This window comes from Quercus robur, chromosome 11, assembly GCF_932294415.1.
Source record: "Quercus robur chromosome 11, dhQueRobu3.1, whole genome shotgun sequence".
Lineage (NCBI taxonomy): Eukaryota > Viridiplantae > Streptophyta > Magnoliopsida > Fagales > Fagaceae > Quercus > Quercus robur.
The window spans coordinates 37,338,795-37,410,883 of NC_065544.1; the positions used below are offsets into that span (position 1 = coordinate 37,338,795).

The 72,089-nt window shown below is 33.6% G+C and overlaps 3 protein-coding genes and 1 pseudogene across 3 annotated transcripts; 2 read left to right on the forward strand and 2 right to left on the reverse strand.

The window, feature by feature from the left end:
• The first annotated feature begins 15,213 nt into the window (after positions 1 to 15,213).
• LOC126705884 (uncharacterized protein At4g06744-like) lies at positions 15,214 to 16,393 on the forward strand (annotated as a pseudogene).
• Positions 16,394 to 22,558: 6,165 nt separating this feature from the next.
• LOC126707114 (uncharacterized protein At4g06744-like) lies at positions 22,559 to 23,957 on the forward strand. Its single transcript, XM_050406713.1, has one exon. It carries the CDS (start codon positions 22,620 to 22,622, stop codon positions 23,874 to 23,876), a length of 1,257 nt encoding a protein of 418 aa, XP_050262670.1. The 5' UTR covers positions 22,559 to 22,619; the 3' UTR covers positions 23,877 to 23,957.
• A 13,023-nt stretch (positions 23,958 to 36,980) lies between these two features.
• Positions 36,981 to 38,452, reverse strand: LOC126706145 (protein IRX15-LIKE-like). The gene has a single exon (XM_050405446.1). The coding sequence runs from the start codon at positions 38,221 to 38,223 to the stop codon at positions 37,231 to 37,233; it is 993 nt and encodes a 330-aa protein (XP_050261403.1). The 5' UTR covers positions 38,224 to 38,452; the 3' UTR covers positions 36,981 to 37,230.
• Positions 38,453 to 49,972: 11,520 nt separating this feature from the next.
• Positions 49,973 to 51,818, reverse strand: LOC126705441 (scopoletin glucosyltransferase-like). The gene has a single exon (XM_050404464.1). The coding sequence runs from the start codon at positions 51,688 to 51,690 to the stop codon at positions 50,221 to 50,223; it is 1,470 nt and encodes a 489-aa protein (XP_050260421.1). The 5' UTR covers positions 51,691 to 51,818; the 3' UTR covers positions 49,973 to 50,220.
• Between the last annotated feature and the right edge of the window lie 20,271 nt (positions 51,819 to 72,089).

Sequence of the window (72,089 nt, forward strand, 5' to 3'; positions counted from 1 at the left end):
TAATTTTGAGCATTGGAATGCCATGACTCAATTAATGAGATATTTAAAAAGAACTGCGCACTATGGTTTGCTATATCAAAGATATCCTGCTGTTCTTGAAGGATATCATGATGCTAGTTGGAACACCTTATCAGGTGATTCTTTGTCTACCATGGGCTATGTATTTACAATAGGTGGTGGAGCAATAAGTTGGAAATCTAAAAAATAATAGATTATTGCTAAATCCACCATGGAGGCAGAATTAATTGCCTTATCTTCAGCTAGTGAAGAAGCGAGTTGGTTACGAGATTTATTATTTGAAATTCCCATGTGGGAGAAACCTATTTCAACTATCTTAATTCATTGTGATAGTACTACCACTATTGGTAGAGTGCGCAATAAATACTCTAATGGTAAATCTAGATCTATTAGAAGAAAACACAGTACTGTGAGATCATACATAAACAATGGTACCATAAATGTTGATTATATTAGTACAAATGATAATATTGCAGATCCATTAACTAAAGCTCTAGCTAGAGAAAAGATTTGGATAGCATCGAGGGGGATGGGAGTTAAGCCCAAAGAAGAATAAACTATCTATGAGGATGCCCTACCTAGGGATTGGAGATCCCAGGAACTAGGTTCAAAGGAAAAAACTAATCATAGAATAGTTTGATTAACATGCACTAAATATATGTATGAGTACTAATACTCATCTCTCTCCCTATGGTGTGCGTGCATGTATCTTGCAACGTTATATAGGATGAGTTTTTATTTATTAAAAAAAAAAACTCTTAATGTGGACTATAGCTCTTATGAGTGGGATGTTAGAGTTACAAGAACATCCTTGATAGCTACACGGAAGTGAGCATGGAAGTGAGGCCACTTCCTTTGAGAATGGGGCTAGTTCTCTAAATAGCTGATGGATGCTAGGATTAAGCACAAGGCTGTAATGTGCTGGCTTAAAAGCTCGTAGTAGAGTACTGAAATATTATGTGTGTGATGTAATTTTTTGTATCCATACAAAAAGTTATAGTTCAAGACTTAGATCACTATTTACTTTGGAACAATGTTGCTAAAACACTAAATGAGGGTTCAAGCCATTGGCGCTCCTACTGTACATAATGTTCTACTTAACCCAGAAATTTTTTTCTTATATATATTTACCTATTTATTTTTTATAAAAATAAGTGGGGGATTGTTGGATATTTTTATAGAAAATATCATATTTATTTTAATACTCATTTATGTGAATTGATGAAATCAATTACCCCTTAATGTCAGATACGTTGATTACTAAATTTTGAAATTCAAATATAATTCAAAATTTGAATAGCTATAGTCAATGGGTTTAGTTAGGAAAATTCCTGAAAATTAATGTGATTTTTAATATCATATATTGACAGCTTTTAGTATACTTTATTTTATAAACTTTTGCTGTAAAACATTTCTTTTAATATATATAATAGTAACATCATAGATGGAAAGTATTAGAAAAATTATACAACTATACATTTATATAATTTACCGTTGATGGTTTATAGCATTACAATTTGGTTTCCATTCTTAGTTGTAATTATTGTGTATAGTCAAAGTTTCAAAGGAGAATATTAATTGATATCTAAAAGTCAGTCACGTTATGGGCTGTTATTTTGTTTTCAATAGCATTATAACACTAAAATACAAACTTGATTTTGGCTATTAACTTTCCTCAATGTATATACATTGGCAAAAAAGCTTTTGACCGGTTTATATATATATATATATATATATATACATATATAGAAACCTTTTGATCATATATTGATTTGAACAACTTTAAGATCATTTAAAGTTAGCAAACATTTTTATTCTTTGGCTAAGGACAAGCTACATGTCGGGCTCTATATATATGAAAATAAATAAAAGTTTCTAGGACACATTATTTTTGAATTACAAAAGCTACAGATTTTCAAAAACAATTTTTATTATTGTTCTAAATACTTACCATCTACTACTTCTTACTATTCACAAAATATATCTTCTACTAAATTTTCTGGGAAAAGAAAGTACTATAGAGAGCTTATATCCTATGAGCAGTGTAGGCTCGCAAAGGTAATCAGCAAAGGTAGCTAAGCTGTTGTATCCTGTGGATAACATGTAGAAACTATTTGTCTAATTACATCGGATATACTGTAGATGACACGATTTGTCTTAAGATAGTGACTTTGTCCACGTCTCATCTCCACCACCTCTTTTGGTAAAATCATATTGTGTAATTTTCAAGGAAAAATAAGGTAATCTCTCATTTATTTCCAACAAACACAATATTGGCAATGTTTAGTATCCTACTAGTTATTGGCAAGCAAACCTTCAAATCCAATCTCTCTCGCTCTCTCTCTCTCTCTCTCGGAAAAATAAATTGCCGTCTGAAAGTTGAAGACTTCTCAAATCTCATAACTATAGTCTATAATAGATGATTTCCTGAGAGTGATCAAGTGCCCACAAAGCAACAAGTCAATGTACATAATTAACTTGCCTCATGTTTTTTCCACGTTCAAATCCTTTAAAATGACGATCCAAATGGTAGATGAAAGTTCAAAAACGTGTACAAAACACCTTTGAACGTTTAGACCCCCAAAATACAACTTAACCAATACAAGCAATATGTCAAACAACTAGTGTGCGGAAACTTAACACATGCTATAATACGAAATTGGTTAAAGACTATCTAAGCCATATCAAAATAAAACCACAGCAGATAATATAAAGGCAAAGATAGAGAGGAAGGAAGATGCAAACACAAAGACAACACGCGATGTGTTATCGAAGAGGAAACCGAAGTCCTCGGCGAAAAACCTCTCCGCCGCCCTCCAAGCGGTAATCAATCCACTAGAAAATACAGTTGGGATACAAGGACAGCAATAGACCCTCCAAGCCTAATCTACCCAGTGCACCTAAGCCCTCCAAGCTTCTTTCTCCAACGAGGTTGCGCCGAACCTTTTTCTTTTCTAGCTTCCTGGATTCCGCTACTAGACCGTAGCATCAACCAATGAAGATTGGCTCCTTCCTAACTGCTTCCCAGAAATCCAAACAACTGTCTCACAGTGATGATGATGGTGAGAACCAGGTTTGGTATAATGCCTCTCAAGGATTTGACAATGGAGAGGAAGAGAGTTGAGGAATTTGAAGAGACTCTAAGGTAGAGATTGTGGGTGAAACAATCTGGTTTTTCTTTAGGGTTTCTCTCTCAAAATTCTCTCTGGAAGCTCTCTTTCAATCGTGGGTAAAAGGGGTATTTATACTGGAGTGGGAGAGGAATGTGAAACGTCAGGTTTTACAAAACAGGGGTGGCTCGCAGCTTGACCTCGCGGCTTGACTAAGTCGCGAGATCCAGTCGCGAGTTAACCGTATGGCCAGTTGTCCTGTTTTGTCTTGTAGTGCTCCAGCTAGCATGACTGTTCGTCTTCCAGCATGCTTGGCACGTGTGCTGCTTCTGGCGGCTTGCAGCCGCGAGTCACCCGCGAGTCCCAGTCGCGAGTCTCTGTTTTCTTGCACACTCTTGAGCAATCTTCACTCTATCTCACTCACTACCCTTACAACAAACCCACCTAAATACAGGGTTACTAAATGCTGAATTACAAGCAAATTTGGCATGTAATAAAGCCAATTAGATGGTTGAATAAATTCAACCTTACAATCTCCCCCTTTAGCTATTCCGTGACAAAACCCTAAAACAGACTCTAGACTTAACATGTGATTTGGGAACAGTTGAACAAAACTCACTCACACCTAACTCTAGAAGCTGTGAAGCACTTGAAACATATGAACATAATACTCCTGAAACACAACAATACATCATGATCATTGTAAGCAGAAAATTATAAATGCATATGAAACAGGCAATATGTGATCAAGCAAAGATGGAGTTAATAAACAAACCATGGCTTGATCAACCAAGTGAACACTACAAGGTAGTGATCACAGTGCTCATTCACACTTGGAATGAACACAAGGACATACAAGTTAACAAGCACAAGGCAAGACACTTGTATGCACAACACTCAACTAATGCATAACACACAAGGCATATGCATCTAGGAACAATCCTACAAGGGCACAAGAGTGACAGTACATAAACCAAAATGCAGAACATTTAGATTAAAGTACTGATTTCAACAAAGCATAAAGGCTGCATTAAGCAAGGTACATGCCATAAAGCCTACAAACTATGCATAAAACATTAACCCTAAAAGCTTACAAAAGCACATGGGTACAAACACAAAAATATCCTGAATAACATCATCAAAATATATTAAAGATTAAACCAAGAGTATAAGTAAAGAGTTAGAAACAACTATACACCAAAACACAACTCCCCCTCAACTCATTACTCCCCCTTAAGAGCTGCTTTTCTGCTTCTCAATCATCAATGAACTTCTCCCCCTTTTTGACAGGAATGGCCAAAGGGTCACTGTTCAGGCTAAGTTGTGAAGCTGTCAAGTTTTGCAGACAAGACATCAATCTGGTCTTGCATGGCTCTCATCCTGTCAGAGTGCTCAGTTTGGACTGCCCTGATCCCATCAAGTCTTTCCAGAATGATTTGGAAAGCATCTAGAGGTGTATCTGCAGAAGTTGAAGCTCTGGGTCTTTTGCCACTCCTCCTAGGTGTTGAGGTTGATGCATGCCCTGCTGCCTCTGCTTCAGTCTCCATTGGGACACCCTCTCCTTCATCACCTTCATCTTCTTCTCCCGGAAGCCTAACACTTATCCTTTTGCAGGTAAGCTTGTTAATTGTAGAGGGTGTGGACATGGGACTGATGTCTTGAGGGATTGGAACACCCTTCCTTCTAAAAATCCTCATTAGCAAACTGGGAAAGATCAATTTAGGCCTAGAGGTTGTTCTTGTCTCATCCACAATGGTGTCATATATGTGGGAACTTATGTCTATGAAATTCTTTTCTTTGAGATCCATCAGAAAAACTGCTCTAGCACAATTGATTGTAGTCAATTTCTTAATGGGATAGAGGTTAAACATCATGATTATTGTTAGGCACCTCATGTCCACTGGAAAGGCAGTGGTATTCAAACATTTCCCTTCTCTCTGCCCACCTATCCTTTGTTGAACTGTTTCAATAGAAACACTTCTATCCTTATAATTGATAAATTCCTCATCATCTAATCCTTCAAGCCCTAGTACATCATCTATGACATGAGCATCCAAAACGAATTCTTTACCTCTAACCCAGCAACTTAATTCATTCTCCTTTATCACAGCATTTGAGTAAAATTCCCTAATCAGGGGTTCACACACAACAGGGAAATCGCTCAGAAGCTTTTCCCATCCTCTTCCTTCAAAACAGTTGGGAATAAAGGTTTGTCTTAAGTCCTCCAAATCTACAAATCTTTCTTGAATAATTCCTGCATTCAAGAAGTTATCCTTGTATCTCTCAAAGTGATGAACTGACCTAAACAGTTTAGAATCCATCTTTAATCTTTTGTCAGCCTTCTTTGCAGTAGATTTCTTCTTCTGAGGTGAGGGAGCCATCTGTGAACAATCAGAAAAGGCCACAACAACATAGAACAATATATGTGCATAACCAGTCAGTACCATGTAATTAACAAAGAGATATCATCCATACAAATGAACTTTGAACACTTAAACAATAAGCTACTTAGATCAATCACATGGATAAACCAAGCCTAGGATAGGAAACACATGAACAACATGGAGAAACTATCCTAAAGGTAGATATATGTCATTGAGACAGATAATGGAAAAATGATATGACACACAATCAGTATTTTGAGGCTAACAGAAACTCCCAACAGATTAACACAATAGAACATGCATATTTAGGACAGCAAAACTCACAGCCTCAAAAGGAACAATTTGAAACAACACAACAGCTCAAGATCAGATAAAAGACACACTAAGCTAAGCATGAACAAGGAGCAAAAACCGAAACACAAACCCATTTCAAAAACCCAAACATATGCGAAAAATCAAAGGGGCAAAGCACAAAATCAAGTAGAGAAGAGTACAAAACTGAAAACCCATACCTGTGACTTGAAGATTTTGAGCTACAAAAATGCAACAGTGGAGATTGGAAATGGGAGCACGGAGTGTTTGGAAAGGAGATAGTTTAGAGAGAAGATGAACAGTCACAAAAGTTCGAGGGAAAACTGAAAAAGATTTAAAAATTGCTCCTGTTTCTGCAAAACACGCGTTTTTCGCGACTTGATTAAGTCGCTACACAGTCGCCAGCTCAAGCCGCCAAAGCACTCAAGAACAAAAAATTTGAAAAATTTTTCTAAGTGTTTTTCGCGACTGAAAGGTCTACCCGCGAGTGAGTCGCGAGCTGAGCCGCGAAAATCTCTGAGTGAACCTCGCGACTGGACCTTCCACTCGCGAACAAGTCGCCAAAAATGACCAGCGAAGATGCGACTGAAACTCGCGACTTGACATACCCGCGACTGAGCCGCCAAAACAGGGCAAAACTGGATTTTTGAAATTTTCAGATTTTTCAACAAAATACTTTCCAAAAACACCTAAAACACTCAAAAATCTTTTTGTGCTTGAATTAACAAGGATTGAGCATGTGAAAACATATTTCATCAAGTACAATCACACAAATGAATATGACATTTATTGAACATAAACTTGTGTGTTGTGTGTGGATATCAACAATGAGATAGTCCTTTGTCTAATGTGAAGCTTCAATGATCAATTCAACCAAAGCATACACAATTAGCACTAGATTATGTGACCCATCTCAATTATAGAAATATGTATATATGACTTCCCACACAACTTGATAACATAACTTGGAGCTTATCATTTGACTCCACTTTCAATCATAACATTTGATCTTTTTGATCTTTTGAGGCAATCATCTCTCATTGTGAGAGTGATATATGACATTTCACTTTAAAGAACAGGCCTTTGGCCTTTTTGAATAAACATTCACTTTAATATAAGGTCGCTTACTCTTTTTCCTAGTCAAATACTAGAATGTGCGACAGGCTTTTGCAGCTCAATATCTCTTTTCATTTGGAGATTTACATTTGGTGAGCTCTTTATAGCAAAACAAAAATAAAGAGTGGGAAGATATATAGACACAAGTCTATGCATGTCTCAAGATCAACAAAACCATTCACTAATCATTCATGACAAGTTTGAAGATCTATTTACAACAATCACAAAGATTTCAAGATTTTTCCCACAGTGATATAAGTGCATGAAAACAAGCAATGCTCGAAAATGCACAAAGCCATTAGCACAAAGGTACAAGGCAAAACAAGTTTTGAGACAAAACTCAACAAAGTCAATCAAGCTTTTTGATTTTCTAATTTTTATGTGATTTTTGGATTTTTGACACAAGAAACAAAAAGATTGATAAAACAAAATTAAAAATATTCACAAGTAGACAAGCAAACAACCAACATCAACAACAGCAAACAAACCAAACAAACAATGTCGCAAAGCATAGGAAGTATTAATGCATGGACATGTTGTAATGCTTATGCATGAGTACCCTTTTTCACCCACACGTCACTTGCGTTTGGGGTGATTTCCTTATAGGATTGGGTACGGGAGTTAGGGCTTTCAAACCTTCGTGAGAAGCTTTCCAAGCAGTTGGTGAATGCACCAATCATCTTCATCACGTTCATCATTCCGGGATCTCCATTTTGATCTCTAGATTGATCACCTGCCCAAATTCTCCTATCATTTCTGGGTCCTCCTGACCTTTGAGGAGTTGCACTGTTCTTTGCTCTTAGCTTTTGGCAATTTGGTCGAGTATGCCCTTGAAGTCCGCAATAATGGCACACATAAGTTCCTCTAGGACCTCTTTGTGGTCGTGGACGTGACTTAGCACGAGATTCAGACCTGCCCACAGACTGATTACGGGGATTCAGCATCCGTTGGTTCACCACATTCTTCTTCTCCTCCACCTCGAGCTTCTCACCAGTAAGGTCAGCTACAACTGGATCTTTGGCCTTTACAAACTGCACTTCTTTAGTGACATTTCCAGATGAACTACTTCCTCCGGTATATCCCAATCCGGATTTGTCTGAAAAGCTCTTTTGAGATGATATAACATCATCTAGCTTCTTGGTGGTGACCCTCTCTATTTTAGCATTCGCTTGCACAACCTCACTCTCAAGAAATCTCACTTTTGTGTAAGTTTCGGACAACTCACCATTCAGTGTTTCTATCTCACATTTGGCCTCCCTATATCGAATTAGGAGACTTTTGTAGTCCTCCTCAGCCTTCTTCATTTTTCTCACAGCAGCATTGGCCACCCTTGTGTACTCACCCGACTTCTCCAAGAGTGAGTTATAATTCTCTTGAAGATTTGCTGTGCTTTCATCTTCTTCAACATCTGATTCTTCAACAATTCCTAGTGATTCATCATCACTATGTTCTCCAAGGTCTCGTACAAGCAGATTTAACTCATCCGAAGACTCAACATGAGCAATAGTCATAAAAGCTGAAAAGTTCCCCTCTCCATCACAGCTCTCTTCAGATTCTGAGTCAGACGAATCCGAGTCACTTAAGGTCGTGGCATACACTTTACCTTTCGATTTCAGATAATTCGGACATTCCTTCTTAAAGTTTCCATGCCCGTTACATTCGAGACAAGTGACACCTTGTGTGGGTTGGGATTCTTTTCCATCTTTCTTTTTGAAATCCCTCTTCTCCCTTCCAGAACTTTGGAATTTTCTTTTATCATCAAATTTGCCATTATTTTTGAATTTCAAAAACTTTCTGAAATTTTTGACAAGGTAGGCTACATCTTTGTCAACCACATCTTCTCCCGATGAGTCTTGATCTTCCACCTTCTCATTAATGGTCTTTAGAGCAAGGGATTTACTCTTCCGTTGATTGGGCAGCGACATCTCATAAGTCTGCAGAGAACCAACCAGCTCCTGTACTTTGATGTCATCAAGATCCTTGCTCTCTTCAATTGCTGTTACTTTAGCACGAAAACTTTCCGGCAATGATCGAAGGATCTTCCTTACAATCTTTGAGTCCTCCGTTTTCTCCCCCAAGTTGAACTTACTGACAACCACGTCGTTTAGCGTCCTATAGAAAGAGTCAAAAGACTCATCCTCACTCATTTTGAGCTCCTCAAACCGAGTGGTCAGCATTTGTAACTTGGTGTCTTTCACTTTCTTCGTGCCTTCATAAGTGGTTTCCAGAATCTCCCATGCTTCTTTGGCAATGGTAATGTGAGAAATCCTGTGAAATTCATCTGGAGACACACCACAGAAAATAGCATTGAGTGTTTTACTGTTAGCATTAGATGCAGCAAGTGCTGCCTTATCCCATGTGGATTTGGCTGCCTCAGGTTTGGTCCAACCAATCTCAACAGCATCCCAAACGGATTCATCAATAGAACACAGAAAAGCTCTCATACGAACCTTCCAAAAAGCATAATTACTACCATCAAAATATGGAGGTGCATTTAGGGATTGAGACCTATCCATCTCAAAAGAGGTCAAGGATCATACAATGGTAATGAAACCAATAGCAGTGTACCCGCTCTGATACCAATTGAAAGTTCAAAAACGTGTACAAAACACCTTTGAACGTTTAGACCCCCAAAATACAACTTAACCAATACAAGCAATATGTCAAACAACTAGTGTGCGGAAACTTAACACATGCTATAATACGAAATTGATTAAAGACTATCTAAGCCATATCAAAATAAAACCACAGCAGATAATATAAAGGCAAAGATAGAGAGGAAGGAAGATGCAAACACAAAGACAACACGCGATGTGTTATCGAAGAGGAAACCGAAATCCTCGGCGAAAAACCTCTCCGCCGCCCTCCAAGCGGTAATCAATCCACTAGAAAATACAGTTGGGATACAAGGACAGCAATAGACCCTCCAAGCCTAATCTACCCAGTGCACCTAAGCCCTCCAAGCTTCTTGCTCCAACGAGGTTGCGCCGAACCTTTTTCTTTTCTAGCTTCCCGGATTCCGCTACTAGACCGTAGCATCAACCAATGAAGATTGGCTCCTTCCTAACTGCTTCCCAGAAATCCAAACAACTGTCTCACAGTGATGATGATGGTGAGAACCAGGTTTGGTATAATGCCTCTCAAGGATTTGACAATGAAGAGGAAGAGAGTTGAGGAATTTGAAGAGACTCTAAGGTAGAGATTGTGGGTGAAACAATCTGGTTTTTCTTTAGGGTTTCTCTCTCAAAATTCTCTCTGGAAGCTCTCTTTCAATCGTGGGTAAAAGGGGTATTTATACTGGAGTGGGAGAGGAATGTGAAACGTCAGGTTTTACAAAACAGGGGTGGCTCGCAGCTTGACCTCGCGGCTTGACTAAGTCGCGAGATCCAGTCGCGAGTTAACCGTATGGCCAGTTGTCCTGTTTTGTCCTATAGTGCTCCAGCTAGCATGACTGTTCATCTTCCAGCATGCTTGGCACATGTGCTACTTCTGGCGGCTTGCAGCCGCGAGTCACCCGCGAGTCCCAGCCGCGAGTCTCTGTTTTCTTGCACACTTTTGAGCAATCTTCACTCTATCTCACTCACTACCCTTACAACAAACCCACCTAAATACAGGGTTACTAAATGCTAAATTACAAGCAAATTTGGCACGGAATAAAGCCAATTAGATGGTTGAATAAATTCAACCTTACAGTAGAGTTTATATAATCCTACCATTTACATCCCATCAACTACTATTTTATTTGTTTAGCCAAAAAAAAAAAAAAATTGTATTTTAAGTTCAAAATTTATTGTTGGTTTCTAAAATTTAGTTCCAGAAATTTAAAATGATCGCCTTTTAGTCCCTTCAAATTTCATCTGATTGCTTTTAATTTCTAAAACACTCAAAATGACTGAATTTAGTCCCTTACCAACTCTAAGTTCACTTTTTTTTCCTAACGTGTCTAGTATAGTCATAACATATCAATTTTTAGTTTAGCTTTGTCATGCAAAAGTAATCACCGACTAATTAAAATCACTCATGGACTAAACAATATAAATCAACAAAATATCGAAGCCAAAAGACAAAACAAAGGATGACATTGGAGGACTTTCTCTTCAATTGCTCAAATGAGATTCTTGTCATGCGTCTGAGTAAGGGATTTTTAGGTAGAATTTGCGGCCTGATAGAATTTAAAATTATGTGGAAATGATTTCTTTGTTTGGATGAAGGATGGGGAGGAACTTCAAAATTTAAGGGAGGAATTTTAGCTAGAATTTGAGAGCTTAAAACTACACCACAAATTGATCTGCCCATTCACATACATTATTTCTAAATTTCCTCCAAGCTCTTTTGCTAATTAACAAACACAGATTCACAGCCAAGAAAATTGTCGAATTCGTAACTCTTCGAACTTAGCAGAAACACTGCCTTCGAGGTCGACATGTTGCTTGATGAAGTGGTGGAGGTCACAGCCACCATATATAGTAGCTAATCCTTTTATTAAAGTTTGAGCATCTTAGATCATAATATCTCTAACACTTAGTAACTTCATCTCAAATTCTAGGTGGCTTTCTCGCCAACGGCAAAGCGGAAAACTGGTCATCTTTTTTTATAAAGTGATTCCTAACAAAAAAAAGCATTCCCACTTTCTCGATATAAAGTTAGCAAACCGCCATACTGATGTAGGAAAATGAAAAAAAAAAATTCCTAATATACTATAAAGTTTAAAGAATCATCCTCACACTTAGAAAAAAGTCACCACACTCAATTTATTTCAGCCACTATATCACACGTTTTCACCGCACAATTATTCACACCAATGTTTTTTTCCCTCTTTATTCCAATTAGGGTAAATTACAAATTTGGTTTTTATTCTTTATACTATATGTCAATTTGGTTCCTTTACCTTTTGATTGTGTCAATTTGATCCTTAACATTTTTAATGTTATATTAATTATCTGCCATTACATTTTAGATAGAAAAATCTGAAATGTCAAACGAAATTATAAAAAATTACTTTATATGCCACGTCAACCAAGGTTTTCAGACCCGGACCGTTTATTGAACTGTAAAAGGGAGAGGTTCAAGGTTTTTAAGGTCGAACCGAGGTTGAACCGGGGTCGAACCGTGATGACGTCATAATTAATTTAATAATTATTTAAATATAAATAAATATATTAAATTAGTATAAATAGAAAAATTAAATTAAATAACCCAATTAAATATAAAAATCTATATTTAAATGTATTTTTTCATATCATAATTTTCACAAAACAAATAAAAAATATTATATCCTAAACACACATAGATATAATATTTCTTTATTTATTTATATGTTGTTTAGTTAAATTCGTGATAGTAATATTGTAATAATATAGATATTAGAAGGACACTTAATAAAATTGTAGTGAGGTTGGTTTATTATTATATTTATATATTTGGTACTTATATAATTAGTCCATTTGTTTTTTTTCTTTTTTGGTTCAAATCCGGTGCCAGTGTTGTGGTTTTCTAGGATTAGCATGCAAACATATGAGCTGTAAAGTAACGTGGGTATCTAGGTCTAGGAAGTACAAAGAAATAAAAATATTAATTAATAAATACACTCCCAATTAAATATCACACCGACCTCACCTAACCTCACTAATTTACACTTCAGTTTTTTCCTTTTATCCTTTAGTCCGATCCTTTAGTCTCTCTCTTTGCAACAAAAAGTAAAACAGAGAGAAGTGTGAGAAACTCAGAAACCACAGCAGTGGAGACGGAAAGAAGAAAGAGAAGAAGGAGAAAAAGAAGAAAGAGAAGCTGAAGACGAAGATGAAGACCGTAACTGACGATCTGTGCTGGGTTGCTAGCTTACTGCTTCAACTTTGCATAGTCCGTACTTTGTAATCTTATTCTTCTCAGTTTGTTTTTTTTCCCTCACTGGTTCCAGATCTGAAAAAAGTCCAAAGTGCATTTCAGCTGGTATTTGATGAAAAAAAAAAAAAGGAACCGTGAGAACCGCGAGAACCGTTCACGGTTCTCAGAACCGTGAGGTCTAACCGCGGTTCGCACGGGTCCCTGTTTTTTTCTATAGAACGGTTCTTGAAGCTTAAAGAACCGTAAAAATGAGCGGTTTGAGGGTTTTCCGGTCGGACCGTACGGTCCGGTCCGGGTTTCAAACTGTATTGCCAAGTCATATTAAAAAAAAAAAAAAAAACTAAAATTAAAAAATTTACGCATTTACTTTTGGGGCGGCTATGCCTGGTTGTCGCTGTTGTTGGATTTTTTACAATAATCATCGTCACGCAGATATGAGATACCCCACACACTCAAAGATGCCTCTCCGCCCTTTATTTTTTTCTCCTCACAAATTCAGAATTGAATTAAAATAACTTTCGTTTTTCTTCTTTAATAATGGTCTATGCTACGGAGTTGCCGGATGCAATACACAGACAAAATGAAGTCAAGATATGAAGTTGCAGACGGCGGAGTGGACGGCGGCGGCTATAGGTTCGTTTCTCTCTATCTCGCGATTTCTCTCTCTCGTCTCTCTCTTCGGCGGCGCGTTTTCTCTCTCAAGTGGGTTACGGGTTGTGGGTCGTTGCTCTCATTGAACGAGAACCCGAATAGCTTGTTGGTGCTACCATGCCGCTTGATTTTTTTGTAGGTCACAGTCTTGATCGCCATCAGATCCGTCCTCAATGACCACGGCGGAGGAGCTTGATTTTGACACCTATACGACCCGTTTGCCCTTGTCATCGTCTCCATCAAAAGAAGTCTTTTCGGAGGAGCAACCTTCAGATTCATCATCTCTTTGTTGATCAGGCGAGTCATTTAGATCCCACATTTTTTGTTTCGGTCTGTGAAAGACATGTTTGTTATTTTAGGGGCAAGATGAACCTTTAGTGTTTTGTTGTGGTACAAATTCTGATCATTAGTCATTCTTTAGTCTCACTCTCATATAAACACCAGAATATATGTTTGTCTTTGGTACAAAAATTTATTAAAAAAAGATCTTTGTTTCTGGGTAAATAAGAGGAGATGTTTAAGGAAGACAATAGTGAAGTCAAGTGTGAAGAAGGTAAGACAATTATATTCAAAAAAAAAAAAGTAAGATAATTACCAAAAAGAAGGAATGCTGACTCACCTGTGTGAAGATTTTAATTTGTGTTTTTTTTAAGATGATGTGGCAATATTGTTGGGAGATGACGTGACTTAGAAAGTAATTTTATATTATTCTGTTTGACACATCAGTTTTTTCCATCCAATAGATAATAGAATGGACTAAATTGACAAGACATTAAAAAAATTAAGGACCAAATTGACACAATTGAAATGTTAGAGACCAAATTGACATATAATGTAAAGGATAGGGACCAAATCTGTAGTTTACCCTCCCAATTATTTCTCGTCTCGCGACAACTCATTCATCCATATTTAATATTTTACATAAAAATAATTAATAAATTTTTAATGTTCTTGTACAATACTAAAACCCTAAAAGCCTAAAACCCTATACTATCTTTCTTTCTTTTTTTCTTTCTTTTTCCTTCTTTTACTTTTTCACCATTGTGAAGAATAGACTAAAAATAGGGTTGAATACTATAGCTTTTATAAAAGTAATTGAGGCAATGAAATTATACAACTTTGCAGACATATAACACTTTTAAATTGATTTATTTTCTCAACTGATCTTGAAAAATCATATTAGATTATAAACTTTATGTATTTAGATGAATCTCATACTTTGATTGTTTATTGATGATTTTTTTAGAGGAAACAATATCAAACTTTATTCATTTAATATCATACTGTACTTTGATTGTTTATAACTATGATTTTTTTTGTTTTTGTTTATTTATTTTAATGATATGAAAATTCTATTTGTAGTTAATTGAGATTATGAAAAATTCTAAGCATAGTAATAGGTTCGGATTAAATTCTAAATGAACTTGTATCAAGGTAGATTTTACAATTACAATTGCTTACAATTGTCTATTTGTTTTACAATTAATATCGATCAATATTTTTTAGCCTTTTAAATTTTTAACATTATCTTTTAATCTTGTTCCCACTAAATTAAAATTCTAACTCTACCACTACTTCGTGGCTTGATCCACTAACAAGAACATGTGGAAACCATTATCAAAGAATTGTCAAATACTTATAATTAATTACCATCACTTCTAAAGAATCATAATGATTATGAAGATTTGTATCCACTAACAATAGAAAGAGTATGTAAAATATTGGCTTCATGTTATATATAATATGCAAAAACTACCATAAAACAAGGATCAGAGTTCTTTAATTAATCCATCTCTCTTTCTTCCTTATCAGAATGGGGATCATTTCTCTACTTATCAGACAATTTATCTACACCTCCCTCGTCTTGCTTCCATGTCTTCTCTGCGTAAACTCCACAGACTCACCATCACCACCATCTCCTTCACCGGACTTTAATTTAACTTTTGGAGACCAAAAACTCGCCGTGGCCTACCCAATAATCCAAAGATTCAGAAACACAATCACTGCAGACCCCTTTAAAATAACCAAGACTTGGGTTGGCCCTGACATATGTAACAAGTACAAGGGCTTCTTCTGTGATACCCCACCAGATAATAGTTCTGCCAAGGCCCTCGTCGCCATTGATTTCAATGGCTTTCAGCTTGCAGCCCCTACTCTTGACGGTTTCATAGACCAACTTCCTGACCTTGCAATCTTCCATGCCAATACCAACAACTTTTCGGCACTATTTCACTAAAAATTTCAAATCTCCCATATTTCTACGAGCTTGATATAGGTAACAACTGAATTTTTGGGGTATTTCCACAAGCATTGTTGGGCAACAGTCTCACTGGGTGCTTGCCATGGGAAATTGGGTTATTAAAAAATGCCACAGTTTTTGATGTGAGCTTCAACCAGTTCATAGGTCCAATACCACAATCATTTCAGTGCTTGTTCAACATAGGACTGCTCAACCTGGCTCGAAACCAGTTCTATGGGGAGGTTCCTGAAGCTGTTTGCAAGTTCCCTAATCTGTATAACTTCTCCTTATCATATAACTACTTCACTCAGGTTGGTCCTATATGCAGGAAGTTGATCGAATAAAAGATACTTGATGTAAGGATGAATTGCAATAATATTCTAGGCCTTTCTCATCAGAGATCAAAGGCTGAATGTTTTGCATTTTTCTCTAAGTACAAGTACTACACTTGCCCCAATCTGCAATCCTTGAAGACAGGGATGGAACCAGGACTAAGAGTTAGGGGGGGTGACTCTGCTGCTAGCTGTATGCGGCGGCTCTGACCTTTGAATCTACTGTTTTACTACTAAGGATTTTTGTTTAAAATTTTTTAAATGACCAAGTTGTTTGTTTTGGGTAAAATAAATTCATTGGGCTTAATTTTTTAGTTTTATTATTTGTAACTTTTGTTTTTGGTTTAATTTTTTTGGGCTTATATATTTTGTTTTAGATTTAATCTATTTATTTTTTGTATTCTTTAAAAGGTGAAAAATGCTAAAACTACAAATTTTTTACAAATTACTAATGTAGTGGTAGTTATTGATAAGTAAAAAGTTATGCAAGTATACGATCTAATAAGAATTTGCTACTTTAATAGTTTGTATAAATATTGTAAAAACATTTGTGGCTATGACATTACACTCAAAAGAATTGATGACCTTATTAAGGGGGGCAAAGTATAATTTTATTGAACAAAATTACTAAAATTAGTACCTATTAATATAGTAATATGTTTTTTAAAAAAAATTAGGGGGTGCCATTGCCCCCCCTAGTCTAATAACAGCTCCGTCCATGCTTCAAGAAAGTAATTCCATGTAATTGATAATCAACCAATGGCTGTAGCTGCTTCACCAAGATCCTATGATACTCTTATAGGTTGTGATTTTCCTGCTTCATCTGTACTATTTTTTGTGTACCACTTTATGTTCCACCAATCACAACTTGCTATGTATTGATTTTTTTTTTTTTTTTAAACTTTAGTTATTTTATAAGAAAAGTAAAACCAATATATGATAAGTTGTAATTGGTGGAACATAAAGTAGTACACAACAAATGGTACATAGGATATGTATTCTAAGTCATGAAGGGCCTTTGTATTATATTAGTAAGTTGCCTATGTGCTGCATAGATGATGTTTCATGTAAGATGATTTTGGAGAATGTTGTACATAAATTATAGCATAATTATTATAGAATTTTGTTAGTAATGAGTTCATCATAAGAAGTAATAATTATTAATTACACACGTATGTCCATTATAATTATTCAGTTTAAGTAATAAGAAATATTAATAAAAAACAATTATGGAGGAATATTATAGAATAAAAGTTGATATAGAATGCGCATTTTTCTTTCTCCACAATTATAAAACAAAACACATCCCAAACGCTTATAGTCAATCACAGTTTTTACAAAACCCACAAATTCACAACGTCAAGCTTTACAAAGGCCCCTTCTTGGTTGTAGCCAACTCATACGAGCACTGTTTTAAAAACCGGACCGGACCGGCCGGTCCGATCGGTTCAACGGGAACCGGAAGTCAATCCGGTCCGGTTAAAAGCTCCAAAACCGGTCAACAACCGGAAAACTGGCCAAAAATCGATCAAAAATCGGGGTTGAACCGGAAATTTTTAAAAAAACGGTTCTTTAACTGGTTCGGTTTTTAAAACCATGCATACGAGTTAAGATTAGATGATACAACAATGTTGGAGCTAGGTAGGTATCTTTGAAAGATTGAAGGTAAATGACATCTTTTTTAGTATGCATGTATTTGATATGAGATGTCATGAAGTGCTATGGGTAGGTATATATAAAGGAGTAGAAGTGCAAGAGGTGAAAATGCTAAATTGAAATGCGAAGAGTTTTGTGTATATATGCAAGGGAGGAAAAGTTTTAAAACATTGAACCAAATGAAATAAAGAATATCTATTTTTTTAAATTAAAAAAATATTGAAACATTGAACAAAAAAAAAAAGAGTCAATATTTAATTTATTCTTATATCTAATGTAAAGCTTGAGAGTATTTCAATTTTCTTTACAAAATATGTGCCACATGACAGAATCTCATGTGTGCATGTGTCTATATATATATATATATATATATATTGATTGATTGATTGATTTGCATATGCATGTTATTCTCTTCATATTTGTTAAGTTATGAATAAGCAATGGGCATTAAAGAATACTTTTCTTGGGAATTAACTTAGGTTGGGTTTGGATTTAGAATTAGATTTGGATTTAAATTTTAGAGTGGTGTATTTTAAATGTCTTAATTCTAAATTTATAAATATTGAAGTATGTCTTATGAGTTTCTAAAATTCTATAGGTTTATAAGTTATTTCAAATTCAAGAACTTTAAGATTTAAAATTCTTGGTGGATTGTCAAATCTAAATCCTTGACTTTTTGTTGGTGCAAACACAATAATAATGAAAATAATACAAAGAGAAATTGAATAACACTTCTGAATATTATTAATTTGAGATTAGAAAATATATAACATTATTTGGATTGAGGCATGACACTCGCTTTCTTTAAGCAGATTTAAGTTTTGGTTGACTAAACTTTGTAACCAGTGCAAGCTCAATATTTGAATCAATACATATTAGCTCATTAATCACTACAATTAAAAGGAATAAAATAATCTCTTTCATTTTCAATATGGAATTATATATTTTCACTAATTTCTCGTATTCCATATTAACTCCCATATTTTTTACATTTATGTTGTAATATAAATCAATTTTAATTAATTAATATTAAAATGCTCAAACACTTTTTTTAAACTATCCAAACAAGATACTTAAATTTTAATCATCTAAATCCAAATTCATGTGTCAAAATCCTGCTATCCAAACACGAGTATTCAATATGTTACTTTTGTTATGGTATGAAAATCCATTAATAACTTTATATTGAATTTTGAAGGTATACATTTTAACTGAGAGTCTTTGGTGTGATAGTTAGAATTACTTTTCCGACTTTTTTTGATTGGTAGTTGAAGTTAAGGTTCAATTAATGAATGCCAAAGTGAATCGGTTAATGTTTGGTTTTTTTTTTTTTTTTTTTTTTTTTTTTTTTTTTTTTTGCAATCAATCAGTTATTTTAAGAATTCAATTAAAGAGGTTGTTTGTTTATTACATTTTTTACTACTTAATACAACGAGACCTGCTTGATTCTTCCTTGTAACATATGCACTTCTACACCCATTAACAAAAAGCTTGAAAAGCTATTAGAGTTATCTCATGTTTATTAAATGTTTATAATCTTAGGTGTATCTTGTGGGGTTGGATTGGTATGAATCTAAGGCCCAATTAAAGACCTTGAATTGAGTACGTTGTTTACTCATGTCACAAATTCAATTTCGTTAAAATGAATTTCCACAACTACTATTCAATGATTAGAATTTAGAAAGACTATAATAAATAGTTAAAGGTATAGTAAATTCAAAGATTAGCTTAGAATGACGTGAGAATGATGAAGTGGAGTTAAGCTACAAACATAATAAATTGGTGATGTGGCATCCCACTAGTTATTGGCACACCCACCTTTAAATCCAATCTCTCTAGTGCTTGGAAAATTGCCAGTGAGTAATGTGAGGACTTCTCAAATCTCAACTAAGTGCAGCGTAAAGCGCCTTGCTGGGGACAATTACATTGAACACCATGAATTATTCGATCTTGCAAACATGTGTGGACAATACCTGTGAACCAAAGAAGTTTAAGTGCACTACTCCTCAAAATTCTTATATACAATTACTATATAAGATGATAATTAGAGATGCAGAGCTTTTAACTCTGGATATCTCCGTTAGAAACACCTATAAATACCAATTAATCAAATAAAAACCTTCTAAAGGATACTTTATATTTGTGGTTAGGATCTAAATTTTAAGACATCAAACTTCTAAATTTTAAAGTAGAAAATTCCATATACTTGAGATACAAGCCTAACACAAGAAATTTTGCTATTTGTTAAGGCCAAATGACATTACAGATTGTCAAACTCCGTCACAAAAATTGTATTTGCAAATTGCAATATCCTAAATTCATGTGGTTTTTAGAATCTTTAATTGTGCCAACCCTTTCCATTCTGTTTCATAGAGTCAAGGCATCATCATTATGATCTATAACAATACTCTATGCCTACCTGTGAGTGATCAAGTGCCCACAAAGCACCAACTACGCAATTGTGAGGGCCAGTAGAGTCAAGTCAATCTACTTAAGTTGCCTCATTCCTTTTTTCCAACTTCAAATCCTTTAAAATGATGCTGCAAATGACAAAATTTATATAATCCTACCATTTACATCCCATCAAATACTATTTTTATTTTTGGATATTATATACGCAAACAGAAATTTTCGATTCATTAAAAACTATAAAAATTCCATAGATAGTAACCAAAATTGAGTGATGAAGCTCAACCATTAAACTCATGCCCATTCATAAATTGAATACTTTCTTTCCCTAATTCAATACCTACAAAAAAAAAGCCAAAATTTATTATTGGTCTCTAAACTTTAGTTCATGACAATTCTAATCCCCTGAAATTTAATATGATCATCTTTTAGTCCCTACAAACTTATGCTGATTGCTTTTAGTTTCTAAAAAACTTAAAATGATTGAATTTAGTTTCTAACCAACTCTAAGTTTGCTTTTAGTCCCCGGTGTGTCTAATAGAATAGAGTGATAACATGTCATTTTTTAGTTTGCCAATGTCATGTATCAACAATATATTTCTTTTTTAAAATCACTAAAAGTAATCACTAATTAAAATCACTTATGGACTAAACTATAGGTATCAACAATATATTGAAGCCAAAAGACAAAGCAAAGAATAATATGGAAGATTTTCTCTTGAATTACTCAAATGAGATTCTTGTAGTGCGTTTGGATAAGGGATTTTTAGGTGGAATTTGCCGCATGATAGAATTTGAAATTGTGTCGAAAAAAATTTCTTTGTTTGGATGAAGAATAGGGAGGAACTTCAAAATTTAAGGGGGGAATTTTAGATAGAATTTGAGAGCTTAAAATTATGCCACAAATTGATCTGCCCATTGACACATTATTTCTAAATTTCCTCCAAGCTCTTTTGCTAATTAACTATCACAGATTCACAGCCAAGAACCAATCATCATTTCTAAAATATCCACCAGAGTCATCAACCTTGAAATTGTGATAAAATGGGGAGGGTACCACCCATCCACCGAGTCAACAAACTCGAAAGTGTCCAATTTGTTACTCTCCAGACTTAGCACAAAGCCACAAACATTGCCTCGCTCAACCCTTTGAGGTGGACATCTTGCTTGATGAAGTCGACACAGCCAGGTACAGTGGTAATAATGGTCTAATCTCTAATCCTATATTAACTTTAGGGTTGTATATTGCATTACAAGTGTATTAGTGCTATTATAAGAAGAAAAATGCTAAAGTTACAAACTATTTTTACATCTTTTTTTTTTTTTTTTTTTTTGCAAATTATTGATATAGTGAATGGTTATTAATAAGTGAAAAAACGATATTAATAATAGACCCAAATAAGAATGGGTGAAAATTGGATATACGAGTCTATAATAAGTTCGAGCCTCCTATGCATCATACTATCTCTAACACTTGGTAACTTTATCTCAGATTCTAAGTGGCTTCCTTGCCTAAGGCAAAGCGGAAAACCGATCATCTGTTTTGATAAACTTCAAACGGAAAAAATAAAATAAAAAAAATAAATAAGAAATTTGATTAATTGGTACTCTTCTGGATAGAACTTATTTTGCTAAAATTGAAACTGAAAACACTGTAGTAAAATAATTTTTAAATATGTAAATAGTATCGTGGGACCCATTTTTAATGAAAAAGTTGATAAAAAGTGAAGTTTGTGGAATTCAAAACAGTGCATTTATGCACTGTTCACAAAAGACCTGTCAACAGTTGCGGCTGAAAAAGAAAAAGAAAAAACAAAAACAGCACGTTTAAGTGCTATCCAAACATACACTCAGCCCAAGAATACAAAGTTGGATATCATATCACAGTGATGACGTCGAGCCAAACGCAACAAAACATTGTCGTCTGTATAGCACCCCAAGTGACTGATATATATTTGGAATTTGCGTAAATATAGAAAAGTTGATTGATGTGCTAATTCACATAGCTTTCTCAAATCATTGTTAAACGTGGTTTATGGGTGATTATGCGTATCATAACAAATAAAAAGTACTCCATTTTATTTAAATGATTCTCAAGACGTGATATACTCTTTAGACCTTCACGTAGAAGACTGGTTGTTTTGAGTTTTAACTATGATTTTATAACATATGTCAATTGTGAAATTGATGACTTAGAATTTAGTAATAAATGCGATAGTATTTAGATTGAGAACCTTATTATTCTCAACACATACATCTATACTTTCTAAAAACTTTAATTTATACGCTTGTTATTACTTCGTGGTCCGATCCACTAATAATGTGGAAACATGCTCACTATGGGACTTCACAACGACCTCAAACCACTATCAAAGAATTGTCAAAATACTTTCTAATCTCCATCACTAAAGAATCCACTAACAAGAGGAAGAGTGTATAAAATATTGGCTTCATATTTTATATAATATATAACAACTACTACAAAACAAGAATCAAAGTTCTCTGATCTCACCATTGCTTCTAATCCATCTCTTTCTTCCTCATCAAAATGGCAAGCATTTCTCTACTTATTAGACAATTTATCTACACCTCCCTCATCTTCCTTCCATGCCTTCTCTGCGTAAACTCCACATGCTCATGCTCACCATCACCACCTCCACCTCCTTCACTGGACTTTAATTTAACCTTCGTAGACATAAGGCTCGCCGTTGTCTACCCAATAATCCAAAGTTTCAAGAAGACAATCACTGCAGACCCCTTTAACAAAACCAAAACGTGGGTTGGTTCAGACATATGCAACAAGTACGAGGGCTTCTTCTGTGATATCCCACCGGACAATAGATCCGCCAAGGCCCTCGCCGCCATTGATTTCAATGGATTTCAGCTTGCAGCCCCTACTCTTGAAGGTTTCATAGACCAACTTCCTGACCTTGCAATCTTCCATGCCAACACCAACAACTTTTCTGGTATTATTTCACCAAATATCTCAAACCTCCCATATTTCTACGAGCTTGATATAAGTAACAACAGATTTTTTGGGGAATTTCCACAAGCAGTGTTGGGCATGAACAATATATCATTCTTGGACATCCGGTACAATTTCTTTACTGGGACAGTGCCACAACAAGTTTTCATGCAAACCCTAGATGTACTTTTCATTAACAACAACAATTTCAAAAGGCAGCTACTCCCTCAGAACCTTGGCTTCACCTCTGCACTCTACCTCACATTTGCAAACAACAAATTCACCGGTCCAATCCCACGAAGCATAGGAAATGCTTCATCAACATTGCTCGAAGTGTTATTCTTGAACAATCAATTAACCGGTTGTATTCCCTACGAAATTGGATTGTTACAAAAGGCCACAGTCTTTGATGCCGGAAACAACTTTCTGACTGGGCCTTTGCCGTGGTCGCTAGGCTGCTTGGATAGTATTGAGCAGCTGAACTTTGCTGGAAACTCTCTCTATGGAGAGGTGCCTGAGGTGGTGTGTCTACTAGGGAACCTGTTGAATCTTTCACTGTCAGATAACTATTTTACTCATGTTGGACCTGTGTGTAGGAAGCTGATAAAAAAAGGGGTTCTTGATGTAAGGGACAATTGCATTTATGGTCTCCCTGATCAGAAATCTTTGGGGGAGTGCTGGTGGTTCTTCTTCTACTCTAGATTCTGGCACTGCCAATACCCTTGGTGGTTGAGTACTTATGTTCCTTGTAAAACTTATACTCACTTTAAAAAAGCTCCTCCAGTGGGGTCCAAGAGAAGATTGATGTCTTATGCTGCTCTTGGAAGAGAGAGATTGTGAGGATCAAATGGATTTTGGTTAGAAATTCCTGATTCACCAACCAAAAAGTACTACAAGTTTGTTTGTTTGTTTTTTTTTTTTTTTTTTTTTTTTTTTTTTTTTTTTTTTTGAGAAAGAAAAAGTACTACAAGTTAATCGTATACACTACAGATTATAGATAAATAATTGTAATACTAGATAAATAAATTGTGGAGCCAACTAATAGGTGCTTATTGACTTGCTGCCTGAAGTGAAATGGGCTAATTCTCTTGTTATTTTTGATGAGCTATCAGATCGCTTGGATCCTGTGCTCATGTTTGATTTTTTTAATGCGGTAATCTTTATACTTTTTAAAATGTTACAAGCATATCTATGAAAAATATATAATTATATATATAGTTTCTCATGATCATTAGCATATTCATGAAAGTTGACGGAAAGATTTTTGTTAATAAATAATTTAAGGGCACAAGTTAATATTTATTTAATAGTCAATTAAATAATTATTTTATATTTTTAAATGAATAAAGTCAAATGGTGCATATGTAAAAATCCTTCTTTTTAATAAAAAAATGGATCTAAGTTCGAATCCTGCTTACATAACAAAAAAATTCATTGATATTTTGAGTTAATAATAAAAAGTAATTATTATTAAACTCCTGCCAAATCCTATAGTATCTATAATAACAACAATAATGGAAATTACAATTGAAACAATACTATAATTTAAGAGTGAAACAAATTAGAGGGTTCTAGACTTTTAGTTAATTTAACCGGTAAAATTTTTTGTTTCCAATAAGAAATTTGAGTTCGAATCATGTTAATAATAAAACAAAAAAACTAATTGGTCTATTGATGTGATAATAAAAATTAATTATCATGAAGTGGATATCATAATTTCAAATCCTATCTTATAAAAAAAAAAGGAATTTAACAAATTAAATCTTATTGTGTTAAAAGTAACCAATTAAATTAATTGTAAGATTTGAAAACATAATAAACTAAATGTTCAACCATGAACAAAAGAATGGAACATGATTTTTTTTTTTTTGGGGGGGGGGGGGGGGGGGGGGGGGGTGGTGCTTGAATGAAAGAAACGACATCTAGGATCACATTTCATGGACATGAAATACGTAGAGCAAGCCCCCATAATATGAACCATTAGATTAGTGGAGAAGTCTCAAAGTGCAAGTAGTGCACAACCACGATAACATAAATATATATTAACCGATTTTTTTACCCTCTTGGGATAATGCTGACCACATTCGAAACTCATGCTAGAATTTGACAAAAACAAAACGAGGGAAAAGGGGAAAAGAGAGAGATTTCTATAAACAACAAAATGGACCATGAAGCAAAAACATAGGATTTAGGATTATTAGTGGTCCACTAAAATGTCCCAAGTAACTTAACTAAATCCACTTTTCATGAAAAATTAGTACTTTTAAGTGTAATTTATTAGGTTTTCTGATTAAATTTAAATATATAATTATTTTAAATTTAATTATATTTGAAAAAGAAAACATTGTTTGTATTTCATTAGTCAATACAATCATGTGTTTGATAAACTATATAAAAAAATTTCCAATTCATTTAATTTCAATATCTGTGAATTTCATTTCTGGTACCGAAGGGGTGTTATTTTCTATCTACAATACTTGTCACAAGATCTCTTCCTTTATAAATTCATTTCTTAACCAAATTGGCCAAAATCGTAAATAGAAATCGCAACAGGGCTATACACAGCTACATTATCGTTCAAAATTTTGCACACAACTATCAATTATTTTAAAAGTTTAAATAGTTAGAAATAATAAATATAATCATTTAATCATTATTCTAACACAATAATTGATATTGTTATTACTTTTTTATAAGCACTCAATTAAAAAATATTTTAATAGGCGCACATTTAGTAAACTGTAATAGATACTATAATGTAATAAATATTCTTATGGCATAACTATTCAGTTGTTTAGTTATGTTTTTATTACAATGAATAGTTATTCCTTATAAATAGTTATTCTTTAAAATAAAGAATAAATATTCTTTATCAAAAGTACTGAATATCTATTCCTTCACCTTATGTAATAACTTTTAAAAAAAAATTTCCTAAAAAGCTATTAGTTGCCACATTTTCAAAATGAAAGAAAATAAATTTTCCTTCTTGTTAATTATTAGCTCTATTTTGAACACCCTAAAATACACTTTGACTTAAAATGATTTAATTACACATTCTTTTTATACTCTACTAAATTGTAAATGCATATTCAGAATTTTATTCCTAAATGGTCACCAAACTAATAAATAATAATACTTATTACATTCTAACTTAATGCATTCTTTGTAATACTTATTCATATTCCCATGTAATAATTATTACAATGTACCAAACATGTCTTAGATGTATTGTAAATGATGTAAGTTGGATTTGAAAAGTAGACAACTAAAATAATAAATTAAAAAAAAAAATAGTTTTTTACTTTAAATTGAGAACAAAGTTTACAAAAGCGGATGACACCTGCAAAGATGGCTTTTGGGCCCAGTCCACTTTTCATTAGGCCTTATCCCCTCCCCCTCACTACACCACCCAACCTCCCAAAAAAAAAAAAAAAAAAAAAAAAAAAAAAAAAACTCCCTCACAAAATTAATTCCATTTGGACTCTAATTTCGTATCAAATTAAAAATTCTAATAAAGTCTTGTATAATATGAAAGAGAAATGCTAATGGATATCCTTAGGATAATAGTTAATAATCCATTTAAAGAAAATTTTTATGAGAAAAGAAAGAAAAAAACAATTAATATTTTGATAATTTTTTTTTCATTTCCCATAAAAATAGTGCTAAAACTTTTTAAAAATAAATTGTTAACCATTACCCTAATGACACCCATTTGCATGACACAATATAAAATCAAACAACTTTAATTATTATATGATCAGGTTAAAAAGCTGCCATTTATCCTCAAAAGTTAAATAATTAGAAAATGGTGAACTTAATCATTTAATCATTATTCCATTATTTTAACAATCTTCATAACATGTGTTTGAACTTAAAACTACCTACTATGATATCATGGTTAATTAATAATTACTCCAAAAACTTAAGATATTACAAAATAATGAATTTAACCATTTGACTATGATTCTAACATACCATAACTTCTTTTTAAAGCAATCAAGTGTTAAGACACATAAATTTCATTTTTAGATATTATGTTGTCATACTTTTAAAACTTCTATGATTAGTTATTTTTTTTTCTATAAATTTTAATTATATATGTGTGCGCACGTAATTAAATAAGATTCTAAGAAATTTTGGGCATAATAATAATTCGCTATTGAGTTTTGAATGAAGTCCTATCAAGCTAAATATAATCAATCTTCATGTAATTTTCTATAGGAAAATTTATTATTTGTACCACAATGAGGACTGTGTCAACTACAACTAGTTAGTCATAATTTTGTAGGTTCCAGTTAGTTCAACTAGTATAATCTTTGATGGTTGTATAAGAGATCTGGAGTTTAATCTCCGCCTACACCAAAAACTGATTGGTATCTTGGTTTAATGATAAAGAGCTATCATTAGGAGCAGACACTATAGGTTAAAATTCTCTCAAAAAAAAAGTTAGTCATAATTTTTAGAAACTATATGACAAAATATGGCGTCACTTAAAATCAGCATAGCTCAAAAAACATGCTAGTTGATTAAATATGTTAGGATTCATAGATTAGTTGGTAAAACCTAGTGCCAAACATAGCCCACATTTGGCTTGTATATCAATATCAATATAATTTTGCTATGGTTGAATCTACTTCAAAATTTGCTCAAAGACTATGAGTTTATCATCTTTTGCCCATATACATCTTTTTACATGCATAATGAGTTTCTAAGAGAAACTTGTTTTATTGGAAAGTAGAAATTTATAGCTTCAAAATGAACACAAATTTGATACAATTTGAATTTTAATAAATGAGGTATAGCCATTTGAAGTTAGCAGAACTATGTCATCTCAAGCGACAAGTTTAATAACCAGATTAAAACTTTGCTCGACCTTCACTATTCCCTCGCTTGAGCGAATGTACAGCATTTTTTTCCCTTATTTATTTATTCCCTATTAAGCCGAACCTACTAAGAGAAGTCTTACTTTGCATGTTTTCAAAATATAGTATTTTTTTTATATTTTAATTATCCAGAAACCATTATGCATTTCTATTTAATTGTTTACTATTTTTTTTAATAATTTTTTATTGCTGTTGTCTTTTAATCTTACATCTCAGCTAAAATCTTTGCTATTGTTAAGATGGGCTAAAACAGATACTATTGAGTCCTTGGACCAGACTCGATCTAATGTATAGAGTGAAGAAATGGGGCTTTGGTCATGGAGAATAGAACCTCATAACAGGCCGAAGAAATGACTTTACATTGCCTGTGAGTATGAGACCAAGTTTTTTTTTTTTTTTTTTTTTGAAATGACCAAGTTTTTATTCATTTCTAGGATGATTGGGCAATGAGTATGAAGTGTCAAATTTACCCTAGATTAACCTAAAATCTCCAAAATAAATAAATAAATAAATAAAAATTTAAACTAAGGGAAGTGTTAATAAATGTTCTAAGAGCACTTGTTAATGAACTATTTTAAGAAAGTTTTTATAGAAAAATAAAATGAGTAATTAATATTTTGATAATTTTTTCTATTTCCTATAAAAATAGTGTCAAATCTTTCCTAAAATAGTTTGTTAATAATTGTCCTAAAAGTATCCGTTAATATAACTTTTAAACTAAAATATCCCTACAAGGTTTATTATTTAGGGAATAATGCTAAAGATATAAATTATTTAATTTACAAAAAAATTTACAAACTGCTGATGTGGTGAATGATTATTGATAAATGAAAAAGTGATATTAATCGTGGGTCTAAATGAAAACCAATAAAAGGTTGGTCATATCAACATTTTGTAAAAATATTATAAAATAATTTATAACTATAACATTACTCTTATTTAGGACCCCAACTTAATATAGGTATATAGAAATGAGTTTAAGTTACACAGGGTGTAACTCCAAATTTTGCTACGAGAAATCAATGATTGTAATAAATAAGGGGAGAGAAATCAATTGTTGTAATAAAAAAGAAGAAAAAAAAAAACCCAAAAATATATTTTGGTGATGTATTATTTGTCTATTTTTAACTATTAGATCTAATAGAAATCAATAGTCTAAAAAATGTGTAATTTGAACTCATCTATATATATATATATATATATATATATATATATAAAGGGTTAAGTTCAAGTTACACTTGGTATAATTCTAAGTAATATTACACCACTCAATATTTTTTAATCGGATGCAAATATTGACAAATTTACCATTAGATTACATTATCTTCGTATATTCTTCATGCTTGCAAAATTTCGAGGTGATTAAAAATTAATAGCCATGTCATCAATCAATTGTTAAAATTAAAATTTTTATAATTTAAAATAATACATAAAAGATGAGTTTATAGATCAAATGGTAAATAGCATCCGATTGATATGAAAATTGGCATGCATGTTAAGAACATGTAATTCAACGGTTAGATTTTCAAAATATTAATTCAATAAGAAATTATTGGGTTGTGTAACATTACTTAGAGTTACATCAAATGTAACTTGAACCCAACCCATATATATATATATATATATATTAAGAGTTATACATTTTTAAGGCCATAGATTTCTAATAAATCTAATAGTTAAAAAAACATTAAATGCTAATTGCTTTACACCTATAATAACATTTTTATTTCTCTCTCCTTATTTATTATTTATTTAAAACTACAGGTGTCAAATGGGCAGGTTTGGGGTGGGCATAATTGGGTTGGGTATATAAAACTCATTTACCCATCAAAATCCATTTAACTAATTGTTTATAACCCAAATCCAATCCAACCTAATTATTATGGATAAACCCCAACCCACCCAATTACCAAAATTACCAAAATGTCACTAAAGTGAAAATGACCAAAGTACTCTAAAAATATTAAACATATTTCTTGTACTTTCCCACACTTTCTCACCTACCAAACAGTTGAAATCTACCAAAAATAAGAAAAATACAGAAAAGCCCTAAAAAATCTTACCTCAAATCAAAGAAATACAGAGAAGCCTAACAAATCTAACGCCAATAGAAGCCATACTAAATTTCACAAAAAAAAAAAAATGTAGGATTCTTGGAATCGATGGCTTGGGATCTAAGATATGAGATCATCTCCAGTAATGTAGCCACCATGAGTGGACAACCACCACGAAGCCACCTCCAACTTAGACGAGTTAGAGCCACCGCTTACCTACGATCAACCCCTAAAGAATGACCTGGACGCCGATTATTACAAGACACACTCATTAGCCACGATTTTTCCTCATTTTCCATCATTTTCTCGCCAACCAAACATAGCACCACCAAACTAATCGTGGCTGGAAATGATGTTGACAAGGATGCAAGTGTACTTGCTGATCTTGATAGAATCGCCGTTGGAGAGATCGTGAGGCATGTTTGGTTGTAGCTTGGTTCCGTTGAGGATAGTACCATCTAAGGAGTCGAGGTTGCAAAGGATCCATTTGGGCGACCCAGATCCAGATGAATAATTGATAGAGAGGTGGTTGGAAGAGATGTTAGAGTCTTTGAAGTTGCTGAAGCTATTGGGTTTCCAATTAAAACATGATTGGAGGCCAAGAAAATGAGGGAAAATGAAACGTCTGAGGGCTGGGTTTTTTTTTTTTTTTTTTTTAAAATGAAAAGGGCTAGGTTAAATTTGGGTTTATTCTTTTTGGGTTAAATGGGGCTCAATGGGTTTTTAGTTAAAACCCAATAATCATTGGGTTTAATTGGGTTGATGCCCATTTAATCCAATTAATAATTGGGTGGGTTTGGGTTTAATTAGAATGGGTGGATTTAGGATTTGGACTTACTTTGTCACCCCTATTTAAAACCTCATTAAATTTAAACAACACCCGGCCATTTTTTTTGGGGTTAATATATACTACTAGTCTACTATAGTTTAGTATTTTATAAGAAGCCAGAGCATAACTCTATTTACAATTGAAAGTATTACTGGCTAAAAAAAAGATGAGTATTATACTGACTCACAGTTATTCTTAAGATAAATACTAGGATATTTATATTTGATTTGAACTTGTATTTATTTAGTGTTTATCACGTTGTAATTTAATTTATATAGAATAGAACTCATCAGTAACAATATATATACGGTAAATACTAAATACATATCACTTTGATAAGGTCTTGAAATCAAAATTTTTTATTTATTTTTTCACTACACGGTCCAGAGCTCGCCAAGCAAGTTTTTCTTATTCTTTCAATGATACCACAGAAGAGATCATAGAGTAATTATCGGTGTTTGCCAAGTGCCATGGAGATCAACTGAGGTGGGGAGATATATGTTTATGTTGGCAAAAAGGGACAAAATTAATTATAAGAAAATTTGGTGGGAAAAATATAGTAAAGAAAGGAAAGTTTTTGAATTTTCTATAAGTTAACAAAACATTTAATAAGATGTTGGAGAGAGTTAATGACACTTTCTATCTACCTTTAGATTTAATAGTAATCAACGGTTTAAAAATAGTACGTAACTCTTGTAAAGTTATAACAAGTGTAATTTGAACCCATTTTATATATATATTCCATTTAATCAAAGAATGAACCTATTGTAGCTGCCTCAATAAGGCCTATCCCTGCACATAAATTGGTGGTACTGGTACCATATATTTATTTTGACTATTTTGTAAAGTTATAACAAGTGTAATTTGAACCCATTTTATATATATATTCCATTTAATCAAAGAATGAACCTATTGTAGCTGCCTCAATAAGGCCTATCCCTGCACATAAATTGGTGGTACTGGTACCATATATTTATTTTGACTATTTGACATAACTCTAATGTATACCAAATTTCATCAATATGCCGATTAGTAACGAAAATTCTTTTTTGTTGTAGTTTTCATTCTTGTTCTTGTTGTTCTTAAGCTATGCATACTTTAATTTTCGATGATTTTGAGTGATCTCAATGACCTGGCCTTTTAAATGAATTAATTATGATGACAGCTTTCTCTATCTCAACTAGATTCTTGTATCCTATTGTTAGTTTGTTACATCAGGCCCTTAAATTTGTTAACTGGCAATGAATTATTATGACCAACTTTAAATATCCCACGCACAGCAAAAAGCGAGACCCAAAAAACAAAAATCAAAAACCAAAAAGAAGAAGAAAGAGCTCGTCAAACATCCAAAGTTTAGAAAATTTTGTTCAAATTTATTAATTGACTTTATCTATTCTCCCAAACTAGTTGAGACTTCACAATTCACATCACAAGACCATTAGTCTCTGATGAGTAGTGTAAAATGGTTATAAAGTAACCATCATTACTAAGAACGATCGTAAGCAAACATTAATACTCAGATCTGCAAGTCATTATCTACTTAGTGTTTTCTCTTACACATAATCTGTAAGTCGTCCATCGTATTGATGAGAACATACTGATGAGGCAAAAACGTGCTTTATCAGTGACAATTTGATATAAGTTGTTGAATAAAATTTCAAGAACCTTGTTTTCATATCTATTCTATGTATAATAAAAAAATTAAAAAAAATTAAAAAAACTAATAAATTAATAGTAAGAAAAAAAGTTAACATAAATAACACTAGTCCAACAATTCATGTCAACAGGATATGTAGATTATTTTGACATTGATATTTTTTGGAAAATAAATAATTTTTCACAAAGTGTTTTATAAAAAATTATCTCATTTTCCTATATTTGATAATGACTTTAAAATGAGTTAGAAAATTATATTTTAATTCTTTTTATTAGTTTTGAGTGAGATAGAGTTTTTTTTTTTTTTTTTTTTTTTTTTTTTAAAGAAAATTTTAGCAAAAAACAGCTTATCTCAAGTAAAGCTAAATAAAAGCTAAGCATTCTAGTGTTTTCTATAAAATTTTAGCAAAAAAGTAGCTTATCTCACGTAAATATAAATAAAAGAAGTTAAGAAATTGTTATATAAACAAGAGAAGGCCACAACCTTTAGGTAATAAGAGTCTAAAATTTTATTCTTCAAATTGACATCTCATATTTTTAATAGAAATGTTTACGATACAAATTCCCATTTCTTTCTATTATTGAATTATACAAGGAAAAAAAGAAAAGAAAAAAGAAGAAGATAAATGTAACAAGCGAGGGAAGAGAAGGAATTGGCGAACAAGATACCTGTAATCATTGAGGCATCGTCGTGTTCCCCCACGTATTTCCTCAATCTAAATAACTTTATTTTAGCAATGTCATTGACCTCGCTGAGTCCATAGAAATAAAATTTAATATACCTATCCTGAGTCTGTGTTGTCTGCATGTTTCAATTTGTTAAATACCATGTGATTGTGAATCCCCTGACTATTTTGAGGGGGGAAAATTATTTTTGCAATATAAACATAAAGTGTACATTTTAGGGTTACAGTCAATTTGGTCTTTACATTTTAGTAACAATCAATTTGGTCTCTGTTATTTTTAATTTGCAATCAATTTGGTCTCTACCGTTAACTCACTAACAGAAAATGCTTACGTAGCAAATGATATGCACAGTTGGCACAATTAAAGCTAATGTGGCTTATAAAATAATAAAGAATTTAATTGAAATTAAAAAAATGCCATTTCAGCATAGAAAAAAAATTTTAATTTCTCAAATTTTAAAGAAAAAAATACTTGATTTTTCTTTTCTTTTCTTTTCTCTGTTGTTCTTGTAGTTTCTTGACAAACAAACACAACAAAACTGAATTTAAAAAAAAAAAAAAATAAAAATTCCCTCTCACCAAAATCACACCCCAAAAAATTCCATCAACCAAAAGTAACCAAAAGTAATATCAACAAACTAAAACCATCACAGAGATGTTTCAATTATTTTCTAAATACAATTTCATTTCTTAGCAACCAAACTGAAAAAGAATATATAATAAATATCATAGAGTCATTTCAACAAACACAAGAGCTTAGTGCAGTAAAACCTAGGCAAAACGTAAATAAGAACAAAATGAAATGAAACTATAATACAAAGCCCATAAGAAGTAGTAGATGGATTTTTGTTTTTCCCACTACATTTTCCTCTTTGTTTTTCTCGAGAACCAAACAAAAAACAAAAGGAAATATTACAGATCGGAACTTTACTACCCACTCCAACAACCCACCCTTGGCAATGTCCTCCACCACGCAATTGTAAGCAGAAATCCCAACCCAAATTGACCATTATCTCCCTCCTCCATCTGCCGATAAAACCATCAAGGGTTATACCGGTTTGGCCAAACATGCTCACTGATTCAAGGGTTGAAGAAAGCCATTGCCATGTCGTTGCCATCCACCGGACATGGTTGTGCCTTTTGCGAACCATTTCCATGTTGTCAACATCCATTGAGGACTCTCTCCCCCTCTTCAAGTACAACCCAAATTTGGGTTTTATGTTGTTGACATAATAGATTGATTATGCATAAATCCACTTCAAGGACCCCGAAAGAAAAACCCAACCACTATCCAATCTCCACCAAACCTCTCTCATCCGATGTCCTACCCACGGGTCGAGATGTACTTTATCTTGAATCTTCCATGTGATTTTTTTCTTAAGTTTTTAGTTTTTACATATTTGGTTGTCCAGAAAAGATTTTTGGATGTTTTAATTTTTTTAAAAATATATATTTTTTGTTGATTTGGATTTTTTTAATAATTAAAATGCTGATTTTTCCTTTTTTAATATTATTTTTACAAGCCACATCAGCTTTAATTGTGCCAACTGTGCACATAATTTGCCACGTAGGTATTTTCCGTTAGTGAGTTAAATGTAGGAGACCAAATTGATTGCAAATTGAAAATAACGGAGATTAAATTGACTGCTATTAAAATGTAGGGACCATATTGACTGTGACTCTAAAATGTAAGGACCAAAATGGTGTTTTCGCCAAAAATTATTTTTGCAATAAAAAAAATTAGTCACATTTTTACTTATATTATATGGGTCCGGTTAATGTGTGCCCTTAGGGTACACATTAAACCATATATTTTTTGAAATATTTTCTCAAAAATTGAAAAAATTGTCAATACTTTTTTCAATTCTCAAAAAAAAAAATTTCAAAAATAGTTAATTATTATGTGCCTTTAGGGCATATATTAGCAAAATCCATATTATATTCATGTAAACTAATAGACTGTACATAGTATATACTAAATCATCCTGAACATGGTGAGTTTCAATTAATTCAACTCACTCTAACCAAAAAAGAAAAAAAGAAAGAAAAAAAAAAGGGGGACACAAACTATCTCAAAATAGAAGTTGACACAGGTACTCACCGACACATCACCGGGTTCTCAAATCTATGATTCTCAACCTCTTTTTCACTCTTGCGTAACGTAAGCTTTAATCACGTGCATCACGTGACCAGGTAGTAAAAGTTAAAAAAGAAAAAAAGAAAAAAGAAAAACAGTTACAACGTCAGAAAAACAGTTATGTGAACAAGTGGTTGTCGAAATAGCTTCAGCAATCCCACAAAATGCTTCGAAGGTTCTTAAAGTACACGCGCCTATTAAAGCCATTCAAAATCTACGTTGTCAATCTTAGAGAATTGGCGCGTGAACATGTTAGCCTTAAATAATGTTGTTGTTGTTGTTTTTATTTTTTATTTTTTTGATGTTGTTAAAGATACGAAAATCTTAAAATAGAGTAACTGTTATACCCACCGAGGGTGTCACCTTCAAAAGTTAATACTTCCCCCAGCTACCATCACCGACAATTTGTATGACATGTTTTTTTTTTTTTTTTTTTTTTTTAAATAAACTTTTGATTGAATATATGAACCTTTTCTTTTAATTAGATATATAGACTTTTGTGAATAAGAAATGATATGTTTATAACATTTTTACAATATTTTTACAATAAATCTTAAATGACAGGTTGTTATTGATTGTTATTGTTAAAAAAAAAAAAAAGTAATCTTAATGTTAGTTTCAAATTTGAACCAATAACTACTAACCACCTATGATTTATTGTAAAAATATTGTAGTCAGAGCATCTCTCTTTGTGAATTTAAGTTAAAGGGATTCGAAAATATTACTTTATTTAAAACATTATACAAGAATTAATGAATTATTTTAGAAAAATTTTGATAACAGTCTTAAGAAAAATATAATAAATTGTCAAAAAAATCAGTTTTTTTTTCTTATTAGTTAAAAAATTTTATATTTAATTATTTTAAATGTCAAAAAATCAGTTTTCCTTTCTTTCTCATAAATTAAAAAAACTATATTTAATTATTTTAAAATCACATATTTACAAAGTTAAATGCATTTAGTCAAAAACCTGTTATTTAAACAGTACATACCACAGGGCCTGCTGGCCAAGTGATACCCAGTTAAGTCTTGTGACCTTCAACTCAGGAATTCTAGCTCATGCATAAACAATTACCTAGCAAAATAATAATAATAATAATAATAATAGTACTTTAAAAAAACAAGATATTCAGAGATCAAATATTGTTTACTCTAATTATTGAAATATCAAAAAATAATCATTAATAACTTTCATCACTAAAAAAATTCCTTATTTTTACAACTTTATTTAACTCATTTTATTAATTTTTTTTTAAAAAAAGTTGAAATCCAAATCTTTGTATAACTTCTCCTAAGAACAAATAGATAAAACCAAAAACGGAGCAATGCTCTACTAATAAAATTTTATCATAGCCTTTTGGTAAAAATAAAGCATTGTTCTCTCATATCACGACACTGCTTATGAAAACCAAAAAAAAAGTGAAAATTTTTGAATATTCAAATTTATTATACCCGAGTTTTCACGTTTTCAATTTATGAAAAAGAAACACCGGCCATTGTTTTTTTTTTTTAAGGTTTCCGCTGAGCTTCGTGTTGTTTTGGCTTTAATGAGCTAAAATCTAACGTAATTACACGTCTTTGTCTTAATTAGGTACAATGTTCTTCTCGTATCGGTTATTTCCTACTCTTTAATTCAAACTTTAAATCTTGTTTTTTGGTCAAACTCACCTGCCAATTGCCAAGTCAAAAACGGTTCCCGTTGTAGATTAAAATTCTATCAAATTCTGTTCATTTCTCAACGTTTCTCACCAACCAAACAGACCCAAAAAGAAAAGAAAAAAAAAGACACTAATATTAACAAACTTTTCAGATACCCAAAACTTGATCCTTCATCATTGTTTTGGGAACACTTGAAACAGTTTACACCTATAAAATATTACACTTTCTATTGAAAAAGAAAACCCCTAAAGTTGTAGTAATAATATGGCCATTAATCACAAAACCCCATCTCAATCATCATCCCCTGATGATAAAGAAACTGAATTTGATGATGGCAATGATGTAGACAAAGAAGAAGTTGAATTCTTACAAAACTCAAACCTGTTCTCTTCCATTCTCTCCAACACAAAATGCGCCAACAATTCCACAGTCTCAACCAAATTCTCTTCGCACAAGAACTCATCACTGCAAATCCTCTCAACCTCTCTTTCAAAATCGTGAACAAAAACATGGGTCTTGGAGTTGGAGTTGGAGTTGGACCCACCGACCTTCTTGCTCCTCGCCAAAACGCTCGCCGTAAATATCGCCGACATTCTCCCCGGTGCATTGGCGAAATACCCACGTGGCCCATCGACCAGAATCACGTCCCACGGCACGTCGTACAAGTGGTTCGGCATGTCGTTGATCCCCAGCTTACATTCCGAGAACAAGAGATTCTGCACCGGTCGGCAGTCGTTTTTGACTGCCGATTTCGTGACAGAGATGAGTTCGCTCATGTCGGAGACTTTGGTTGTGTACGACACGTCGTAGGCTTCGATTCCAGGGTGCGACTGCTCGAATTTCGAGACCAAGAACTCGTTCTCGTCTAAGTAAACGGTTCTGCCATTAAAGTTGAGAGCTTGCCAGAGTAGAGACTCGTGGGTGAGGCCGAAGATTAAGAAGTTACAAGTTGGGGAGCAGTGGGTGAGAGTGGTGGCTATGGAGGTGAGTTCAGAAGAGGACATGTGGATAGTGGTGGCGTTTGATGTGGCGGCGTAGTGGAGGAGAGCGTCGGAGATGGAAGGTGGGATTGGAGCTGTAAAGGCCGAAGCTTGGCTTGTGGGACTGATTGAGGATGGCATGGTTGAGTTAAGGAGAGTGATGGTGAAAGCTAAGGTGAAGACTGTGACTATAAACACCAGCCACAACCGGTGTGTGGAGGAGAAGGAGGAGGAGACGGCGCCGCTTTGCTTGTGGATTGATGGGTGGAGGAGTATTACTTTTGTGTTGGTGTTGCTCTTCATTTTTGGAGAGAGAGAGAGAGAGAGGGAAATTGCTTTTGATATTTGCTTGGAAGTGAGCGAGGGACAAGAGAAATCACGGAGGAAATTTGAGTTTAGAGAGATTAAGGGCACGAATCCCAAATGGGTGAAAGTGATGGACCTGGTAAAGATCAAATGTGGGGCCTGAGTTTTTGGAAGAGAGGGGTGAGGTGGGGGACGAGTGGGAGCAGGTCATAAAAGGAGGGAGTGAAGGGCTTACATGTGTACGACTGAGTGAAGTGAAAGAGACCAGGTATCTATCTATTGATGAGGTCGTCGGTGGTTTTGTTGTGGGTTTTTTGAAAATTTTGAAGGGATACTACGAAATTTGGAGTCCCTCTTGTAAGGGGAAATGAATAACCTTATAAAAACAAAATAATACAAAGTCACGGGAAATTGGGCATAAATTGAGGTTGTGGTGGTAGGAACAAGCAAAGGATTTGTGGAAATTAACTTTTGGCAAAGATGGAAGCTTGTTGGCCTCACTTTTTTTTTTTTTTTTTTTAATAAAATAAATGGTTAAAGGAGGGTGATCAATGTAGTTTTCCTATTATTAATGTAGTTTTCCTACTTAGGTGCATTCTAACTATTTTTGAATTAAGATCTCACACTACAGCTAATGGTATTGGAGTTGCAACACACTACTAGTTGGGGAACTCGGACCTATGTCTTAAGGCATGTTGGCCTCATTTTTTACTAGCTTAGCTTAGCTCAAAGTGTGTTGACAAACACAGTACCAATTAAGCATATAGCTAAATAAATGGCCGTTGAGCTAAGCATTAGAAAGACCATGCCTTAAGACCATTAGAAAATAGAAAGACCATGCTTTCAAAAAAAAGAAAATAGAAAGACCATGGATTTTTTTTTAGGACCATGGAAATTAATTTGTCGTACTTTCTAAATAATTTTTTCATGTGAAAGACCGAAAGGAGAGAGCATTGCCACTAGTGTACCTAAGATGAACTTGAGGGGGAAAGAATGCTAAATTTTAGGAGTTCTTTTAGTTTTTAATTTTTTAAATAGGGGTTTTTTACTTTTATTCAGATGAAAAAAGAATAAAAATGCTAAATTTTAGACAGTAAAAAGATGAACGTGAATGAAAAAAATCCTAAATTTTAGGAATTCTCTTTTTGAATTTAAAATGAAATTTTTTTATTTGACATTTATAACCTTATTTCTAAGAAAAGTTATCATTCATTATTGAGAGTATTTTTGAACCACATTTTTTTAGGGTCAAAGAGGAGATTCCTCTTTATATATAGTATAAATAATTAAAATTTCCATTTTTTGATGTTAAAATTAAATTTAAAAAGGAAATAGATATTTTGAATTTTATTAATGTCTTTTAGAATTAAAAATATTGGAAAGGAAAAGAAAAAAAGATATTTTATTTTTGCCTTTAAAAAATGATAAAATTGAGTGTGTGGCTTTAAATTAAATTAATTGTAATATCATCAACCTTTTAGGTGATCATTTATGAAATAATTTGGAGTACGACTATAGAATTGACAATAAAATGTACGTTTTGTTTATTTGATTTGCAAGTATACAAATTACTTTAAAAATGAGTTTGAAATTGATCCTCCCTCCAAACTCAATAGTTAATTAGTTGTTAGTAATTTATATTGTTATTTTTTTTTTTTGACAGTAACGATAGAAATTTATATTGTTATTTTTTAAGTAGGTATAACTTCTATTATTATAAAACATATTTAATTTATAATTGAGTATTAAAATCCAAAGATATATTAAAAAAATTACAAAAAAATAAAGCATTCATTCATCACCTACTTTATCTTGCATCTTTATTATCAATATAGCCAAATTCTTATCAATGCGGATTGTTGCCTTTGGCTAATTTAATTTATAGAAGGTACATATAAAAACAACACTATGGGTGTGTTTGGATCCACGGCTGCGTTTTTGGATCTGCGTTTTTGTTCTTTTTTTTTTTTTTTTTTTTTGGTTTTCACGCGTTTTTGGAGTAGTGCGGTTACTGTTCATTGAACAGTAACTGCAAATCTTGCCTTTCTGCAGTGAACAGTGCACATGTGCACTGTTTACGGACCCACAAATTTCATTTTTTATCAATTTTTTCATTAAAAATGGGTCCCACAGCACTATTCACACATTTAAAAATTATTTTGCTACAGTGTTTTCAGTTTTCAGTTTCAGCAAAATAAGTTCTATCCAAACGCACACTATGTCTTAAGTTTGTTGGAGACTTCTTAAAAAGACAAAAATGAAAGTTTGTAGGAGATTCGTATTCGGTATTCAATACCAATATCTGTCTCAAAATACTGCTCAAGTTCAAAATAAAATATCGACAAATAGAAGTTGGCTATCTAGCTTTTGCCTTTATCTATCAAACAGTGAGAGTTAATAGTTTTTTTCCCTCTCTCTTTGAAGTTTGAACTAACAGTGCATCAAAGGCGAACTAGCTTCTTTGATATTTAGATTCATATCTGTGTTCATCCAACAAAGTTGGGTTGGGTGTGGAAACTTTAACATGAAATAGTGAAAATAAAGAAGCAAAGTTACCCGAATTTATGAGACTGGATAGACATAAAAGTGTCAATTTTTCAATCAATGTTGGATTGGAATGGAAAAGAAAGTACCTAACAAGAGCGCCAAGGTTGTTAGGAAATGACAAGCACCAATTCCGCATTCAACGGCCATTTATTTAGCTATATGCTTAATTGGTACTGTGTTTGTCAACACACTTTGAACTTTGAAGAAGTTCTGGGAATTTTTTGAACCAAACGAGGAATTTAGCTTCCACGTGGGTACGTACACATGCTTTTCATGATTATGGATAAAATTTGATTCTTTATACATCATATGGCTCTATGATGCTGTTCAGCTTGATAGTTCATCTATAAAATACAATTTCACTTTTACTAATGACATGAAGGTTATTTACAAATCAGGGAACATTACTTGATTTTATAATTAAGGAGAGATTGGAATAGACCCGATAGAACGTAGTTAAAAGATTAATGTGTTTCTATAGTTTGTATAATTGTTATGTGAAATAGTGATTTTTTATTGGATTTGTTTGTAAATTTGGATGTGAAATACTGTTAGGCATGTGAGTGGTAGATTTTTGTGTGAAATTGGAATTGAAAGTGTTTCACGGACGTGCTTAATCCTGCACTGATTCAGATGTTGACATGGTTTAAATAAAACCGTAATTATAATTTTTCATTAATCTTTTTTTAGGTATATCATAGATAAGATTATTGTGACAAATATAATGAGTAAGTTTTACAAAAGTATGATGAATTTGGTTAAGAGGATATTTACAGTTGTGTTGAGATTTTTGTTTTTTAATATTCTTGCCCACTTAGTCTAACGTCCACGTATCAATGATTCAATATACATAAAAAGAAAAGGTTAAGAATTTATGATTTCATATTCAAACTCCTGTTATTATTCCATCATTAGGTTTCTACTTTTAACCATGATATCTTTTTGGTATTTGATTGCTAAAGCAACCATGATTTCGTTTTGTTGGGTTATTTTCTTGCACCCCTTAATGGGCCATTAACATGTCATCCTTCTGTTCGGAATACCATTGTAGGCCATAAACTAGCTGGTATAGTTCCCCACCCACACCCTCTCAAAAAATAAAAGTTACACATAGTAAAGAAAGGGTGTTCACCAAACTGTAAAAACTATACTAAAACCACTTGTAAAATGATATAACCACATTGCATTGCAAGTAATGTAGTATGGTTTGCGGTTTTATAATAAGAAAACCGCACAAACCGCACTACACATGCTCTATATATTAATATATTTATTTATTTATTTTTAATATTAAATATATTATTAATAGTTCAATAACTCTATTTAAAAAATAAAAAAATAAAAAGTTCGATAAACCTAGCAAGTGTTGACTAGGAAAGCTAGCCCAAAATAAAGAAAAATTAGCTCAATAGTTTAAAACTTGACTCAAAATAAAGAAAAAAAATTAGTTTTGAACTGAATAAGAAAAATTCAAAATTTAAAAAATATGCCGACAGCGTAGAGTCTGAGACACACAGCTAAATTGATTTTGACGGGATTTCAGGTGCATTATATACGGTAGTATTAAAAGTTACGCATTATAAGTTCGAGGCACACAGCACATTTCAACTATAGCATATACAGAAGTACATAAGTCATAATGTACAACAATAATTAGTGATTGAATAACTTGTTCAAAAAATTTTCCGTTTGTTCTGCACAGTAAAAGGATAAAACTACAGTGCAGCAATTCTACACTTTCTGGCCAAATGGCAATTATTATGAAGCAACCTCCATTCTCCGTAGGTGGAATTATTTAGACTTAAAGAGTGTAGGGTCGAGGACTCCGGGCCCGGCGGCCAAACCTCTAAGATAATGGGGTTCACGGACATTATTGTTCAGAAGATATTATAGTTCAATGGTTCCATGTACATTGTTGTAACTTGTTATATCCCCATCATATTTATGTCTGTAAATTTTCTCTCTCCACTTTCCCTTGTGTAATGTGGCTCTTATTACCTTTTTAAATTTTTATTTTTTAACATGTAACCTAGATTTATGGTCGTATAATGTCAATTTTTTTAGAAAAAAAAATTTTTGAATGAGTGAGTTTTCAAATGAGGTTAATAATTATGAGAAAAGAATAGCTTAGGGAAAAAATGATAAAAGAATCAAAATCTTTCAATTATTTTCAAGGTAAATATCCGGTCCTTACTCCTTTAGAGAGGGAGAGATAGTTTAATTTTGTTAGAGATTTCAAGATTCAAGACTCAAATCTCTTATATTATTAGTCAATTTTTATTGTATTATTATCATAGTAAAAGTTCATTTTGCAAAGTATCTTCAACTACAACTTATAGTGCAAGTAATCCTACTTATCCTAACTATAATACAAGTATGTAATCTAAGGTTAATTGAGTGTTATCCTAGTCTTATCAACTATATATTTTTCAATTAGTTAACTATAACATAGAGTTCAATAACATAAATATATAGGGATTTAAAGTTTTAGTTGTATATATAGGCGGTGAAGATAAAATTAAATTAACCCTTGTAAAATGATACATTTATTATTAGAGAGTCTTTAATAAAATCATTTGTCGTCCAATAAAATATTTAAGTTTGAATTTTGCTTAAACAAAAAATTAATTAATATCTTAAATAGATCATAAATATTAATCATTTTGAACCTGACAACATAATTTCAAATCTAACATTTACATAATAAATAAGTAAATAAAAAAACCCTTTGCATTTTTGGGGAAAGAGTGGGCTCGGTATCAATCATGCTAGAAATTGGTTTGACTTTTGTTGTAATTTATTTTGACATCCACTAATCAAATTTTTGGTGGGATTTCTCATTCATGTATGAAGATTCTACGTTGAATTTCTCATTTTGACATCCTCTTCTTCTTTCTTTTTTTTTCTTTTTTGTTTTCTCTTTCTCCTGCACGCTACCACTCTTTCTTCTTCTTCTCTTTATTTATTTATTTATTATTATTTTTTTTTCCCTCTTGCACGTTGTCTTCTTCTTTCTTTCTATCTCTTTTTTTCTTTTTCTTTTTTTTCTTTTTGTTGTTGTTGTAAATATCCTAGTTGATGGCTTTCTCTTGTTTTTCTTTTTTCTGGGTTGGATGACTAGTGATACAGTTGGATAGAATAGAAATTTGGCTTTTCTTTTGTCTAGATTTTATGGGTTTTTATATATAAAAAAAAAATTTATGGGTTTTTCTTTTCTCTTGTCTCAACTAAAAAAAATAGCAATTTGGCTTTGATTCAGTTGGGTTTGCATTGTTCAGTGAATTGTTTAAGCTAGCTTGGACTTGCAAAAGAGAGAGATGGAACGAAGATAAGAGATAGAATAAATAGTCAAAGGCCTTATAGCTGAATTAACACCTCCTCATGCACAAAGTGCTTTGGGGTCTAGGGGGGAAAGGGTTCGAGCTGCGGGGTTAGCAGCATGTTGTAATTATTTCTTAAAAAAAAAAAAAGATAGAATAAATAAATAAATAATTACATTTTACTGTTTATGTCAGAAAATTTACACTATTTCTCAAAAACACATACACATACTAAATATACAATTATGTTTTTTACTTTAAAAAAAAAAAATGTTATTAGAAATATAGTACCGAAGACATGTTTTGCATTACGAGTACTTTAAACATGTGTTTTTACAACACTTTTTAAACTATAATTTTCACATCATCTTAAATAACAATACTTAAAATCTCCTATCAAACATGCCCTAAACGTCAAGTTTCAATACTTTTCTAAAAGTATTATCTAGAAATACGATATAGTATAGTTAATGTAAAGATCTCCTGTATCCATAACGTTGTAATTTTTTTAATTATTGAAAGTGCATGGGATCAACTTTTTCATTAACAACGAATCTACATCCTGATTTCAAAAATACAAATTGGAAATGAATGATTGCTAAGTAGACAAGACTACAAAAAGTGCAATCCCATCAAGAAACTTTTATTAAAGTGAAAATTTTGTAACCATAATTCTATCATTTCAGTTTGTTTAACATATACTTTTCCCAAACACTATGCTTTTTGGTCTTGCTAAAGTTATCCATAATGCTGAACTGAGTTGGACAGAATCATGATGGAATCTCTAGATTAACTATATGATTATTGAAATGATATGGACCATTATTGGTCTCCCATGCCTAACCAAAACATGGTAGAGCTGTAGGGCCAAGCACCTCTAAAGCCTGAGTATTAGACCAAACTAAGCAGCAAAAGATGCTCGAAAGTTACAGTTACCACACAACTTATCATTAAAAAAAAAAAAAAAAAAAAAACTCACTATCAACCCTATTTTACCATCAAATAAATTATTAGAGTACGAGTATTAAACGTTTTATTAAAAAAATAAAATTTCTATTTTTGACATATTAAAAAGTTACTCTATTTAAAAAATTGCTTCGGGGCATGTCACTTTTTGCACTAAGTGAATGTTATGATTTTCATTGAAATTGAATTTTGTGCCTTACAAAGAAATTTTATAAATAGATTGATGTGTTTTTTTTTGGGTACAATTTCCACAAAATTCAACAAGATGCCTATCTGACATTCATTAGTCCATAGATTCCAAACTACCTTTTAACTCCTTATATTAGTGTGGGCCTTATTGGCCTGGCCTTCTTGGGTTTTGGGCCTCCAGCTTGAGGAGCAAAAAACACATGCATCGGACCGTTTGGTCCATGGACACCAGCCTTAAGTATGGGCCAAGAATCTCACTCAATCGGCCATCTGCCTTAAGGGCATTTCTTTACTTGGGCTTTGGGTTTTTCAAACTATGGGTTCACAAAAGGTCCTGAAACAGAGGTATTTATATTTATACTTCCCTCTATCGAGTATTGACAAAATGACACTTCTCCTCATTTGAAGTTTGAAAAAAACAGCACTCCCCTCCATTCCCTTAATTAAAAATATATATATATATATATATATATATAAAATATTTACTTCACAAAATTTTAACCATGGTTGGTGAAAACATAATTGATAGATTTACAACAACTTCTACACAAGCATAGACAAAAAAGGTATGCTTCTTCTGTACATATTTTTTTTCACATTTTATTTTCATGTCCCTTCTTCAGATTTCAATAACGGTGGGTTTCAAGTATTGAGGGGACATACAATTATTGCTTTTCTAAATTTCAATTTTTAGTTTTTAGTTTACAATTTCAAAGCATTATTTGGAAAGTTGTAGTTCAGTCTCTGGAATAAAATTTTAATGAAAGATGTTTTTGGCAAAGAATCAAGAAATTTTTTTTTTTTAATAAAAAAATGTAGGCATTTTCTAGAAATTGTGATGGAATTTAACCAAATGGCAGGTCAATCCAAATTTTTTTTAATGTCAAGTTAAATGTCTTTAGTAAACAAAAAAATGGTAATTATCCCTTATATTTTGTGACCCACTATTTTGCAAAACACTTTAAGTTCTAGTACTTAGCATTCACACTAAAAGTGTGAAAATTGCTAAAAACCTATTTTTGCAACAAAACCACCAAAAAGCCCTCTCCATCAATGTTGTCAAACCTAAATTATGGGTTCTAATTAGCTCAACTGGTAAAGTCTCTGATAGTTAAATAAAAGATCTGGGATTCAATCACCGCTACACCAAAAACTGATTGATATCTTGGTTTGATAATAAATAGTTATTATTAGGAGTTAACACTATAGGTTGAAGCTCTCGATTAAAAATAAAATAAACCTAAATTTATTTGATAACTTGCTACAGTAACTTGCTACTACTAGCTACTACTGTAGCAAGTTGCTACAAATAAAAAACTATTTTCTCTTTCGTTCTCACTTTATTAAATTAGTCTCCCCTCTCTCTCTCTCTCTCTCCCTCTCTCTCTCTCTCAAGTTTGTGCTCTCATCTTACGCTTAAAAAAAAGGTATGTGTTTGGCTTTATGGAGCTTAGTTGTGTTTGACCCGGATGATGACTCGACTCGAAATAATTGATAGGCTAAAAATGAATTGACCCATTGTGATAAATTAACCAATTAATTTAGTCAAGTGAATTAATTAAGTTAATTAACATGCAAACGTGTGGTAGCACAAATAAATCACCAATAAACTAATTATGCAACGGAAAATAAATGACACGGTAATTTATTTACGAATGGGGAAAACCTAACGACAAAAACCCCACTGGGTGATTTTCAAGTCACTACTCCCGAAATTCCACTATTATCACAACAAGCGGTTACAAGTAAAGGAATCTCAGTACCTTATACCAATCTACAGTTAAACCCTTATCCTAATACCCAATTGGACTTGTTCTATAATAACAATTTCCCTTTTTGATGCACGGCTCCTAAGTACGTGTCTAACCAATACGCGAATCCTAGTACGCGACTTCAATCACCAACTAGAGAAGGTTGTTGGCTGCAAAGTTCTTCTGTTCATCCCAACGATGAAGATCAAGAAAATGCTTGGTCACAAAACCCTATGATGCACATACACAACAACTTCTTCACAAGAAAGATGAACTAGGGCAAAATTTGTCTCCGGTTACAAATTGCTTGAACAAACTTTGCTCAACACTTGTGCAACTTGTGTACCCTTTGACGGCCCTTAAAATAATTCTTTTATATGTCTAGGGTTAGAAGAAAAGAAGACCCAAACACATAATCACGGATCAGAGTCAAAACAAAATTAAAATTCTGTTTTTCATAAAACTCGACAGATAGCTGTTTGTCGAGGCCCTGTCGAGCCACGGAGCTGGAATAGCTTCTTAAGCTCGATGGATAGCTAGCTGTTAAGCTAGCTATCGAGCTTTAATGATAGACACTTTTCAGCTTGAATCTTGAACAGACTTGCATGTCTTCAATACTTGATTTTGAAACACAGTTTCTTGAAATATTAAACACATCCTAGATCTATCAAAATACAAATAAAGTGCGTTTTGTCAAAGGATAAGCCAATTACATAAAATAGTGACATATGTTCTTAACAAGTGAATTACATATGTTCTAACAATAATGTTGCATGGTTTTTAATGGGAAATTTTCTGAAATTTAGTCCATTGTGAATCATGTGCATAGGATATAGAAACTGTTATTTTGGTGATTAGAGTTTTCTTGATGTAGTTTTTGAGAGAGAGAAAAATTGTACTACCGCACTTGTATTTTTTTTTTTTTTTCTGATAATAGTGAAATTCTTGTAACTTTGTGGACGTAGGCAAATTGCCGAACCATGTAAATACTGTTTTGTGCGTGTGATTATTTTTCTTTGATGTGTGTTTTCTCTATTTTTTGTTTCTCATAGGTTGGGAATTTCATGTTAATTCCCTACAGTATGTGCTCTTATTCTTTCTCTTAAGTGGTGGCTAGTGGTGGTTAGGGTGGGTGGGTTAAGGTCAGGCTGGGGTTGAGATCCAACTGGGGTGGGTTAAGGTCGGGGGTGGTTGGGATTGAGGTCGAGTTGGGTTGGTTTTTTTTTTTTTTTTTTTTTTTTTTTTTTTTTTTTTTTTTTTTTTTTTTTTTTTCCGCTATTAGTGGTGATGAGGTTGTGGGTTTGGGTTTGTGATTTGGTTGTAACTTAGGTGGGTTGTTTTCCTTTTTCTTTTTCTTTTTCTTTTCCCAATTATTGGTGGTTGATGGTGATGAGGATGTGGGTTTGGGTTTGTGATTTTGGTGAGTTGTTTTGTTTCTCTTTTTCTTGGGCGTGGGTGTATTTTTATTTTTATTTTTTTTATTTTTAAAAGATAGAATTTCTACTTTATTCTAATCTAAGTATATATGTGTGTGAAGCTCCTTCTTGGAGACTTAAACCTCGGTCTTTGTCCCCCACACCCTATAAGCACTTATATTTGTGGAGTGACCATCGCACTAAGGGTATATGGTGGTGGTGTGAGTTTTCTTGGATTGAGAACAAAGTGTTAGGGTTGCTTTAGAGAAAGAGAGAGAGAGAGAGAGAGACAAAGATAAGAAGGGAGACAAAGAAACATACTGAGAGAAAAAAAAAATTTTAAATGAATTGGTAAAAAAAAAAAAAAACTTTTAATGTTGGGTATATTATAAAGTGATGTATTAAAATAGATAAAATAGTGTTTTGAATTGTTAAAAGCAAAAAATTTTAACATTCTTGATGTAAATGCTTTTACAATACTTTTCTTCCTGAGAAATGAGCAATTCTTAGGTAGTCTCAAAGTGTTTTGAACTCTCACAACAGGGATGGGGCCTTCACCCTTTGTGAGAGCTTGGAGCACTGTTTCGATACTATCTAAGTTTCCTGTTGTGAGAGTCTGGAGCATTGATCTGAGATTTCTTAAATTTTCCCCTCTAGAAAGAAGGATCACCAGGCAAGTGTCGGAGGGGGTTTCCACCTCATCAAAATCATCCGATCTCTTGGCATGTGGAAAATCTGTCATCGAATGGTTCTCCCAGTTGCTCAAGGGATGAACCAAGGGGTCCACTAATGTTTTACATCGAATGTGGTGAACCTATCAATTTCTTTTATGATAAACACGTGATGAATCTAACATTAAGGATGCCTTGTGCTGAACCTTACCTAAATCAAACGTTCTTTTTATGTAATCAACACCTGCAGGTAGAGACAAAAAATGCACTTGTAATGCATGCCATTGTGACAGGAGTGCAGTAAGGACAAAGCTGTATAGAGAATTGGTGAAATGTTTAGACATCTTGCCTATAACCTGATTTTTAATTATTTCGTGATCCATAGCTTAACTAGTATTTGTTGGTGTTTTTAACTAAGACATTCATATGAATATTGCATTTATATATATTATTTATTTCAAAGACCACCGCCCAAAAACACTGCCAAAAGCACAAAACCGTAAAACCAAGAAAAAGTATACACACACAGGTTTTGTCAACAAATTTGACACTGTTTGGTATAACAAATTGTTGGTAATAAATCAAACAGTGCATATGAGAACCAAGGAATGCTTGCTACTTAGCAAGTGTGAATAAAGTTGTAAATTTTTTATGTTTACTTTAAAACAAATCTCAACCAACCCAATACAAAGGAGAAAATTGAGGACCTGACAGACTTTAGGAGATCACCTCGTATATCGATCATAGTGTTCATACACGTGCTTTTATATAGTTTAAGCGGACGGATTGTGTTATGTGATTAGTTGTAGAATAAACCAGAGTCGAGAAACTCTTTTTGACTTTGTAATCAATGGGGAAATTCATCAAACACAACAAAGGCTACCAAATTCCCACAACTTCAGTAACAAATCCTTCTGTAGTGCTTAAAAAATAATTACAAATACATGTTAAAAGTAGTAAAGTACCACGTAGAAATTAGCCAAAACTATTACAAATTTACAAACGGAGTGCCAGCAATTCTGACAAGAGAAAAGCAAAAATTATCAACTTAATAATATGTGGTCATCTCAAGCACAAGAGGCCTCAATTATTTGCATCACAACAAAACAAACAAGCATAATAATGATAATTTGACTTAATCTTGCTTTCTTGATCCGCCATATGACCTCAATTCTCCAATCAAAACACCCAAATCAGTGTAAGATGAGCCCCCTTCTTCAACAGCCCTCTTTGCCATTTCCCCTAGTGCCCTGGCTCTGCCTCTTCTTTCCTCAGCTTTCTCACCCACCATTACCTCCTTCACCGCCTTCTCCAAAGCTTCTTTTTTGATATAATCTCCCACCAATTTAATCCATTGCTGAGCACCAACTCCAACCCCAATCTTCAACACATCAGTTATCAACTTCTCATTGTAGAACTGCTCAGCAAAAATAGGCCATGTTACCATTGGCAACCCAGCACTGATTCCTTCAAGAGCTGAGTTCCAACCACAGTGTGTCACAAACCCACCAACTGATTCATGTTCAAGAATCAAAACCTGGGGTGCCCACCCTCTGATTATTAGTCCTTTACCTTCCATTCTTTTCTCATACCCTTCAGGCAACCAATCTTCCTTATCTCCTTCTTGCTCACCATCATTGTTGTCCTTCCTCACAACCCAAATGAATTCCTGCCCAGAACCCTCAAGGCCTAACGCAATCTCGCGTAACTGAGAAGCTGGGAATCTTGAATTTGTACCAAAACATACATAAACAACTGAATTGGGTTTCTTGGAACCAAGCCATTTCAAGCACTCATGCTCATCAATGGAGGACTCTGTTCCTCTCTGTGCTTTCTCTTCAGCATTCCTATTGCAAAGCGAAACTGGGCCTATATGCCAGGCTTTCCTTCCAATAACATTCCTGTAATGATCAACATAAGCAGGCTCAAGCTCGTAAAAGCTATTAACAAGCATGCCAAAGCTTCGTTTTTCAGTTTCTTTAGCTCTATCCATCATCCTTGTAAAGTCATTCTCGAAACCCAATCGTGTATGATCCGCAAGTTGCAAACTTGTCAACTTGATCTCGTCTGGTAATCCAGGCAACACAAAGGGTTCAGTGTCGGATTTGACAGTTTTGTGGGGCATGTACTGTTCCACACAGTGCATAGCACACATAGAAAAGAAGCTAGTTCCATGGAAAATCAACCTCGGAATTCCATGCTTTGATGCTATATCTGTTGCCCAAGGGAAGAACATATCAGCAACAAGTCCATGTGGGTGTAGTTCTTGTAAGAGATCATCTAGAGGCTGTTGGAGCAAGGATGTGGCGGCGAAGAATTTGCGGTGAACTTGTAGGTCGGTGACAAGATCGAGATTTTCGAAACCTTCAGGGAGGCCAACCTCTTTGGCAGGAAAGTGAATGATTTTGAGGCTGATTTTGGTGGAAGAGTTTTGGATTTTGTCTAAGGTTTTGGTAAAGAGACGTGCGTTTTTAGGGGTGGTGATTATGGTGGTTTTGACACCTCTAGCTGAGAAGAGCCTGGCTATGTCTAAGGTTGGTAACATATGGCCATGTGCCATTAGAGGGAAGAATAGGACATGAAGCTGATCAGATTCACCGTTCATGGTTGTTCTTGTTAGATGTTAGAACGAAATTGGAGTAGATTTCAAGGAGAAACTGGAAGCTTTGGTTTGAAAACGAATGATAAGGCTTTCACCCAAAAAAAAGCGAATGATAAAGCAGAGAGTTGGCAGATAATAAAGAAAGCATGTAGTGGAGCTCACATCCCAGCCCACTTGTATAGGGAGCTTGGCCCACTTTTACTTGCAGCAAAGAAAAGCATCAAGAGCCTTCTTTGAAATGCCCTTCTCTCAATTGTCAAGAATTTAAAGATTGTTGACATATTGTCTCGGGTATCCCTCATTTGCTACATGTGAAAAAAAAGAAAAAAAAAATTGTATGTTAATTTTAACCTTTTAAAAAAAAATTAAAACTAAGACAAAAAGCTATATAAAAAAAAAATCATTACTTCTTGCCAAACATACTCTAAAACTCACCATTTTTTGGATTCACTAGAAACTAAATCTCAATAAGAAACTGGTTTAGAAATTTCAAACAATAAATATAAGCTTAATGGGGTGAAAAACAATGTACATGACCATTATTTTATGTTAGTTGAGATCTAATGACTAATGAGGAATGTTAACTAGTTTTAAATGTGACTTGTTATAATACACACACATATATATATATATATATATTAATAAGCAAAGCAGAGAGAAAATCTAATTAGATTTTAAATTAGAATTCAATTAGAGTCTAATTTTGCGCCACGAGTCCCATATAATCTAAACTTTTAAATTTTTGCGTCAAGTGAGTTAATTCAATGTAAAAATTAGATTTCAATTAGAGTTTAATTTTGAACCATGTATCTATCTAATTTAAGTTTTTAAATTTTTGTGTCAAGTGAGTTAATTCAATATAGAAAACGAGGTGTCCAATATAAATAAACCATAAAAAAATAATCATATATCTAACTATATATATATATATATATAATTATAGGAAAAGAGAGTTTGAATGATTTTACATTTATGAGCCATTTTTTTTTGTGTAACTAAAAATAATTTAAATTTATAAGTTATTTATATAATATACAATGACTATGTATGGTTCATTACTTATTAGGTTATATATATATATATATATATATATATATTAAAACAAAGTTTAGAGAAAAATCAATTGGAATCAAAATTAGATTTTGCTTTTGTTAGCTTTCCATAAATATTAAATTGTTTAGATTTTTGCTATTATTTTTTCTTCAAACTAATGAGCATATATAAATATATATATATATATATATATATATTTATATATATATTTTTTTAAACTATTTCTATTTAGATATTTTGTATGCAAAAATCTTGAACCTAAAAATTTGTAATTAAGCTAAACAATCCTATGCACCTATCCCCATTCAATTTAGAAGATATTATTAGACTAATCTATTCTTTTTATTTTGTGTTGTATTTAGATAATTTCATGTATAATGATTGTAAATTGATATTGTATATGTAGTATCCAATAGAGATTTTCAAAATTATATACATAATAGCAATGTAATGAGAAATTTTTTTTTTTATTTATTTTTTTTTTTTTGAGAATAATGTAATGAGAAATTTGGCGTAACTAATATCATGAAAATTGCAAGGAAAAACGATTTTAGCATCTCTAAATGTCCTGGTCGAATTAATGTCATATATGTTTAATAACTCAAACTAACATCAATAGCACCATTTCAATTTATCATTTCCATGCGTAAGCACATGTTACATATTAGTTAAATGTAAGACAAGAGACATTAAAATTATTAATTATCAGCATCAGACTTCCTCATATTTGGAAAACAACTGATGAATCAAATAAAAATAGATTATGAATTAATGTCATCTCTAGACCTAACAAAATTGGGTTTGGATTTGTTAGCCCGCCAAACTCGAAGTATAAAAACAAGAATAAGAGTTTTTAGACTCATGAAAAATAGCGTCAACACCAAACCTACTCACTAAACAATGGATTGGGTTTTGTTGTTTGCAGTTTGACTATTTGTAATTAGGAAGGAAAAAAAAAAAAAAAAAAAATCTCCTCTTACTCTTCTCTTCTAGTTTTCTTTGGTTTTATAGTTTTTAACTCTTAAATCTCTTCCCTCTTATTTTCACTTTCTCAGTTTTTTTTCTTCACTCTTCTCAATTTTCCTCTTTCTCTAAGTTCGGTGAGGGTTGATTTCTCTTGGTTGGCTTCTTAGCTTGTCTTTGCTTCTTTGGCTTAGCACTCTCACTTAGCAGTCATTGATTAGTTATGGTCCGTTTGGATTGAGGAGGAGGGAGGGGTAATAAAGTATAGTAGAGTAGATTTAACACAAAATTAGCTTATTTTTACCCAATTCTACTCTACTCCCCTCCACTCCCTCTCCTTACCCCTTCCATCTAAACAGGCCATTAATCTCCAATCTCTCTCTACTAGGAGTGCGGCCTACCGATCATCAATATGTCACTGCATTTAGTTTAAACCTTGATGATAATGAATTTTCAATCATAGACCCCTAATTTTGTGAATCTGTTTCTACTTGAACTTATTGTTGTTTTTTAAATACATCTTCTAAATTCTTAGATAAAAAAATTAATGTAAAAGAAACTTTATAAAGTAGTCTTAATTACTCATTTACCCTTTTTTTTTTAATTTAAATTTTGAATTTTATTTAGTCATCTATATGAGATAAAAATCGTTAAATTATTATATAAATTTACTATTTATAAAAAATATTAAATATGATAATTTTTTATTTATAGAATTTTTTTAATATTTAATGCTAATTATTTTCTATTAGCTATTACTTCATTTTAAAATTATTTTTAAACTTATTTAATTACTTGGATCAACTAAACAATGTTTTATATAGCCCTTGCATAATCCTACTACGATTATGTTTTTTTGGTAAAATTTTGAATGTTGGTAATTATTTTGTTAACTTTAATTCACATCTTATATATATTACTGTAGGACTAATTGTGGTTGACATTTGATCTAGGTATCTGACTTTTCTATTTATTATTTTGTAAAATTTTTAGACTAGTGAATTTAATAATTTATGTATTTTTAAAATTTTATTTTATTTGTATTCAGGTTTTTATTCTCTTATTTGTATTAAAAGGAACATAAAAAAATACCCTTCAGTTTCTTTTTTATGTGAAAAATTACGAGCCATACTGGGTTGACTTCAACCGTTAAAAATTTAGGTAATTGTCATAGATTTTGCAACTCATTTTGATCTGATTGTTTTAGACTGGATTTGATTTAAACCATAATTATTCAAGTTGAATCTATATTGGCTTGACCCGACCCATTTGCTGGATCTAAATTGAACATCACATTTCAATATGATTGATAAAGAGACAATTGTAATGTGATTTAGGGGGAAAAATGAAAATGGGTCTGGAAACGAGTTTTCATTTCTATAACAATTGATTGGAAAATGAAAATTGAAGGGAGGTTTATGTATAGAAGGACAAATCTTTCGTTTAATGTTTGTTTGGGAACAACTTATTCAGTTGAAATTGAAAATTTTTTATAAAAAAGATAAAAGTAAAAGTTAGTTAAAATAGTACCGTAAGATCCATAAATAGCACAAAAAAATGCAATGAGAATTATAAATAATAGTAAAAATAAGTTAAATAATAAAACAAACGGATAAAAATAATCAATCCCAAACGCACTTAAGGCTCTGATGTATAAAATGGACATGATACAGATGCATATCCGAATCGCATTGATCATCGGGTTCAATTGAGAAGTCACGTCGACAGGGTATAATTCAAATTGAGATTGAGATTGAGGCATTTTTCTAGAAGTCATGTGTCGCATCTGTCACTTCTTTTATATCTCTTATGTAAACGGGGATAGTTAGTTAAGTCTCCATTAAATGCTTTGTGTTTTAGCAAAAGTCAAAAGAAAATTAGGAATTTGTATGCTTTTCCATGCCAAAAGTCAAAAGAAAATTGAGAATTTGTACGCTTTTTCTATGCCTTTTTTCTTGTGTGTATATGTCTTTGAAGGGCTCAAGATTTTTGCCTTTTGTGAGGATATAAGTGTTTCCACAACTGTCAACCAGCGGCTATTATTATTAGGTTCAGACTTCTTGTTACGTTTTCTACTTGTATTGTGCACCGACAAATGCATAAATGATACATGTGTGAATGATGTACCATTATTTGGTGATAACTCCTTATAAAGATTAGTGCAGGAGAAAAAAGGGATCCCTATATCCTTTTGAATAAGCATGCGTCCATCAAAGGATTTTTAGAGGATAGGGCATAGATAGGGATCCCTATGGCCTTTTGGATTTTTTTTAAGCACTTGAACAATTATCTTCAATTTCTTATGCTGTCATCAATTCGTCACATGTATGGCTCTCAATTATATTTTGCTTTGGACACGTGTAGATGGTAAATAGTAAATTTAATCACTCATATTTATTAGGTAAGTGTAGTGTGAAGGAGACCGAGATCGAACCTCTTACTCTAATACCATCTATTAAATTATCAATTCTTCTGAAAAATTAAACCGATAGAAAAATAAATTTAATCATTTAATAACATAATTCTAATAGGTAATAGTAGAGCCTTGTCAATTGTCAGCTCCCAACAAAAGTTGGGTATAGATTTGTCTTTGCATGGCCGCTTGATTGTGAAGCCAGGAGGGAGAATTAGCTAGTTTAGGTGTAGGAAATGGACAAGTCTATTCTTGTAATATAAATCCATAATGCAAAACAAAGTAACATGTTTAGTGTAGGTACTCAAGAATTCTTGGCTTTGGCTTTGGCTTTGGCTTTTTTGGCTTGATTGCCTTGCCTTGCCTTGCCTTGAATTCTTTTTGTCCCACATTGGAAAGATGACTTCCCTCCTTCTACCTTATAAGGCATGAACCAATGAGAAAGAGTACCACTAGCATTACTCCAAACACCAACATCACTTCTAGCATTACTAAAAACATTCAAAATCATACTGTTGTTGCTCTTTGGGTTTGCTACAACTGTTCGAGAGTCACCGCTGAAAGGTACTCTCCTAACAAATTAGTAGTATTTGGAAATTCATTCCCAATGTATTAGATCAATTTCAAGTCTGAAATTATATTTGTATACAACCCTTCCTTATTTTGAATTTTCTTCTATATACATTCATTGCATTGTGATCTATTATTTTAATCGCTAATGCCCATTTTAACCATTCATTTGGCCCTTGGAAACATGCATACATGCATATCTCAAAATTTTTTTTTTGTGTGAGTAAGCCAATCTGTTCATACTTGGCTTATATAATTTTAGAAACTTGCCGTTAATGGATCTTGCATGCTCATTGCCACTAATATCCATTAACTTATAAGCGTTTCCATCAAAGACCTCACTAACTAGGAAAGGTCCATCCCAATTAGGAGACCATTTACCCAAATATGGATCTTTAACTCCTATAGGCAAGATAACTTTCCAAACTAAATCCCTAATGGCAAATGACTTTGCCTTAATTCTCTTGTTATAAATCTCAGATACTTTTTGTTTTTTGTACAACAATAGAATCTAAAGTTGCCATACGAGTCTCATCTATTTCATCAAGTTCTGCGAACATCGCATCTTGATAATCCAAATGAGTCAATTCATTTTGCCTTGTAATCCTCATTGATCTCACGATAATCTCCATGGGTAAAACTGCATCATGGCCAAAAACTAAAGAATATGGGGTAGTGTTTATGCTCATTTTTTTGAAGTTCTATATGCCCACGATACTTCAGACAACAAATCGTCCCAACTTGTAGGATTTCTAGCCACTATTTTCCTTAAATTATTATTGATAATCTTATTAGTAGCTTCTGCCTAACCATTTGCCTGTGCATAATATGGTGTGGAATTCAAAATTCGAATACCATATTCTTGTGTGAAGGCTTTTACCCTGGTTCCATTAAAGATGGTTCCATTGTCCACTGTTATAGATTGAGGAATTCCAAACCTATGGACTATCATTTCTTTTATAAATTGAATAACATCAAACTCACTCACTTCCTTATAAGGTTTTGCTTTAGCCCACTTTGTAAAGTAGTCTGTTGCAACGATTATGAAGCAGTTTTTCTTTCTTGAGATTGGTTTGATTTTTCCAATTAAATCCATTGCCCATCCTCTAAAGGGCCATGGTTTTATTATCGCATGAAAATCTGAAGCAGGAATCCTAGGAATTGGACCATGTTTTTGGCATTCTACACAACCTTGTGCATATTTAATGCAATCTTTCAACACACTCGGCCAATAGTAACCATATCTGTGTATCAACCATTTCATTTTTATGCCTGATTGGTGTGAACCACATATGTCGCCATGGACTTCTGCTAAGATTTTCTTTGATTCATCATCACTAATGCATTTCATTAGGATGCCATCAACTCCTCTTTTGAATAAAGTTTCATCTTGGTCTCCCATTAAAACAAATTTTCTAGCTCTAAGTTTTAAAGCATTATTTGTACAACCACTTGGGTTTTTTAAGTAATCAATGATTGGGTTTCTCCAATCATTAACTTGGGTATCAAAATGAAAAACCTGGGTCCCTAATTCCCTATCAATAATTGATGGGAGTATCCTCTTACTTAAAAATGGGGGACTTTGTGCAACTTGATTGGTCTCTTTATGTCCAGAAGCACTCTGTGCCATGCAATTGGCTTCCTCGTTCTTACTTCTAGGGACATGGTTTAACTTAGCATTGCTAAACTGTTCTAGTTGCTGTCTTGCAGCCATAAAGTAAGGTGCAATGGACGAGCTGTAACATTTATAATCACCAGTGAGTTGCCTAATTACTAATTGTGAATCACCATAAACCTCTACACTTTTTATTCCCATTTCCAATAATATCTCTAACCCAATGATCAGAGCCCCATACTCAATTTGATAGTTAGAATAACTTCCTTCTAACTTAAAGGCCATTTGGGTTTTAATCCCCATTGGAGATTCTAAAATCACACCAACACCTGCCCCATAGGTGGTACGCGAACCATCAAATTTAATTTCTAAGGGGCTAAAGCTACAAACATGGTTTCATTTATATTTGTAACTTCATCGCATAGATGATCTGCCAAAAAATCAGCTAAGGCTTGACCTTTTATTGCTTTCTGTGGTACATAAACTAAATGAAATTCCACTAAAGCTAAACTCCATTTACCCATTCTACCACGCAAAATAGGTCTAGATAGCATATATTTCACTACATCAGTTTGTACGATAATATAAGTTACATGAGAAAGCATATAATGTCTTAGCTTAGTAGCAGTAAAATACAAAACCAAACATAGTTTTTCTATCACTGAATAATTTAATTCTGCTTTATTTAATAATCTACTTAAATAAAAAACAGCTTGTTCAAGACCCTTATCATTGTCCTGAGCCAGCAAACTTTCAATAGAATCTTAGGTTGCAGATATATATAACTTTAAAGGTTTCCCACTTCTTGGAGGAATCAACATTGGTGGTGTGGACAAATATCTTTTAATTTTGTCAAAGGCCAACTGGTGCTCTTCACTCCAAGTAAAATCTTCATGGTCTTTCAACCTTAATAAAGGGGAAAACACTTTAGTTTTACCTGCAACATTAGAAATATACCTTCTTAAAAAATTAACTTGGCCCAAGAACCTTTGTAATTATTTTTTATTGGAAGGAGGTTTAGCCTGCATGATTGCCTTGGCCTTGTTTTGGTCTATCTCAATTCCTCTATTATGCACTAGAAAACCCAGAAAATTTCTTGCTTGCACCCCAAAGGCACATTTAAGAGGATTCATTTTTAATTTATGTTTCCTCATCCTCAAAAAGGCTTTCTCTAAGTTTTTTATATGGGTATTAAAGTCTTGAGATTTAACCACCATATCATCTATATAAACTTCCATAAACTTTCCAATCATATCCTGAAAATTAAATTCATGGCTCGCTGATAAGTCGCACTAGCATTTTTTAAGCCAATGGCATTACTACCCATTCAAATGTTCCAATAGAACCTGGACATCTGAAAGCAGTTTTGTGGACATCCTCTTCTGCAATGAAGATTTGGTTATAACCTGAATGCCCATCCATAAAAGACAATAGTTTGTGTCTTGCCACTCCATCTACCAATACATTTGCAACTGGAATAGGATACTCATCTTTGGGTGTTGTTGTATTTAAGTTCCTAAAATTTCCATTTTTCTTAAGAACTAGAACTATATTAGAAAGCCATTCTACATACTTGGCTAGCCTTATGAATCCTGCTTGCAATAGTCTTTCGATTTCTACTTTCACTTTCAAAATAACCTAATTTGCCATCCTGCGAGGAGGTTGCTGGTGTGGAATGTGCTCTTTCTTGATTGGAAGTCTATGCTCTACTAGTGTTCTGTCCAAACCTGGCAATTCAATGTAATCCCATGCAAAGCAATCCTTAAACCTCTTCACCATAGCTAGCACTTCATTGAATTGTTCTTGTGTAAGGTGACTACTAATATATGATACTTTCTTTTCTTCTTCAGTTCCAAGATTTACTTCTATCAAAGGGTCTTGAACTTCTGCTTTCAAGTCATCCATTTGGATAGGAGCTTTACTTAGAGAATTTAAACCAATTTTAACTCGGTTTCCAATATCTCTTTCTTCTTCCAATACACATTCTGCCAAGAACATACTTTGTTCTATTTTATTCTCAATAGTGTAACTTATTATTCTGTCTTCAACAAGTTTAATGGCCCTTAATTTCCTTGGAGTAAGTGAACTACTCTTCACTAACAGGTTCCTCAACTATATTTGTCATTTGTGGCTTTATGATGTTGTCATCAAACCATTCCTTGCCAATTTCTTGGTCAGTAATATCTTCTCCAGCAAAACATGGTTGTTCTCCAGCCATTTCCACTCTTGTTGGCTTGCCATTGTAATCAAATCCTGTCAGTTTCAAAATTCCAACATTTTTGGTTATATAATTGAGCATCAATTGTATTATTACATGGTTCAAATGGCCTATTATTAGCCTTCACTATCTCAACAAAATTATCATCATTCCAAAACATTAGAGATTGATGTAGGGAGGAAGGTATCACCCAAATTGAATGTATCCATTCCCTTCCTAGCAAAGCATTATAAGCTGCCTTAGTATGAACAACAAAGAAGGCAACATTTGTAATTTTATTCCCTACCTTTAATTCTCTAGGTATAATACCTCTAGTTTTAGAAGATTCGCCAGCAAAACCATTGACTAAAACATTTGACTGAATTAAATCTGCCTTTATTTTATTGATTTTTTTCAACATTCCCCAAGGCAAAATATTAACTGTAGCACCATTATATACTAAAACTCTATTAATATGTATTCCATCCATGTGAACTTTAATGAATTAAGGCTTTAAATGCTGTGACATTCTTTTAAATGGTTTCTGAAAGATAGTTTTACTTGGTGGGAATTCCAGCTCCGCCTCTGCTTTAGGTTCTAAATTCTCCATCTCTTCATCTGTTAATAGGATATGACATGCCCCCTGAGCATTTGAGCTTTTAGAACTATGCTCTCCATCTTTGGTAATGTTCTGTTTTGCCATAAACTCTATTGGCAATGTGATCATATTACATTCCATATTACTAGAATTTTCTCTTTTTTTTTTGTTCCAATTCGAGTTCCTCTCCAAACTCATTGAATGCTTCCAAATCATCCCAGTCTTCAATATCTTCAAGGCCTTCCATCATATCTGCATCTCCAAGTTCCTCCAAAAACTCATTTCCTTTAATCTCCTCAAATGGAATGATCGAATTGATTATACCTTCGCTTTTTTCTTCAGTTTCTGATTCAGCCAATCTCTCCTCTTGCATTTCTTTTTCTTTCGATATTTCTTTTCCTTTTATTTCGTTTTTTGGCCTTCTTGCAATGTATACAGTGACTGTGTTATCATCCATTCAATTAGACCACAAATCACTTGTACATCTCTCTAATTTCTTGTGATCTTGTTGCACTAGTTATTGGTTCTCTTTTTTAGGTAAATCTTGAACCATTTCACTTTGTGCGAGTTGCTTTGATTCAAACATTCTTTGCTGCATATTATTGTCACTTTTGGCTCTTTGCATACTCGTTTCATTTCCTATCAACTGAATAGCACTTGGTGACGTCTTCACATATTTAGGAGTTAATATGCCTCCTTTTTGCTGTATTTCAACTTTAATTGCCTTCGCCTTGTTAAGTGGTGCATCATTAGAACTTTCATGAGTTTGTCTTGGCTCTTGAGACTTATACATTTGTTGTCTAAGCCAGCGTTTCCTTTGTGTTCTTGTCATTTGTGGGAAATATGGGTTATATCCATATTTAAAATGATGCTTTTGTGGTGGTTTAACACTAACAGATTCCATGGAGTACCATTTATTTGGCTTCCCTATTGGAGGTTTGAAGGTGCAAAGTTGTTTTGGCTTTTCTACTCTTGAAAACACTGATTCAACTTTTTTAGGTTCAACAATTGGCCCAAAATTAGTATCACTTAGAGGAGATTTTATCCCAACAGCCACTTTCCCAAAAACTCACGCCATTATGCGACTACACCGCTCACACAAGCAATCATCTTCATCAGAATCAAAAACTTGATCATCTGAAAAAGAATTATGCTTTTGTAATGCTTCTTTATAAGTTGTAGGCCTTGGTTGTTCTACCATTTTAGCCTTTCCCTTATTTGTTTGGACATTCTTGCCCTGAAAGAAGTTTTCTTTACCATGTGAGCCATATTTATTTATTCGCATGGAAGATCCTTCATTGATTTTCAGTCTCTTCATCCCTTGAGTGAGGTGCAATGATTTTTTACCCTACACATTAACACATTGATATACATTATATTTTGAGTTCTCATCATTTTTGAAACTACTAATCAAAGATTCAAAATCAGTTGAAATCATATTTAAATCATGAAAAGGTGGAAAGGGATCAATATCTGCTTTCATTTGCTTTTCAGGCTTTTCAGGGAATTTCAAGATTCCTCTTTCAATTTTATCTTGAATAACATTCCTAAAGGTTACACAATCTTTTGTTTGATGTGTAAATGCATTATGCCATTTACAGTAATCCCTACCACATGTTTCTGCCCTGGCTGGTATTTTGTGTCTGCCTACCAACTTTATCAACTTGGCTTCTAACAACCAATCAAAGATTTCATTAGACTTCTCTATGTCAAATGAGTAATCTCTTATAGGTGCTAAAAGTCTATACGCTGACTTAGCCTTATTAATGCTTTTCCATGCCTTTTTTCTTGTGTGTATATGTCTTTGAAGGGCTCAAGATTTTTGCCTTTTGTGAGGACATAAGAGTTTCCACAACTGTCAACCAGCGGCTATTATTATTAGGTTCGGACTTCTTGTTACGTTTTCTACTTATATTGTGCACCGACAAATGCATAAATGATACATGTGTGAATGATGTACCATTATTTGGTGATAACTCCTTATAAAGATTAGTGCAGGAGAAAAAAGGGATCCCTATAGCCTTTTGAATAAGCATGCGTCCATCAAAGGATTTTTAGAGGATAGGGCATGGATAGGGATCCCTATGGCCTTTTGGATTTTTTTTTAAGCACTTGAACAATTATCTTCAATTTCTTATGCTGTCATCAATTCGTCACATGTATGGCTCTCAATTATATTTCGCTTTGGACATGTGTATATGGTAAATAGTAAATTTAATCACTCATATTTATTAGGTAAGGGTAGTGTGAAGGAGACAGAGATCGAACCTCTTACTCTAATACCATCTATTAAATTATCAATTCTTCTGAAAAATTAAACCAACAGAAAAGTAAATTTTAATCATTTAATAACATAATTCTAATAGGTAATAGTAGAGCCTTGTCAATTGTCAGCTCCCAACAAAAGTTGGGTATAGATTTGTCTTTGCATGGCCGCTTGATTGTGAAGCCAAGAGGGAGCATTAGCTAGTTTAGGTGTTGGAAATGGACAAATCTATTCTTGTACCATAAATCCATAATGCAAAACAAAGTAACATGTTTAGCTAGCATAGAAAGCTTCTAGCTTTGTGGAGCCTGTTGTGTGGTTGGAACTTGGAAGAACCACCAAGCTTCTTACTCCCTACATGGGCAGAGTCAAAACGGTAAATTCCACCCCCCCCCCCCTCCCCCCAAACTCCCTAAAATTGTTTTAACATTTTTTTTATGTCTTTTTCTTGTTAATAAATTTCTTTTATATGTCAAACTTCATTAGAAAATAAAAACAAAATATTTTATATTTTATTAATTTTTTAAGGTTTAAAAGTTATTAAAGAAAAAAAAATTATAAAAAGGGCAAAATATAGAAGAAAACAATTTTTAGGGTAAATTTCAATAACCTACCTTGAGGTTTGGGGTAATACCAAATACATCCAAATGTTTTTTAAAATGACCAATTTGGTCCTTAAACACTAACGCTGTTTGTTGTCTATCCATTAAACTAATATGTTTCATTTTTTAGATTACCCTGTTCTTAGCTCTCTCTCTCTCTCTCTCTCTCTCTCTTGCCTTCACGCCAGAAAAATCTCCATCTCTCCCTCAATTCCAAGCTTAAGCCATAAGGTTTCAGACTCAACAAAGGACCAACAAACATTGCCACCAAAACGGTTTCAGAGCCGACTTACCCTTAAAACTCATGCCATACGCCACTGTTTAAATATATGAGGCTAGATCTGGATCTAAGAGGATGATGGTTGGGTCACGATCTAGAAAGATGGTGGACAGCGGTTTCTGGGCACGATGCGTGGTGGTCGGCGGTTATAAGGTCACTATCCAATGTAGCTTCCATCGTGGGTATGAGTTTTTTTCTTCAAAAAAATTGATTTGGGTTTGTTTGGGTTTGAGGTGTGAATCATGTGATGTTGGTGTTTGTGAGAATACAAACTATCTTGAAAAGAACTACTTGCAAGACAAGACTTCGCACCAAATTGATGGGCTTTGCCACTGCCTAAACTAATAGGACTTCAAAAGTACAAAATATTCAACTAAGAAAAATAAGGGACCAAGCAATGTAATCACAATATGTAGTTATCTTAATTCAGAATTCAAGTTCATACAAATAAGAAAGATTAAAATCACACAAACTCCTAAGTTAAATTACAAAAAGAGCTATACTTAGACAATTCATGTGAGGCAAACGCACTTACAAACATGAAGTTATCCTTCCGTTGACAGGGTATGTGAATTTAGTTTGTCAGATTTTGTTGTCCTTTCTGATAATACCTTTAATCTTTATTTATAGTAGAAAAAAATAGTTGCTGCACTCCTCCTTATATTTTGGTAACTTCTATTGCATTTCTGACTTAGTAGATAACTGACTCACATGCTTACACATGTGAAAACTTTACAAAAGCCTTTAGTTATGTGACCATGACCTCCAAAGTGAGTTTACTGTGATATTCTCTATTATAATAGACCTTGGAAGTTTTGTTTATTTGGGCCATGGTTTACATTGATCAAGATCCAGCCCCTCAAGTCACCATTTAGTGGAAAACTGACTCACATGCTCACACATGTGAACAATGTTTATTTTTTTTTATTTTTAGCCTAACACATGCCCCCTGTGCGTGATGGGCCTAAATTTAGGCCAATTGTGCAAAATTAGAAAAATTAAAAAGATTGTACCTTGGATAATGAAAATTGGAAAAAAGAAAAAGAAAAATCAAGAAAAAGGAAACTTAGAGGTCAGTGGCGATGTCTCCAGCAGCTTTTCGCGGTTCTGGCTACTTAAGCAGCTTGTACGTTCGGTGGTTCTTTAGAATGAGTAGATTCTGTGGCGGATTCTTTGGCAGATTTTGGCAGCATCTCCAGAGGTTTTAGGCAACATCTCTGGCGGTTGGGGTTGTGTCTTAGCTGGCTTGGAGATTTGGTTGGTTCTTCGGAGGAAGATACAATTTTGTTGGTATATGAACTTTTAGAGGCAAGATTATATGCGGTAAGATTATTATTTTTTTTTTAGTTTGCAATTAGTTGATATGGTGCAATTTGATTGAAGGGTGTAAAATAGGCGTTTTACGCCCCATCCAGACAAAAGTTGCACTCATATAATAAACTCCATAATTTGATATTATTTTCAAGTTATACTTTAAAGTTTTTGATGCACAATTAATATTATAACATTGTAAAATGTTATAAATTGTTGATTTAAACAAAAATTGGCATAAGTTTAAAATGATGTATTGACTTCCTACTTTATTGTTTGATAAACACTTTTTATAATAAGATCAAAATACACTATCGATCTCTTAACTTAGTCCCAAATATAGTTATAGTCATCACTTTTAGCTTGTAAAAAACTTTTATTGATCAATTTTAGTCTCTAACAAAATAAAAGTAATCACTTTTAATTTTTATATATGGAGTTATGAAGAACCAAGTTAAGCCTTACAACAACAAATAAAAGTTTCTAACTATGTCATCAATTAAAAAAATGGTTAAGATTTAAAGAACTATAATGTTGAGTGATGTCACAGAAGTTACAAGAAAACAAACACGTTGCTTTCTAAATGGAAAAAGAAACTGAACACGTTAGCTTCTAAATGAAAACCTTAAATCCACGAGGGGTTCCTTGAATCCACGAGGTGATAGGGTTCTAAAATCCACTAGAGAAATAAAGACAATTTGTATTTTTATAAATCTCAAAAACTGAATTGTCCTGGAGGCTACAGTATGTTTAAATAGTAAAAGAAACCCTATGGCAGCTAGGGCAACACCCATAAACCCTAATTCGTACTAATCACATAATTAGGTGGTAAAATAGTATTTCTTGCCAAAAATAGCAAAATTGAAATAATTGTGGAAATTGAAACTACTAACCTTAAGGGTTGTCTCAAAATAGGTGGGACCTAATTTTGACTTTTAAACTAAAAGTTACTAAGAAAAAACAAATATTACTAAAAATAGCAAAAACACTGTTTTTGGCACCTTAACGAATGAATTTGCCTAAATTTAGGTGATGCTCGAGATCTTGAGTTTGGATCAAAATGCCTTTTTCCTTTCAATTTGCCAAATTTCATGCGATTCCGACTTTGTCGCCCCAATGGCCTTTATTGGCACCCCCCTTGATCTTGCACTGTGACTTCCGGCGCCCTTGCTACTCCAAGAAGGTCTGTGCTATCTATTCTACATCATTAAGTTATCAAAAACTATTTAGAATTTTATTTATGTATGCACTATATGTCTATCAATCAATCTGATCCTATATTATGTGCTTTTAAACCTTACAAATCATTTTTTAAACCCTATGAAAGGTTCAAATCTAGAACTCTTTTGCAAATTATGGAAAAATAAGCCAATTTGATTAATTACTCATTATGAAAACTAGTACGTAACCTGTGCTTACACATGTGAATGAAGAATTGTAATAGTGCTATTGAAGTTAATTTAGGTTATTAAACATATAAGGCATAGTTTAACCTCATTTGGGGATACTAAAATAGTTTTTCATTGCAATTTTCATGAAATTGGTTACGCCAACTTTCTCATTATATTGCTACTAGCTTGTAATCCTATGCATATGTATAGATACACTTAAAGATATACAATAAGATGTATAATATAATTCTTATATATAATTTAAATACTATTAATAGTCATTTTTATATTTTGTTAACTCTTTAAAAAAATTTGTAAGTATATTATTAGGTACAAAATGTAAATTGTCCATTTTTTTTAAAAAAAATTGTGAAGCATTTATTTATTTATTTATTCTAAACTCTTTGGTTTTTGTACTTAATAACTCACTTGGATGAATATTGATGATATGGTCCAACATTTGTGTAGGGTCACGTTTTTCAGCCCTGGCCTAAGACGTATGGGACCTTAGACCAGTGAGCCCGGTACAATGAATTTGTAAAGAGTGGGTCAGAGAGCTAGGCCTTAGTGTATGGACAACAGTTAACACGGTGTGCTTCACGATCAAGCTGAGATGAACTGAGTTTACCAAAGAGGATTGGTCCTCGGCACGGTCCGAGGAGCTTTTTCTGGCGCCTCCGGTGTGATAGGGGTTTTAGCCCCCCCATCCCCTTTTATAGTAGTTTCCTCCCTCCTGAATTGGGTTCCTAGTACTGATACTTGTCCCATCAGCCATTCCCTCTAGTTGTTAGAAGTGGTTGTAAAGGCAAAAAAGCATGGCTATGCCAGGTACAAGGCACTGAATGCAGTAATGGCAGCCTTTCCCTCAGACATTTCCATTTTCTCTGTTGTCCTTTTCTGTTTTAGTACTTTTCCTGTTCCGTAGAATGACCTAGAGGGTCACTACTAGTAGCAGGTTGCTCCCTTTGTCCTCGGCTACATCCATGCTGAGGAGGGTTCTTCCCATGGCCGAGGAGGGGTTTTTCCTAGGACTGGGCCCTTGGCCCAATGTAGACATTGACATGGGCCTCTCGATCTTTTACCCCCCCACAATAGCCCCTCGAGATTCTTTTTTTCTTCCCCATGGGGGGAAAGGAGGATCTCGATGTGATGACTGCCCTTTCGCGCCCATTTTGCATTATTCCTGGTTGTGAGACATTCTTTTAATTTATCCAAGCCGCGTTCCTGCCGTTTCGGTACATGAGGCGCGCTTTCATTATTGTCTCTTTACGAGGTGACGTAAATCCAACGGCTGAAGACTGCGTTGAAAATTGAGCGAGATTTATCTCACTTGTAATTCTTTCTTGGAAATTTGGGCGAATTAATTGCCACCGGGTTTGCCTCCTATATAAGACACATGGGGGGAGATTGTTCTCCTTTATTCGTAGACCCCTGAGTTCTGCGGGAGTTTCGGGCTTTTAACTCTCCAAATGTGCCCAAGGACCCCACCAAGGTAGTGATTGAGATTTAGGGAGCGAAATGGTCAAGGATAAAGGTGAGGGTGAAGAGCCAAACCTTCTTCAAAAGCCACGGGCTTCTTCGAGATTCAGAATGACACAGTTAAGGAAAGGGAGGCAGAGGCCAAAGATCTTTCTCCCCTTTGACTGGACAAGAAAGAAGTCTCTCTTCCTTCAGCCAAAATCCGAAGCAAGTGTAGGTCGCATCAGATTTTTGGTGCAACAAGATTTGGATTTCATAGGGCGCCGTGTGTCACACGTGTGCGGATTCGGGTTTTTCCTCATCGATACCATCCATACTTGCTCAATTGCTGCTAGAACAATACTTGCTCGATTACTGCTAGAGCAAGTATGTGGATTTGGTGTTTCTGCTTCTTCTTCTCTCCCATCGCCAGTGCCATCCATACTTGCTCGATTGCTGCTGGAGCAAGATTGTGGATCGGGCTTCTTTGCTTCTTCTTCTCTTCCACCGCCAGTGCCATCCATACTTGCTCGATTGTTGCTGGAGCAAGATTGAGGATTTATCGTTCCCGTGGACTCCTTTTTATAGTTAGCTTTTGATATAGGCTTGTCTAAGCCCTTTTATGTACACTGTACTTCTTCTTTATCTAATAAAAAGACGACTTTATTTCACTTTGCATACCTTTTCTTTTCTGCAATAGTTATTTTGTAAATGGGTGTAATAAGTATCTTTTCTTTTGAATAGTACTTAGAATTGATGTTGTTAATGGTAAAGGGTTGTCATCTTGAACTTATCAAAACTGACGGGCACACCACTACCAACTTTAGGTAAGTTAACTATATAGGACTAACCAGGAAAACAACCGCATGTTCTACATCGCGAATAGTGTGACCGCCCGAGGACGTGTAACTTAAAGTAAACAGTCCGAGGGGATCACCGGGCACTAAGGTTCTTTTCCACGTTTACGATGATGTTTATAGCTTTAATTTGCTTTAGGCGTCTAGTCCGAGGATCAAGGATGATTGAATTTAGCTTGAACGCTTAGAAAGGTGCCAGCGCGTGTTAGTTTCCACAAAGCAGGAGGTCTGAGGACCATGCAAGACTTTTGTTCCGTTTAGGGCTTAGGTTTTTCTTGAAGTAGCTAGTTTCCCCAGAGGTTTGAGTTCGAGGAGCATGCAAGACCTTGGTTCTGTCTAGTACTTAAGTTTTCTTGAAGTAGCTAGTTTCTCCATAGGTTTGAGTCCGAGGACCATGCAAGACCTTGGTTCTGTCTAGTACTTGGGCCTTCTTGAAGTAGCTAGTTTCCCCATAGGTTTGAGTTCGAGGACCATGCAAGACCTTGGTTCTATCTAGTACTTGGGCTTTTTTGAAGTAGCTAGTTTCCCCATAGGTTTGAGTCCGAGGACCAAGCAAGACCTTGGTTCTGTCTAGTACTTGGGCCTTCTTGAAGTAGCTAACTTGGGCTTTTTTGAAGTAGCTAGTTTCCCTATAGGTTTGAGTCCGAGGACCATGCAAGACCTTGGTTCTGTCTAGTACTTAGGTCTTCTTGAAGTAGCTAGTTTCCCCATAGGTTTGAGTTCGAGGACCATGCAAGACCTTGGTTTTATCTAGTACTTAGGTCTTCTTGAAGTAGCTAGTTTCCCCATAGGTTTGAGTTTGAGAATCATGCAAGACCTTGGTTCTGTCTAGTACTTGGGCCTTCTTGAAGTAGCTAGTTTCCCCATAGGTTTGAGTCCGAGGACCATGCAAGACCTTGGTTCTGTCTAGTACTTAGGTTTTCTTGAAGTAGCTAGTTTTCCCATAGGTTTGAGTCTGAGGACCATGCAAGACCTAGTTCTGTCTAATACTTAGTCATTTAGAAAATTGTCAGTGCGCGCTAATTTCCCCAAAGCCGGAGGTCCAAGGACCTGATATAGCTGAGGTTCTGTTTAACCGTTTCAAAAGATTCTGATTTGGCCCTCGGCTTTTTTCTCCGAAGGGAGTCCAGCAAACCGGACTACTAAGCCCACGAGAATTAGCCCCTTGACAAGTGCATGGGGCACACACTTGACGTCAGATGCCCCTAGAACCGCACTTCGTTTAGCAATCCTCCCCGCGTAATCAACACTTCGGAGTGTAGACCTAAGCGGAAGCTGAGTTATGACAATGACAGTGTGTTCTTGGAAATAATGAGGAGGCTTTCGTGTAGCTTGCGCCACCGCCAAAATGGTCTTCTCGAGGGACTCTTGCTGATAGGAGCTTGATCCCACCATGATTAACTGTTGCATTCGCCAACGCATAAGCTCTTCCCACAGACGGCGCCAGTTGTAGGGTCACATTTTTTAGCCCTAGCCCAAGACGTATGGGACCTTAGACCAGTGAGCTCGATACAATGAATTTGTAGAGAGTGAGTCCAAGTGCTAGGCCTTAGTGTATGGACAGCAGTTAACACAGTGTGCTTCACGATCAAGCTGAGATGAACTGAGTTTACCAAAGAGGATTGGTCCTCGGCACGGTCCGAGGAGCTTTTTCTGGCGCCTCCGGTGTGATAGGGGTTTCAGCCCCCCCATCTCCTGTCTCCCTCCACCCCTTTTTATAGTAGTTTCCTCCCTCCTAAATTGGGTTCCTAGTGCTGATACTTGTCCCATCAGCCCTTCCCTCTAGTTGTTGAGAGTGGTTGTAAAGGCAGAAAAGAATGGCTATGTTAGGTACAAGGCACTGAATGCAGTAATGGTAGCCTTTCCCTCAGACATTTCCATTTTCTTTGTTGTCTTTTTCTGTTTTAGTACTTTTCCTGTTCCGTGGAATGACCTAGAGGGTCACTGCTAGTAGCAGGTTGCTCCCTTTGTCCTCGGCTACATCCATGCCGAGGAGGGTTCTTCCCATGGCCGAGGAGGGGTTTTTCCTAGGACTGGGCCCTTGGCCAATTGTAGGCATTGACATGGGCCTCCCGATCTTTTACCCCCCCACAATTTGATTCTAAAATTAAGAAATAAAAATTTTTAAGAATAAATAATTTAGGACATATGGCACAAAATTGGAACTCTAATTTGGAATTCTAATTTGAGTTTTTCTCAGCTTCATCTATTATTATTATTGTTATTATTATAGATTACGTATATAATTTTGAAAAGCACTATGAGATACTACATATACAATATAAATTCACAATAGTTGCCTGTGAAATTTTACTAAATACAACAAAAAATAAAATAATAAATTGGCCAAATAATATCTCCTAAATTGAATGGAGATAGGTGCATAAGATTGTTTAGCTCAATTACAATTTTTTACATTTAATATCTTCCCATACAAAATATCTGAATAGAAATATGCTCATTAGTTCAGAGAAAAAATAACAGTAAAAATCTAAACAATTTAATTTGTATGGAAAGCTAACAAAATCAAAATCCAATTTTGATTCAAATTGAATTTTCTCTAAACTTTTATATATATATATATATATATATATTACCTAATTAGTAATGGATTGTACATAGTAATGGTATATTACATAAATGACTTATTAATTTGAATTGTTTTTAGTTATAAAAAAAAATGGCTCATAAATATAAAATCGTTCAAAATCTCTCTTCCTCTAATTTTATATATTGAATTAAATATATGATTAGGTTTTTATGAGTTATTTACTTTGGACTCCTCATTTTCTACATTAAATTAACTCATTTGGTACAAAAATTTAAAA

Coding starts and splice junctions, on each gene's coding strand:
- LOC126707114 (XM_050406713.1), top strand. CDS start 22,620: ATGGCAAGCATTTCTCTACTTATTAGACAATTTATCTACACCTCCCTC.
- LOC126705441 (XM_050404464.1), bottom strand. CDS start 51,690: ATGAACGGTGAATCTGATCAGCTTCATGTCCTATTCTTCCCTCTAATG.
- LOC126706145 (XM_050405446.1), bottom strand. CDS start 38,223: ATGAAGAGCAACACCAACACAAAAGTAATACTCCTCCACCCATCAATC.